This window comes from Myotis daubentonii, chromosome 9 (assembly GCF_963259705.1).
Source record: "Myotis daubentonii chromosome 9, mMyoDau2.1, whole genome shotgun sequence".
In the NCBI taxonomy this organism is placed as follows: Eukaryota; Metazoa; Chordata; class Mammalia; order Chiroptera; family Vespertilionidae; genus Myotis; species Myotis daubentonii.
Genome location: NC_081848.1, coordinates 46,965,823 through 47,037,911, shown reverse-complemented (window position 1 = coordinate 47,037,911; position 72,089 = coordinate 46,965,823). Strand labels below are relative to the sequence as shown.

At 39.7% G+C, this 72,089-nt stretch overlaps 2 protein-coding genes and 1 non-coding gene across 3 annotated transcripts; 1 reads left to right on the top strand and 2 right to left on the bottom strand.

Moving 5' to 3' along the window:
* The first annotated feature begins 14,344 nt into the window (after positions 1–14,344).
* Positions 14,345–14,451, top strand: LOC132242504 (U6 spliceosomal RNA). The gene has a single exon (XR_009454668.1). It is a non-coding gene; the product is annotated as a U6 spliceosomal RNA (small nuclear RNA).
* Positions 14,452–32,528: 18,077 nt separating this feature from the next.
* RBMXL2 (RBMX like 2) lies at positions 32,529–33,740 on the bottom strand. The gene has a single exon (XM_059711108.1). The coding sequence runs from the start codon at positions 33,732–33,734 to the stop codon at positions 32,529–32,531; it is 1,206 nt and encodes a 401-aa protein (XP_059567091.1). The 5' UTR covers positions 33,735–33,740.
* A 4,217-nt stretch (positions 33,741–37,957) lies between these two features.
* On the bottom strand, positions 37,958–66,215 carry NLRP14 (NLR family pyrin domain containing 14). Its single transcript, XM_059708779.1, has 11 exons — positions 65,924–66,215; positions 64,835–64,906; positions 60,310–61,900; positions 57,697–57,852; positions 54,945–55,112; positions 51,063–51,233; positions 50,112–50,282; positions 48,474–48,644; positions 45,988–46,158; positions 38,767–38,937; positions 37,958–38,093 (listed from the first exon to the last, which is right to left on the bottom strand). The coding sequence occupies exons 1-11, from the start codon at positions 66,213–66,215 to the stop codon at positions 37,958–37,960; spliced, it is 3,270 nt and encodes a 1,089-aa protein (XP_059564762.1).
* Positions 66,216–72,089: the final 5,874 nt, after the last annotated feature.

The window sequence follows — 72,089 nt, the reverse complement described above, 5'->3', positions numbered from 1 at the left end:
ACTAATTATTTTCCAATACTTCTTCTTCAAACAAAGTCTTTGAGAGTTTCAGTCTGTCATAGACCTGGTGATCCCCAGGCCCAGAGGGTGGGCTCCACTGAAGCTAGACTGAGAGAGCCAGCCCTCCAAAGAGTGGATGAAATCCGGGGCGCAGGGTCAACACTATTTTTAAGCAGCCCTCTGCTCTTAGCAAGTCTTCCCCCAGAGATAAGCCATACTAAGTTTGGAGTTTGCTTTATTTAATGAGGCTAATTTTTTTAAAACTTAGCTCAAGCAGGAAGTAAAGCATAGCATACATGTCTCACAGGAACTGATTGGGACATTTCCCCAAGGTTTCTGGTAAAATTGAAGTCCTTGAGTTCTCAAGGTCCTGACCTGTGACCCACCTCATCCTCCATTCTCCGCCTGGAACTGAGGCTTTCTCATGCTCTCGGGGAGTTCATTATTAGAGTTAATTCCCTAAGTGAATCCCCGAAATGGGACCCTACCTCCCTGTTCAGACCTTCCAAATGTCAAAACATGCTCAGATACCTCCAAATAACATTTGCACTTATTCTTCACCACTAGATGTTACATGTTAAGGTGTGCCACTCCCTTGGATTCCTTAGTCACTAGCTGCTCACATGAAATACACCTTTTTGTCAATATTGTGATAATTAAGGACACAGACTCATTTTGAAATTATGACTCTGTTGTTGTAGAAAGGAAAAGCAAATTGTTACAAACATCAGTGTGTGTCCTTAGGTACATTTTTCAGGCATCAAGAAGGGGCAGTGGGCCAAAAGATGTAGGATGGTACAGAAGAAGAGGAGGGTTCTGGAAATAGCACTGCATCAGATGACTGTACACGTGACCTTTCTCTTCCAAAGCAGCCTGGAGGGTGGGGTCTGGCAACCCAGCTCTGAGAACGGACACAGGTTCTAAGTGCTAGAAGGTGCTAAAGAGATGCGGCATTTCTCAGGTCTCAGAATGTGTCTGTGTCTGACGGTGTCTGTGTCTGACGGTGTTTGTTCTAAGCCCCTTCCTGGAGGTCCTGCATTACTGCCATTAGAATTGCTGTTTGATTGCTTTCATTGGGTGTATTATTGGAATACAAACGCATACTGACTCCATTTCTGAACTTGTAAATATTTGTGACACAATCAAGAGTTATACATTGAGGATACCTTACTGTTTTTCACATTTAAAGCTACTGTCCCTTTTCTGAAAATCTATTAATTTCATTTGAATTCCACTTTAAAGTCTCTATTCCTACTCTTTCTTTTACAGATTCTGCGAATTGATGTGTAGTAAACATGGCACTAGGTGCTGCAGATATAATAATGAGCAGAACAGAGAGCTTATGATATACAGCGAAAGCAGGCAATTATTCACTACCTTATAATAAAGCCCATGATGACGGCAAATATAAGGGGTTATGAAGATACATTGGAGCTCCAAACCCAATCCGAGGGAGTATGTCCTCAGGAAGGGTTTCCCACCTCCCTCTCTACTTGATTTTGCTTCCTAAATATCTCTAGGACCTGTCCCAACCTCATTTCTACCATACTGTGTGGTGAGGCCAAGCTATTGTCAGCAATTGCTTACACTATTCCAATAGTCTGATAAATAAATGGTCTTTCCTATTCCACTGTTGTCCCTTTTCAATCCACTTTTATGTAGCTGCCCCGGTATTGTTTTGAAAACATATACTTTATCATGTCACTTTTCTGTTTAAAATATTTCAGTGGCTTCCCATTGTTCTTATAATAAAGATAAATTCCTTTACATGATTCATCCCATTCCTGTCTTCCTAGTTATGTCTGAACTAAACGTGGTTTACTTTACTTAGCCACACCAGTCTTCTGTGTGCTAGTCTATATTCTTGCTACTGGATTTTGAACATAACATTTCCTCATGATGGCAATGATTTCCCTTCCCCTCTTTAACTTGGTAACTCCACCTCTACCTTTGCATCTCAACTCAATCATCACTTCCTCAGAGAAGACTTTCTTGACCTCCCTTACATCCTTGATGTCATAAAATATCTTACTTTATGTTCTTATAGTAATATGCTTTTCTCCTTCATCACGTTTGTTACAGTTGTGATATTGCATCTATTTGTGTGAATGCTTGAATAGTGTCTACCAAACTACACACATGTTCCCTAAGGTCAGGACCTCTGTCTATGAGGAGCAGGGAGAATCGGGAGAGATGAGGCTTAGAAGTTAAGGAAGGGCTCATCATAAACACTTGTAGGTTAGACTAGGAATTTAAATTTGATCCTGAAAGTAGCAATTTTCCTATGGACAGTTGATTATCATGTTTGTGGTAATTTTAAAATTTTATTCAAATTTTTTTGTGTGACAGAAACTGATGCATGATTATCAGATTAATCATCAGTTCACAAAGTTGCTATTAAACAACCAAATAGGATTTGAATTTCCTCCCTGAACATGAGAAAATTTAAATTCTCTCTCTAAGCAGAAACAAATTTAAACTAAATAATTACATAAATGATCAGAAAGCAATCTGTTGTGTTATAAGTAAACATGATAAATACCAACCAGAGGAATCAATTCACCCAGCACATACTAAAGGAAATCTTTCTGCTCCCTTAAAGCCAATCCATAATTCTCCAAACACAGCACCTGAGGGAGAATGTCTGCATGGGGGAGGGGAGGGTATACCTCAAACCAAACTTCTTCCCCCTCCAAACACCTTTCCCCAAAGCCTCTAAAATCAGAGACACAGGCATTAAACAAACTCACTCTCTCCCACCCTCTAAGTTCTCTTTCTTATTTCCTAAAAATGGCATCAGCATCAATTCTACATAATCTCTTCCAGAAAACAAAAATTGGGAGATCACTTCCCAATTTATTTTATGAAGTTAATGTTATCCTGATCCCAAAACAAAACAAAAGTAGTATATTAAAAATAAAGCAAAGGATCAATATCCCTTCTGAAGATAGTTAAAAATCCTTAACAAAGTATTAGTAAATACAATTCAGCAATCTATAAAAAGAATTACATACTTCATGACCAAGTTGAGATTATTCCAGAGACACAAAGCTTATTCAATACCCCAAAATAAATCAACATAATCCACTATATTAACACAGTACAGAAGAAAAAGCACATGAACATAATAATCAATACAGAAAAGTCATGTGACAAAATGCATCATTTATTCATGGTGAAAACTCTCAGAAACATAGGAACAGACGAGAGCTTCCTCAACTTGTTAGAGCATCTACAAAAACCTATGATAGCATTATATTGAATGCAGAAAGACTGCATGCTTTCCCCCATCTAATAAAATGTGTATAGGATTTGTATGTTGAAAACTACAAAATGCTGCTGAAAGAAATCAAAGATCAAAATAAGTGGAGAGACACATTGGATCCATGGATTGGAGAACGCACATGGTAAAAATATCAATTCTCCCCAAATTAATATGTAACTTAATGAAGCTCCTACAAATTTCCCAGCAAGACTTTTTGTAGATTTGGATGAAATGAGATTATTCTAAAATTTATGTAGAAAAGCAAAAGGAACTAGAGCAATTTTCAAAAATAAGAATTAGGAGGAAGCAGTGAGGCCAATTTCAAGACTTATATAGTTACAGTATCCAAGATTGTGTGGTATTGGCAGAGGGATGAACAAATAGAACGATGGGACGCAAGAGAGAGCCCAGAAATTGGCTCAAACAAATATGCCTGATAGATTGTTGACAAAGGTTCAAAGGTAACGCAGTTAATTCAATAGAGGAAGAAGCCTTTTCAACAAATGGTGCTGAGACAATTGGACATCCAGAGACAAAAAACCTTGATCTAAGTCTCACACCTTATACAAAACTAATTCAAAATAGATCACAGACTTAAGTGTAAAGTATAAGACTATAATTTTTTAAGTTTAGTTAGCATTTAGGTGTACAATATAGTGATTCAACACTTATACACCTTACGAGGTGATCAGTCTAGTAACCATAAAAATGAAAAGTAAAAAAATGAAACAAAATTGAAACCATCTTACCTTCACCTTCAAAGATGGGTAGAACTTTTTCTTCCCAACTGCTTTATGCTTCCTATCAGAATAAGAACATTATTGAACACATTATGTGACAGCCATTCTAATTTTACCCAGTTTGATGCTCACATAACATTGAGAGGTAAGTAATGTTATTCTCATTTTATATTTTAGTATCTAAGGCTTAGAGAGATTAAATAACTTATTGTGAGATCACACTGTCAGTTATCAAGGTATAAAGCCAAGAATCACCGCAGACTGCCTGGCTCTAAAACCAGGCCTCTTAACCACCTACATCCTTCAGAGACAATCTGTGTTGAGCATCACTTGAACAGGATTTTATTTTGGACTGAGAGCTAGGAGCATGCGATTTTAATTGTGTTTTCCCCTCATCCTGTTGTTTTTTTCTCCTATCTCCTTTCCCACACTGCTCCTCTCTGCTCTAGTGCAGATACATTCTTGTATTCCAGAAGCATTGCAGGCAAGCTGAGCTTTTTCTGCTTCACTGACCGACCTGATAAAATCCAATATTTCTTAAAATAAGCTTCAAAATAGCTCATGGGATCATTTTCAGGCATTGCCTGCAGCGCCTGGAGTTGTTCTTCTGAATCTCTCAGTAAAAGTAGCTGCCTCACCTTCCCTCCAACCTCCCTACTCTCTGATGATTCTGGGCAGTGGTAGCAGAGGTTTTTAAGTTAACAAGAAAGTTTTAAAGTTAACTCATTATAATAATAATCACATTGGGGTGAATAAGTCCTCAGCCTGTGATACCAAATATCTTGCATGGCTTGGAAATACTGAATTAATTCTATTTGAGTTCAATTAATTCAAAGTGGATATGGGAGATTCTTTAGGATTGTCAGTCATACACGGCTCTATAGAGATTCCAGTTAGCAAAATGCCACACAAACCAGCCTATTCTTTCGAAGTAATCTCTCTCAATAGTCCTTCCAAAGAAATTGCATGCAGAAATTTAGTTGTTTACGGTGTTCTGGGCACTGTGCTAAGTATTTAAAAGTGTTAAATAATTTAATCACCCCTAAACCATCATGACATGGGCCTTCTTATCATTCTCATTCAACAGATGAGAAAACAGAACTGGGGAGGTGAAGTGGCTTGCCTCAAAACCACACGTGGGGTGGGGTTTTGAACTCAGTCTGATCAAGAGCACAGAAGCTTAATCATCATATTTTACTACATCTTCATTTTAATGAATTTGCTTCTATATTTTACTAATTTGCCTCCAGAAGCCTTTAGAAGTCATTAGAAGAAAGCTGAAATCAGGGAAAAAATGGAAGTAGAGAAAGTATCAGAAAAATGATTTTTGAAATGATCTCAAAGCAAGAACAGTAAAAAGAATTCCAGTATGCCTTCAGTCAGGTTTCCCAGTTGTTAACATTTGACATTGTGTGTGTGTGTGTGTGTGTGTGTGTGTGTGTGTGTAGGGAAACATTTTTCCCAAATTAGTTGAGACTAAGTTTCAGGCGGGATGACCCATTACTGTTATTTTCTAAAGAAAAGGACACTCTACCACATAACTACAAAATTGCGAAAATTAACAGAGACTATATGACACAAGCCCCATTCAAATTTCACAAATTACCCCAATAATCCTATATAATAAAAGCCTAATATGTAGATTGTCCCCTTGGGTGGGAGTTCAACCAGGAGTTCGACCACTCGCTATGACATGCACTGACCACCAGGGGCAGCGCAGAACACAGGAGGCGTCAGCGATGCACTGTGGCCTCTCGCCAGCTACCTGGGGGGAGTGGGGGTGATGGGGATGGAGGTGCAGTGAGAATGAGGGGTGTCTGCCAAGTTTGCTCAATTCCTTTACAACCTTCCCCCAGGACTCCAGGGTTCACGCCGCATGAGCCAGGCCACAGCCAGCCTCTGGGACCACAAGAGCTGGTCAGGCTCCCCGTGGGTTCGCACAGGAGCTGGTTTGCGAGGAGAGAGCGTGCTGCCCACCCGGCTTCCGTGCGGTGCCACTGGGCAGCCCAGAGGCCCACGCTGTGCCCCAGCCCCGCTCACCGCATCTCATGGGGACTCGGGTGCTGTGACTCCGGCGGAAGGGGGCGTGCAGAGGCCCAGGGGTCCAGGTGCTGCCCAGGGCCCAGAGGTCAGCTGGGACCTGCCCTTCAACAAATTTTGTGCACCAGGCCTCTAGTGTACTTTCTAAGAAAGCAAAGTACAAAGGTCTTCTGGCTCCAGACCCATCTGGGGATCAAGTGTTACACTTTGCTGTCATTTCTTTTTATTTTCAGTCTGGACCAGTTAGTTCCTCAGTCTTCCTTGGTTTGTGATCTTGATGTTTGTAAAAAGTACAAGACAGTTATTTTGCAGAATCCCCTACCATTTCATTTTACTCATGCTTCTTCAATATTAGGTTTGGGTTATCCATTTTTGGCATGAATATCACCAAAGTGATGCTATGGTCTTGCCAGGGCATCTTAGCAAGAACACAATGCACCATTCCTAGAGATGTTAACTTTCATCATTACCTTAAGGTGGTGCCTATCAAGTTTCTTCACTATAAAGTTAGTCTCTTCTTTGTAAATTAATAAGTATCTTGTGGGGAGATCCTTGGAGATTTAATTACTATTTTATTTCTCATTAAATTTTTACCCATTAGTTTTATACTCTATGATGACTCTTGAGTAATAAACATTATAATGTTTGCTAATGATAACTTTCTAACTCTATCATTCCTTCTACATTTATTCATTGGAATTGTACTGTAAGAAAGAGCTTTTCCTTTTCCTCTATTTATTTATTCATTCATTCATAGACTCATTGATCCTTATGTAATCAATGGGTTATAATCTGTTACAGTCATGATTTATTTTGATGATGAATTCAGTGTTTGATCTATTGAGTCTGAGTTGCCTGCTGGATATGCAATAAGATGTTGAGCAGTAGAGGCTCTGATGATTGAAAAAGACGGAAGATAAATCTGAGAGTCACCAGTGTATTGGTGATAGTGGAACCAAAATAATAGATGATACAACCTAGAGAAGTTTTTCCTGTGAAAAGAGATTTCAATGACAGAGCCTGGAAACAAAAATATCCAAGGGATGCTCAGAAGTTGGACTTGCAAAAGGGCCTTTCTGTCCCTTTTATTTCCCGTCTGCAGCCTCTTTTAACCTCATTATGATCTCTCCTCCTTTCTTCTATCTCATTATGCATCCTTACTTTTATGCTGGTATTCAATAATGCTACTGTTGCCAAAATTTCTATTTGCTCCTTCAGTGGGATCAACTTTACATTAGAAAAGCAATCTGAGTAAATCAAGCCACACCAGGGTGTTAGTATCTGAGAGCCTATTTATGTTGGGGTGTTTATTCATTCAGTCGCTCCAAAAAGAAGTTTGGTGCAGAGCAGTTTTCCTTAAATCACACCGACATCTCAGTGCAAGACCAGGCTTGTGCGCTGAAGGGAACATACAAGAGTATGGATTTCCAAAACCCTCTAATTTTCCCTGAAATAGAAGGCATTGCTTATTATCTCAAATCCCCCTTCTCTAATCACTTTCTAAGCTCAGAGCTTTAAAAATTCCAGTCTCTCAGAAAGAGGCAATAAGGATTACAGAGATTATAGTTTACAGACTCCAAAATGGGATAGTGTCATAATGACAGAACACTTGAAAATGTGACTTGGAAAATTCTAGAACTCTGTTTGCAATGTGAAAATTGAATAGGGGTTCAGACATAGCTCTGGTATTACCAGTGGATTCATTAAAATGTTATTCAGTCTTCCTAAATCTTGGTATTCTTATCACCATACAAATGTTTCAAAGTGTGATTACAATAATTAAATCCTTAAAGTTCCATATAATGTAAAATCTAGAATCAACTCTCCAACCCTTTATAAATAGTACTGTGTTAACTCTTCACAACAATCTGTGTGGTGCTTTTTATTACTAGAACTTTACAGATGAGAAAACAGACAGAAAAGTCCAGTAATTTATTCAAGGTCACACAGCTTGGATTTTTAGAGTTGATTTGAAAGGCAATTTGAATGCAGAGCCTATAATTTTACTTATTTTTATATGTTTTTATTGATTTTTTTTTACAGAGAAACACCAATGGCTTCATCCTGCATGCCCTCTACTGGGGATCATGCCCACAACTCAACCCTGGCATGTGCCCTGACCTGGAATCGAACCAGCAACCTCTAGGTGCATGGGACAATGCTCAACCAACTCAGCCACACCAACCAGGGCAGAGCTGGCAATTTTTAACCACTAAATTACTCTATTTCTGGCAGAGTATAATATAGTATAGTATTCTTTTTGGACCTAATGCAAATGACCAGCGATTTTCAGCATGGTAAGCATGAGCATGTGGAGAGCAGAGCTCACACCGGATTTATCTTGTACCCCTCCCTGACACCACCCAACCTTGTGACTTGATAGCTGCTCAGTATATTTTAGTTAAACAAATAAAATACAAACTCAATTGTAAGTGGCAAATAGTTTTGAATGGAGAAATGTAGACATTGGTCTCTAAAATAATCATTAAAGGCACAGAACTTTAATTAAGTTCTGTTAATAATAAAATGCCAAAAATATATATTCAAGCAAATTATTGTGTTCAACTCTTCCATTAAAAGCTCAGAATTCACTAATCTTAAAGCACAAATCCGTAATAAGACTAAAGTTCAAACAAAGTAAGTCTGTGATTTGCTCTAATTATGCTTTAAATGCATATAGCCAATTATAATAAAATATTTGCTCTTGGCCTCATTCTGTCTTATTACTCTAAAAATAATGAAAGGAGATATGAAGGAATTGACACTTCCTTTTTACATAGTTCTAAAAATGTCCTAGGTTAACCTAATGCAAAAGCAACAGAGAAACTGTCCTGTCATCAAGCCCTATCTCAGGCCTGCGCAGCTTTATGGGTCTCCTCAAGACAATGCACATCACCTAAAGCTGATGCTTCTCACAGGAATTAAACTTGTCATCATCCTGTCAGCCACCTGGGAATTCTGTGTTGGTGGGGCAACATTCTCTGATCCTGTAGACTAGCGGTTATCAACCTGTGGGTCGCGACCCCTTTGGTGGTCGAACAACCTTTTCACAGGGGTCGCCTAAGACCATCCTGCATATCAGATATTTACATTATGATTCATAACAGTAGCAACATTACAGTTATGAAGTAGAAACGAAAATAATTTTATGGTTGGGTCACAACATGAGGAACTGAATTTAAAGGGCCAGAAGGTTGAGAACCACTGCTGTACACAGTTGGAGAGTCAGAGGTGAACAATCCATCGAAACAGTAGAATTTTGCAATATGAATTCCATTCTAGAATAGGCATCTAATTTCCCATAAGCACAGGAGACCAATCAGGACACCAATTTCTGACCATCTAGAACTCAGAAATAGTTATGAGACCTGGAAAGGAGATTATTATGTGTGATAGTTAAACTTGTCTTTTGTTTCCAGAATTATCTCTGCTTCCCCAGGGACAGTTTTCAGTATGTCTACCTTGGTCATGCTGCAGGCATTCCATAAATAGCTGATGATTCATAGTTGTCCATTCATATTTAATGATAATGGAATGAGGCCAACTAGAAGCTCTATAGATGTGGGAGGAATTTCACAACTGGAAGGCTTTACATATTTTCAAATATATTAAATCACTGGTCCATGAGCCAAATCAGGACTCACATAGTAATTTAAATTTTATTAATTCGATTGTACCTAGTTTAAAATTGGGTTACTACGCAGAAATTATACTTGAGCTTCTTTTGAAAAAATAGACTATTTAGCAGCAATAGGCCCACATTGACAAATGACAGTTGGTCAAGAGTTGCAGCCCATTTTACACGTGTGTGTGTGTGTGTGTGTGCGCATGCGCGCGCGCCATTTGGTTCCTCTTCACAATGGGAATTCTTCACAAAGATAATGACTTGGGAGTGAGCAGGCAAGGAGGCTGGACCTTCTGCTGGAAAATCCTTGCATACTCCAATAAAGAGGTTTTTATTCTGAAGTGTCAGGCCACCCTAGGTGCTCTTGCTCTGTCTGGACAGACCATTTGTTTTTGTTTTTATTTCTTTGTTCTAATACAAAAAATTAAACCCTAGGTGCAGGGAGTTGAGTTGATCATACCCCACATGTTACTATGATTTTGTGCAAGGCCCTTCTATTGTTATAGTTTATGCTATTGTTTTGTTTCTTAATGCCCTATCCAGCCTCCTATTCCATTTTCCTTCATGAAAAATGTCTTGTATAAGGTCTTGAACAAGTATTGTACGGAAATTATCATTATTATCTTCAAGCAACACCCACACTCACAGGAGAAGAGTAGCATTACAGGCTTACCTATTCCTGATAGCTAAACTAGAAAAGAAAAACAGACATAAACACAAACTACAGACTAGACTCACTTTTAAACATAGATGAAAAAATTATAAATCAATATTAGAAAACAGAATCCAGCGGTACATTAGAAAACAATGCATCCTGACTTCATTGGGTTTATCTGAAGACACGTGTCCATTAAAAGCAGGGGTCCTCAAACTACGGCCCGCGGGCCACATGCAAATACAAATATTGTATTTGTTCCCGTTTTGTATTTTTACTTCAAAATAAGATATGTGCAGTGTGCATAGGAATTTGTTCATAGTTTTGTTTTTTTTAACTATAGTCCGGCCCTCCAACGGTCTGAGGGACAGTGAACTGGCCCCCTGTTTAAAAAGTTTGAGGACCCCTGATTAAAAGTTTAAAGGAAAACATATGACCTGGTTGATAGATATCCCATATACAGCTGTTAATGTTCAACAACCATTCCTGGTTAAATAAGCAAATAAAACCCCATTACTTTCAGCAAACTAGGAATAAAGTAAACCCCACAGTACAGACCATGCCTCATGTTGGAAGCAAACCACTAAGTAACTGCAGCAAAGTGAATCAGGATTCTTGTTACTACTGCTACTAGTAAAAATTTTATTGAGTTGTACCCATTCCAATAAGAAAAATATAAATAGATACAGCTATTAAGGGGAAAAAGACAAAAAGTACTATCCTGCAAACTAAACTATATCCTTAGTATATTATAGATGCAACAGAAAAACTATTAGAAGTTATAAGCATTGAGTAAATTGACCTTATATGAGAAAAGTCTACAAAAAAAAATAGCCTTCTATATCAACAAGAAATACTAATTTAAAAAGGCTAAGAAAAAGCATTCACTGTAGAAGTAAAATTATTAAATACATTGGAATAAACCTAACAAAATCTATATGAAGAATATGATTTAATAGAAAAGCAAATTATATTCTTGGTGAGAAAACTCATATTATCTGCAAGCACAGTAGTTTAAAAATACCAATTCATACCAAATTTATCTATAATTTGGGTGTATTCTCAATGAAGAGGAAAAATAATTTTTTTAGGAACTCAATAAGTTGATGCCCAATTTTATTATCCAGGGAAAAAACCCACAAGACTCAGGAGATGAGGAAATAGAGACAAACTTGGCTGTGAAGGGAAGGAGAGTCATAGGATGATAGCTGGGGGTTTGGTGATCAAGATAGTTTTTTTTAGAGACTTGAGCATGGTTAAATGCTGAAGGGGAAAAGCCAATAGAGAGGGAAAAGTTAAAATTGAAAAAATAGTACAAACTTTTCTAAACAGCTGAGGAGTTGGTAGCTAAAGTTATAACAAGATGAACATTTACACACTGAATTCTTGTTTAGGTTGGCATCATGAACATATTAAGTTCTATCTTCAATCCCTTCTGAATTCTCATTGAAAGGACCAAAAGGTTAGATTAGAATGAAGAGGGGAAGAATCAGTGAGGAGACTATGGAACTTTGTATTTTACATGTCAGTTGCACTGAGAATATATTAAAAGATAGGGGGGGGGGGAAATTACCAAACTGTAATTTCCAGCAAGAGACAGAAAAGCCTGTCTGGGAATAAGTGCAAAGCAATGCCAAGGTAATTCCTAATGAATCAAAGCTATTCCCTAGTCACCTTCCTGGTGCTGAAGTGATGCTGAAAGGAGGGTAAACTGGAGCATTAGCAGGGAAGGAGGCCTATTTAAATCCTACTGGAACGTAAGGGGAAATGACATTTTCAAAACAAAGATTCCAGGCCCACAGCACAAATTACCAGCTAATTAAGGTGAGGGTCCTGACATGGTGATATTTAAAACAGGCAATCATGCAAATTATTAGAAGAAAAAAAAAATGTAGGCTTAAGACTTGAACCCACCTGACCTGCTCTACAGAGATTTTTTAAAAACTTACAAATTTTAACGAAATATATATAACAAAAATAAATCTTAAATGTATCAAAGATTCACCAAAATAGTAAGAAATTATCAGGCCAAAATGTAAGTGAAGAAATTTTTCCTAAGACATTTACCAAATCCTCTGAACTTCTTTTTTTAAATCCTCACCCGAGGATATTTTTTCCACGATTTTTCTTAGAGAGAGTGGAAGGAAGAGAGGAAGGGAGGGAGAAAGGGCATAGAGGAAGAGAGAGAGAAAGAGAAGAGAGAGAGAGAGAGAGGGAGAGAGAGAGAGAGAGAGAGAGAGAGAGAGATGTGAGAGAGACACATCAATTGATTGTCTCCTGCACATCCTCCAAGGGAAACGAACCTGCAACCCAGGTACATGACCTTGACTGGGAATCAAACCTGTGACCTTTTGATACATGGGCTAACACTACACTGGCCAGAGCTCCTCTAAACTTTTAATAGCACTTTGCAAGGCTTGCTTTGGTTTGGGAAACAGGACCAAACCCAGGGTGCCTCTGGATGAGGATTCTTCTCCAAAGAGCTGTACCTCAGTACATGGGCAAGACAGACAGGAAGCTGCCTCCCCTGCCCCACATACCCAGGGGACTGCTTTGGTACTGAGCCAAGTACCCATCAAAATGATTGGTAAACAAGTGTGTGATGATATCAAGAGTTGGAAGGAGGTGAAACAGGTACTCCCAAACATGACTAGGGGAACTAAATACTGAGGCCACTGCATTGGAAAGGTAGTTTGGTGTGATTTAATCAACACTCTAGATCCAGAGACATAAGGATGTTGAGAGTAGCATTGTTCAAAATTGTCCCAAGATGGGTGAATAAATTATGGTTATATGTACAATGAAATGAAAATTAAAACAGCAGTGAAAATTAACAAACTAGCCCAGCCAGCGTGACTCAATGGTTGTGTTGACCTATGAACCAGGAGGTGATGGTTTGACTCCTGGTCAGGGCACATTCAGGGGCGACAGGCTCGATCCCCAGTGTGGGGCATGCAGGAGGCAGCTGATCAATGATTCTCTCTGATCATTGATGTTTCTATCTCTCTCTCCCTCGCCCTTCCTCTCTGAAATCAATAAAAATATACTTCAATAAAAATAAAGAAAATTAACAAACTACTACCTCATTCAAGAACATGGATGAATCTTACAAATATGATATTGAGCAAAAGAAGAAAGTAACAAATGAAAATGTAAAGTATTAATTCCTTTCATATAAAATAAATCCAGCAAAACTACATCATATTAGCATAGTTAGGTTATTAAAATGTAAAGAAAAGCAAGAACAAAATTATTTAAAAGTCAGGGAAGTGGTTACCTCTAGGAGAGAGAGAGAGAGAGAGAGAGAGAGGAGTTACGTTTGGGGAGAGGCCATGGGGTTTGACCTCTTATGTTGGGGCTAGTTAGTAATTAAGTATGTATTCACTTTCCAATTTTTTCCTAAATTGTACAAATAATTCTCTACTCTTTTCTGTATGTAGGATATATTTTGCAATAAATATTGAAAAAGGAAACCGAGAAAAAAATAAGTAAGACTAAGAGGAGGAGAGGGAGGATAAGAGCAGAGGAGGAGGAAGCAAAGAAGGAAAAATGAAGGCACAGGGCTCTCTAGCTTGAATTGTCACAGTAAACACTGGAACCTATCTTTGAGCACCAGGACAATGCTCCTTGATTTGGCTGCTTCTAGCTCTACAGCTTTAAATTCCCTTATTTATTTCTGGGTCTCTCAAGTGGCAAAGTAAGGCTTGAGAAATTCTAGAATTCTCCTGTTTGGTGGTGTTTGAAGTATTTGAAAGGAACCAACACAATCTCTGACAAAAACCACCCTGCCTCCCTACCTCTCCGCAGATAAAATGAGTAAGAACAAAAATGACTGGACCATGAAAATACTCATCAGTGAAAAAGAGGAACCGAGCTGGCAAATCCAAACAATGCCCCATCCACTAGCCACCCCAAGTAAACTTTATGTCCTTAAAAAGAGAAATCATTATAAAATCTCTAATTCACATACTTAACAAGATTTTGGGGTACATTATGATTTATGAAAATAGAAAATTGTAGTGCTCGCTTTGGCAGCACATATACTAAAACTGGAACAATACAGAGAAGATTAGCATGGTCCCTGTGCAAGGATGACATGCAAATTCGTGAAGCATTCCATATTTTTTAAAAACATGTAAGAGAAACAGAATATGAACTAGGTTTGAAAAGCATGATTGGTGAAATTTTTAAATGGAGTCAGCAAACAAGAGATTTGCTATGAGAAAAAAAAAAAACAAAAAAAAACACCCAAAACCAACTACAGATAACAAAGCAAATACAGGCTGAAGAAAAATTCTTAAACCTCAAAAGAAATGGCTCAAAATAGACAGGAGTGACAAGATAAAAATATTAGAGACATGGAGGACAAATCCAGCACATGAAATATGCATATAAAATGCATTCTCAGACCTGGCCTAAATTTTTCTCAGTGGTTAGAGCATTGGCCTGCAGACCAAAGGGTCAAGGGTTCTATTCCTGGTCAAGGACACATACTTCAGATGCAGGTTCCCCAGCCCTGGAAGGGGTTTATGGGGGAAGTAATCAATCAATGTGTCTCTCTTGCGTTGATGTTTCTCTCTCCCTCTCTCTCTTTCTGTCTCTCTTCCTCTCTGTCTTTGTCCCTCTTTCTCTTTCTCTCTCTCTCTCTCTCCCCTTCCTTCACTCCCTCCCTCCTCACTTCCTTCCACTCTCTGGAAATCATTGGAAAAAATATCCTGGGTGAGGATTAGGGGAAAAAAAAGCATTCTCCAAATAGTCTGTATCACAAATGGATATTGAATTTTTATTAATGCTCCTTTGGAATCTGTTGATATGACTGTGTGACTTTTTCTTTTGATCTACTGATATAAAATATTATAGTAATAGATTTTATAAAACTACATTCCTATTTGTTCACAGTGTATTATTCTTTAAATGTATTGTGTGGTTCAAAAATCAATGAACTAAAAGAAAAACATGCCTTGAACTAAAGAACCACTTGAATTTTCAGATTGAAATGTTTCATTTTACTCACAAATATAATAAAAAAGAAGGCAGATCCACATAAAACATGTGAATTAAAAAGTAAAATCAAACCAGCATTTAAATGAAAAGATGATTCACCAAGGATAAATAAAGTCCTATTGGCTTCAAATTTCTGCTCAATAACAATAAATGCCAGAACACCAATTCAGCATTAGCTACAGAATCTTGAAAAAGATACACACACCAACCCTTTTGATCTGGTCTTGCAAGCACTCATTCAAAAATCCACTAAAAGGCATTCAAACCATAAAAGAACTCAGAAAATCTACCAACCGCATTTCCATCCTTAAAAGCTATTCCAGATTCTACTTTAGCTGACCACACATGAAGTTAAATTTTTTAAAAAAACTTAATAAAAGGGAAGATGGTATAAAAACTGGCAGTAACTATTAAAAACAAACAAAATGTATGCTACCTAATTTTTAAATATCCTAGGAGAATTAAATGAAATCATCACTAATTATTTTTGACAGAAAAGCTACTAAAACAATAAATTATAAAAATCTAAAATCCCAATGATTTCATTCCAAACTGCAATAAGTGATAGGCAGAAAACATGAGTAGAAACATTCTAATTTTTCTCTTCTTGAAAACTGTGGGGGGAAAGGCTCAAAAATAGTTTGTCTTGACATTGAAAATACTGCTCCTCCCTCATTTGTAAACAGTTAAGTGTAAATAATAATGTTATCAGCACATATTTCATCTCCTTTTTTAATTCGCTTTTTTCCCCCCACATGCTGACATTCTAGACCAGCAGTCGCCAATTTTTCGGGCCTCATGAATCATTAAGGTCCACAGACCACCGGTTGGCCACCACTGCTCTAAAGGTTTCCTATCTAGGCCAATATAGAATAATTGTGGTGGTAATATCCCCGTCTCTGTTTTGGCATTAAGAATGCTGTTAGCTGGTATCTTGAAAAACATTTATCTTATGTTTTTGGTTTACTAAGAGTTTGTATCAAAAATGGATATTGAATTTTAATTAATGCTTCATTGAAAATTATGGAGGCAGTTGTGACCTCTTTTTCTTTTGGTCTATTGTAGAAAAATTATATTAATAGATTTTATAAAACCACATTCCTATTTGTCATGGTGTATTATTCTTTAAATGTTGTGTGGCTCAATTTACCATTATTGAGAATATGTTTTTATACACACAGGTGAAAGGTGCTAACAATTTTCATATTTTTGTCTGGTTTTGGTAGCAAAGTTACACTGGCTTATAAAATGAACTTAGACATTGTCCACCTATAAAAAGGTTCTCGAACCTTGGTTCTAGAACTCAATTTGTTTCAGAAGGCTGTTCAAGAAATGATTTGTTCAAAAACCAAATCACTTTTTCCCATTAGAAGTAATGTAAATTGAATGAATCCATTCCAGACCCCAAATGTACTGTTTAATCTAGAAATAAACAAGTCTTTTCTTAAATTTATCAAACCACCCCCTACTAGCCTTAAACGAATCACTTTCAGCACTCGTTCCAGGGGTGTCTTTCAGATCAGCATGCAGCATCCTTGTTTGTTCTCATATCACTGCCTCTGAAATGGCTGTCATTGGCTCACTGCTTTTCGTTTATCCAAATCAACAACAGTTGAAAAATATTATGCTCAGCGAAATAAACCAGTCAGAGAAAGACAAGTATCACATGATCTCACTCATATGTAGAATCTAATGAATAAAATAAACTGATGAACAAAATAAATCCAGAGATACAGAAGCATGGAACAAACTGTAGAATCTCAGAGGGAAGGCAGGGGGGGTAAGTGGGTGGGTGAGAAGAGATCAACCAAATAACTTGTATGCATATATGCATAACCTATGGGAACAGACAATAGGGTGGGGAAGGCCTGGGATAGGGGGCAGGTGCTGGGGGAAAACAGAGGAAACATATGTAATACTTCAAAACAGAAGAGGTCAATGGGGGAAAACAGGGGACATATGTAATACTTTCAACAATAAAGATGTTAAAATATGTATATATACTAGAGGCCCAGTGCATGAATTTCGTGCACGGGTACAGTTTCTAAGCCTGCTGGCGATCGAAGTACAAGGATCTGGCATGGAAGGGCAGGTCCAAGCTGACCTCTGGGCCCTAGGCAGCACCTGGGTCCCCAGGTCTTCACGCGCAGCCCTGGGCCTGAGTCATGGCCCCCGAGTCCCCACATGAAGATGCGGTGCTGTCCCTAGTGGTCAGCGCACGTCATAGCGAGCAGTTGAACTCCCAGTCGAAGGACTGCCCAAGGAGACAATTTGCACATTAGGCTTTTATTATATAGGATATACACACACACACACACAATAAATTTTAAAAACCAACAAAACAAAACAGTAACAATTTTTCTACCTCTTCAATTATTTGTGATCAGTTTCTTTCACACCCTTAGTAACATTAGCACTCTTGATGGCCTTTTTATGTTTTACAATTGTGCTAACTGCTGAGTTTGCCAGCAACAAAACCATTCTCTCCTTTGTTGCCTGAGAGATGCTGAGGTATTAGCTTGAAAGGGTTGTCAGTTTGAAAACCAAAATTTGGTTCCACAACCAAGACATTTTTTCTGTGAACAACATAATCAAGAACTAAACTGTTTGAGATGGGAGATGTTTGAGAAACGACATTTGACTATACTTTTTAATGATTTATATAGCATGGGAATTATTTCTTTAAAATAGGAACAAAACAAGAGTGCTTTGAGAGCTCATTCTTTCACAGATTTTAAATTGCTTCCATGGTTATTATCTTATTTATATATTCTATGTATTCTGAATCTATTTCTGTATATTTTTCTATTAAGATACCTATTTTACTGAGAGCAGTGAGAGAGAATCCAGGCAGAGCCTGGCCTTAACTAAGAAGCCCTTAGTTGAGGGTACAGAGACAAGAGTCCAGAGGGGAAACAAGGCCACTCCATATGCAGGGCAGAGCAGCAGAAGTGTGTGACACGGAGAAAGAACTCTGAGCACCTGCAAAGGGTCCACCTGGAGCATCCAGCCAAGTACTAATCAGGGCCTGCGTATAAAGAAACTATCTGAGGCTGGGGAAGCCACCATCTGAAAGGACGGGGAAGGAAAACTGTACCCGCCCTCATGCCAGCCCAGGAATAGTGCCTGTGGACTAGCCCTCGGCTGATTAAGAAGCCCTGTTCTTCTTACTTTTGTAGTTATTGCTGTGGTTAACCACCAGTTACACCCTAAGGAGCTGAGTCCTGGTTAGTTCACCTCTCCTGGGTATCATTTTGGGTCTATGAACATGGTTGTTTAGAAACATGTATAAAATCAGATGTTTCAAAAAAGCATATTCCTCCCCGAAAGTTCAAAAATCTAGCTTTGTTACTAATCCTTCCCAGAACAAATGAAGCACAGAGGAGTTAGTCCACATATATTAGTCATATGTAGTGTTTTCTCTACTAGAAATAAAGCAGTGTTATTACTGAGGCCATAAAACCCATTTGGTGAGAACTAATCTTCTTACTTTGCTATTTTTGTATCATCAAAATGTTCATAATATTTATGACTTCCTTACATCAGAGAAATGGCATTTCTTCAAAGCAATTTTTAAATTCACGGTTATGATGTATTTTTGGAGTTCTGCTGTTAAAAATATTTCACTGGACCTAAAAGAGGAAACACATAATGGCTTTATCTAGACCCTACTTCACTTCAGCCTTTTATTTAGTTCATTTCTGGTCTTCAATTACCCTTCCGTTCAGAAGCAAAAAGCTTGTTTTCCACTGCTAGTGTAAAGTATTCTCATTTTGTACTCCACACGTGGACAGATTGCAATAGCTGCTTTATGTTTTTCTTCTCCACTGGACTGAGAAATAAATACTGAGAGACAGATACCATGACCTGTGACACACAGTAACATTCCCACCTTTCAGAAACAAGCCTGGCCAGGAGTAAGTGTTGAGTTAATCTGTACCAAATGAGTGACAGGAAGGCTGAAGACACCACAAGTGCATAGGCGCTCCCTTTAACAGGCCCCGTGCGCTTCATTCCTCTCCAGTGGGCTGGACATTTCCTTGGAAACCACTGAGCATCTGAAAAGTGGAATTGCATTTTCAGGCTGTCTCAATGCCCAGAATTATTACTATTCCAAGATAACCACCCTCCCTAATTAAATATAATACAAATGGTTCTTTTCCCCAAGTCACTAATTTTGGTGGGAATACCCATCATAATCCAACTACAGGAGATAGGCTCACCCAAACACAGAATGAGGTCTGGAGAAAAAGGCCTATGACAAATTTCCGGACAAAAAGGAAGGCTAACACCATACACTACTATCATCAATACCTCAATAAAAATAAAACACAAATGAAAACAAAAACGTAATGGAACAAATTCAAGACTGGAGAAAGAATCCTATTATCTATCTTGATGTCATTGCAAAAACAGAAGCAGAGAGTAATCATAATGCAACGGGGGGAATTAGGCCATCTGGGAGTTTACAATGAGCTGCCGCCTCTGAGGTAGTAGGGGGATTTGGGGGAGGGCATGCTTGAGGTAAGGAATCAAATGCCCAGAAGGATTTATCTCAAGTTACATCCAGATAATTGCCACCAGAAATATGAAGATAGTGTGTGCCCCAAGATTCTGACAAAGCTGCATTTGACTCTGGATTTGATACAAAAATAACTACAGGGTTTTTAAAAAACATACATTATCAATTCTAATTCAATATTCATTGTGAAATTTCTTAGTTCAAAATAGCTGTCATGATTGAGGGATGTTTCTAATTAGTGACGACATTAATGATTAAAAGTAATTAAGAATAGAAAGTAGAGAGCAGAGTGCCACAGCAGCCAACCAAGATGTTTTCCTGTTCTATCCTTGTTTTCCATGAAGGAAGTGTGATGTGTGAATTACAAAATGATATTGATACACTGGGTTAAACTAGGGATTGAATGGGGCCATCTTTGTTAAGTAATCTACATACTAATTTTTAATATATTTCTTCTCATTAAAATACTTTCTATCATTCTGAAATATGAATGCTTATTCAGAAGCAAAAGCTTGTTTTCCACAGATTTTAAATGGTTATTATCCTATTTATATATTTTATGTATTCTGAATCATAGAATATGTAACATTCCCCATTTAGTAATTTTTCCTAAAACTTCAAAGTGAGAACTGAGCCCCTTAGATGGACATCATAGAGACTTGGGCTCTTATGCTATGGCATGCTTAGCACAGGTGACTTTTTTCAGGCAGTATAACCTAGTAAATAAAGGCAACTTAACTGGATTAAAACATTATTCCATCAGATTTCTATTTCTGTAACCTTTGGCAAATTACTTACCTACTCTAAGGCCTCACTTTCTTCATCTGTAATCCTACATAATAAAAGGGTAATATGCAAACCAACTGAACAGGGAATGATTGGTCGCTATGTTGTGCACTGACCAAGGGGGGGGGGGGGGCGGGGCAGACGCTCAACGCAGGAGCTGCCCCCTGGTGGTCATTGCACTCCCACAAGGGAGCACCACTCAGCCAGAAGCCAGTCTCTGTGGCAGCGCTAAGGATGTCTGACTGACAGCCCCCCAGGGCTCCCGGACTACGAGAGGGTGCAGGCCGAATTGAGGGACCACCGGGCCTCTACTATGGATATAAAAAAGGAATCTACTACTTCATAGGGTCATTGTGAAGACTAAATGAGGTAAATTAATTCAATGCCTGCTCACAGGAATCCCTTGACAATATTAAATATTTCTGTTACTATCATTAGAACCAGTAAAAAAACTTAAAAGAACATATAGATCAAATTATCTTAACCTCTCCCAACCACTTATTTTTTAATTTGAAGACTATTAGGCTAAACAAACTAAATGTTTACATAATTTCTACTAATACAGTGGGGCCTTGACTTACGAGTGTCCTGACTAACGAGTTTTTTGAGATACCAGCTGTCTCTCGGCAGATTTTTTGCTTTGAGTTGACAGAGTAATTTAAGTTAACGAGCTCCTTAATGAGCTCCTTAATGAGCTTGGTCTTGGAACGAATTAAACTCGTAAGTCAACGTCCCACTGTACTATATTTTCCCTAAGTATATTAAAACCATTTTAACTGTATTGTCTCTTTTTAGCTGTAAGTTCCAAATAAATAAAATGCAATTATAGTCTAATATATTACCTAACAAAGCCCCACAAACCCCTATTCTCATCCAATTTTTACTATCTTCTTAAAATTCATATTTCACATTTCCTCCACCTGATAAATATACGTGGGGGGAAACCCTGATTTTGTTTCATTATGTGGCAAATGTGACGGTATGTCCCTTCCATGATTACAAATATGCTACAGAGATGATATGTAAGACTACTATTCTGTTCACTGGTTATAAAAGAGTCTGCTCAAGCAGACTGGAGAGACTCTCTCTTGCAGGCTTTGAAAAAATAAGCTGCCATGATATGATAGGGCCTCTGAGAGGTCATATGGCAAGGAATTGGGAGCGGGGGTGTAGTCCCTGGCTGAGAGCCAGCAAGGAAACAGGGACCTCAGTGGAATAGTTCTCTAACCATATGAAGACAAATTCTTCCAAGAGAATAAATATATGTGTATATAAATATATGTGATAAATAAGTAAACTTATTTACCTAAGTAGAAACAAAGTTTTAGTCTTTATGCGATCAAATGAATCAATATATAACTTCTGATATGTTTGCTGCTGGGCGTAGAAAAATCTTAACAAACTCAAAATTATATAAACAAACATACTTATGTCCTCTTCTAAGCTATTTGCAGTTTCTAATTTTTACATTTAAAAAGTTAAGCCACCATTTAACAATATGAAAAGAGTTCTGCGAATAGATGGTGATGATGGTAAGACAACAGTGTGAATGTACTTAATGCCACTGAACTGTACATTTAAAAATGGGTACCATGGTAAATCTTAAAATTGTATTTACCACAATTTTAAAAGTTTTTAAAACCTTACCTAAAAATGGAATATATTTTTGAAATGTAATGATAAGACTATATATGTGTGTGTGTGTGTGGGTGTGTGTGTGTGTACATAGATACTAGATATCTATAATAATAAAAGCATAATATGCTAATTAGCCTGGATGTCCTTCGGACAATCTTCTGGAGAAAGCTGGGGCTGTGAGGGAAGCCCGGATCCTGGGCGTCAGAGGGAAGCCGGTGGCAGGCAGCCAGGTGAAGGCAGGCCTACTCTTGCACGAATTTCATGCATCGGACCTCTAGTATGTGTGTGTGTACACACACACACACAGGTATATATATATTCGCAGCCTTGGCTTTGTCCAGAAGGTCGTCCAGAAGGACGTCCAGAAGGTCATTCGTTCGGCTGTCCAGTCTAATTAGCATATTATGCTTTTATTATTATAGATATCCACATACAGATTTTTTTCTCAAAGTACTTAGCCAATTGAATCAACATTACTTATTAAATTATCCATCTTTCTCTACCAATTTGAATACTTATACACACTTGGATATACTTATAGTCTTTCCAAATATACACAATCCTCAGTATCTGATTATGTGAAGATTTCCACTTGCCTCTATTTCGTTTTCATCATATGCTGAAGGAATGCACAAGCACCACCCAGCCTTAAAACTCAGGCCCTGGAGCTAAAGATGTAGGTGGCAGGTAAATGGAACCATGGAACCACAATCCTTAAGCTTTTGGTGCCATCTAGTGGACATTTTCATGAGTTAACTAACCGCCTCTGTTCAGAGTCCGGACATACTTTCCTCCACCCAGCTTCTTAACTCACTAGGGCAATTTTGAACATAAAAAATGTAAGCCTTATCATGTATAGGATGGCCCTCTACCTCCAATATTTCTCTGCAGTCCATATTTTAGATGCCAGGGATATAATAGTCAAGATCAGCTCAGATCACCACGCCTATTTTCAGAAGTTTCAATGGTTTCCAATGGAATATAGTACAGATAAATTTAACAGAGAGGGAAATAAAATCAACCAAGATGAAGAGACAATCCTAAAACTAACTACAAATATAAACAAAGGACCTATCTGTATTAAGATGGGTAACATACACACACTAAAATAAGCTTCCTTGTCTCAGGGAAAATCTTGAAATTCACATCCTCTGGAAAGCCTTCCTCTCTAATCAGAATTCATTTGTTCCCTTAGCACACTGCCCATGCCTCTCTCAGAGTGCTTATTTCTCCCTGTTTTGCATTCTAGTCTGATGCAGAACAATCTGTCACTCACACTAGGTTTTGAGTGCCTTGAGGATAAAGACAGCATCTGGTTAACTTCAGATTCAAATATCCTGGGCACCCTTATGAAGAGTGACTTTCTCGGTAAAGGTGACTCTGAAACTTTAAAGGGAGTAAGAACATTAATCCAGACAATCCATGCCTGTTTCCCAGTTTCTAAATTTTACCTATTTCACTTTTTATTAGTTTGACCCCAAACTGATTTTGTATTTCCTGTCTTTCTTATTTATTTTATTGATTCACATTTTGTTGTTACTCATTATTGCTCTCCTGATAATCAATCTCAGGATATGCCTTCTTAAATTAATATGTTGATGATTCATCTGTGTTCCTTCACCCTTTTCTATATAGCTTAAACTTCCAGCAAAAAACTATCTTGATGTCAAAACAGAATAGCAATAAAAAACACAGCCTCTATTTACTGAGCTTACTATGTGCTACATGCTTTAATATATTGTCTCATTTAATTTTCACAGCAATCAGTTCTTACTCATCCTTCACATCTTAACTCAATCATCACTTCCTTAAAAATGCATTCTCTGACATCCTAAACTACAGCAAACCTTTTAATAGATAGTATCTCATAGCACTATGCAACTCTTTCATGCCTGTAATAGCTAAAATTTCACATTTTCAACCAAAATCTAGCGTCCCTTTTGAAAATTGATCCCTTTAAGGATTAACAATGTCTACTTTTGTGCATCATAGTGTCTCCAATGCTTAACTAAGAGATAAGAATTAACTTGTCGCTGAAACCGGTTTGGCTCAGTGGATAGAGCGTCGGCTTGCGGACTGAAAGGTCCCAGGTTCGATTCCGGTCAAGGGCATGTACCTGGGTTGCGGGCACATCCCCAGTAGGGAGTGTGCAGGAGGCAGCTGATCGATGTTTCTCTCTCATCGATGTTTCTAACTCTCTATCTCTCTCTCCCTTCCTCTCTGTAAAAAATCAATAAAATATATTTAAAAAAAAAAAAAAAAGAAAGAATTAACTTGTCCAAAACCAATCCCCAGTGGAACAAGTTCCAAAGTTCAGTGGAAACTGGTTAGGCCCTGTTTTTAAGGCCATCAATTGTGGCCAGCTGCACAGCCTAGACCACAGCTGCCCCTACAGCTATGATGTTAGGGCTAATGCATCCCCAATCATGAATGCAGATGCAATAATTCCTGCGATTAATTGCTATGCCACAGGGCTTCAACTGTAAGACTTCGATCCCAGCCCTCACAACATCTTAAAAGATGTGTTACTCACAGAAGCATCTCCACCAGCCCCATTTATATGTTACTGTCTCTGCCTTCTCCAGTTCTTGACAGCTGGGCTGGCCAAAAACCTCCACCAAGGAGTCTCAGTGTCCCATTTTTGATAAGTGTGAAGTAACACAAATATCACTATCAATGCCTTAACTCCTTAAAATCCCAATCATGAGCACTGAGTCACAAGAGGGTTAGAGCTAAGGTTCTGCCATGACAGCACTATTATATCCTAATCCGTAATTACTCGAGGCTGGGGCTGGCACTTCCCTGTACCAAAAGTCTGAGCTCACCCAAGAAACCAGAAACACCAATCAGAAAGAAAGGATATATGCATCCCTATGTTCATAGCAGCACAATTTACCATAGCTAAAATTTGGAAACAGCCTAAGTGCCCATCAGCAGATGAATGGATTAGAAAATTATGGTACATCTACACAATGGAATACTATACAGCTGTAAAAAAGAAAGAATTCTTACCATTTGCAACCGCATGGATGGAACTGGAGAGCATTATGCTAAGTCAAGTAAGCCATTCAATGAACCATTATAAACTGATGAACAAAAATAGATACAGAGGCAGAGCAGCAGAGACTAGACTGTCAAACTATAGCGGGAAGGCCGGGGAGGGTCGGAGGGGGGGGGTGGTAAGAGATCAACCGAAGGACTTGTATGCATGCATATAAGCATAACCAATGGACACAAGACACTGGGGGGTAGGGTAGGCCAGGAGAAGGTCAAGGGGGGAAAAAAAAGGAGACATATGTAATACTCTTTGTAATATTTAAGCAATAAAACAAAATTTAAAAATAAATAAAATAAAATAAAAATAAAATTCACCCATCAGATGTACACTTATAAATGAGAGCATTTTGATACAATTAAAGAGGATCTGGGGGTGGGGGGGGGAAGCCTGAGCTCAAATGTAGGAGCTCTCTCCCAAAGCTGATGCTCGATCCTGCATCTCTGTGCATCCCCCTGGAATGCATCTGGGCAGCCACCAAGCGCTACTGCTCTGTCTCTAAATGTATCTTAAAGAACATGAACACAGCAGCCAAGTGTATGTGCTACCTTGCTGTGTGCCTTGCTGGCATGGCATTAGCATAGTGCTTGACATATTGTGGGTAGTACATAAGTATCTGTTCAACATTGGCTCTAATTAATAAATAGATGGACAAACCACCCCACCAGATACACATCCTTGTCTCTATTTTATAAGTAAGGGGAACAAAGCAGAGTGATTAAGTAACCTGATCAAGACCACACAGTTAGTGAATTGGTGGACTAAGATTTGAATTCAGGTCTACCAGATCCCATACAGCTCATTCCAGAACACTACACTCTACTGTAACTCAGGGACTTCCCTAGGTGCACCAGGCCCTGGCTCAATTGTAAATAACAATAACAACAACAGTAATAGCCACATTTTTAAAAATCCAGGCGTTTTACTAGGTACTTTATTTATGGGGTAAAGTGAAGTCTAAGCCAATTATGCCAGGGAGCAGTAATTCTAAATCCTACAAGATTTGAAGGACTCAAGGTCTTGATAACATCTATCTACCTTACTTCAGACTGGTTAGAAAAGGGGCTCTGAGCCTGCTGGTGGGAATTTTGGGTCCCCCTAGTTGTCAAGAAGTAGAAAAGGCAGCAATAGCAGAATATAAATGAGGGCTATAAAGAGTCAAATATATCTCCAAGATTTTAAGCTGGGTGACCATAGCTTAAATAAATGCAATAAAACTCTCAAGTCCAACTTTTCTGAAGGCTTCCAGTACATAAGCAATTTTACTGGTAAGTGGGAAAGATAAATTCCAAAGGAAAGTCTGGGCTATTGCTGTGTGCAGCATGCTGGGGTACTATCATTTAACAAATGCCATTGCAGTTCAGGTACTATGCTGTTTGCTTCAAATGCATTATCTTATTTTAAACTTTCAAAATTTTTTATGAGATGATTGTTATCACCATTTGCACATGAAAGAAAATGAAGGTCAAAATTTTTAAGAATATTGCCCTAGCCACATAAATAACAGAATGAGGATTCAAACACACGACTAAAAGATTACCTTTCTACTACAATAAGCAGCCTCCAAATATTATGGGGAAGCCTCAATATTTTTTCCTAAAAATTTCATAATAGATACTCACATTTTTTATTCTGTTGGAGCATTTTAATAAATGGTAGTGAAATACATTCAATTGGGTCATCATTGCTTTGTAGTTCCTCTAGAATTAGTTTCTTCTTTGCCCTTGATACTCATGTTTGATGTCAATCATAAAATATTTAGACTCAGAATCATTTTGAAAGAGTTCTTCAATGTGCTGCACTACAAGAAAAATTACCTTCAGAAGAAATGTCACCACAAACAGAACTTAAAAATTCAGAAAGAAATTCCCACTACCACCGGATTTCATACGTGCACAGCAAAAGCAATCGTCTGATTCTGCTTAGTGAGTTCTTAAATATGCCCGAAAGAGGAGAACATAGCAACTGTCCCCCAAAGGGAAATTTTGTGGAGGAAGAAGAGGAAAATCACATCACCTTTAAGGTAAAGGCTAAAAGAGAGGCACATAGACCCCACATAATCTAAAGGCTGAGAAATTAGGCTCCAGATAGGGGGAATGCAGGCAGAAAAGCCTCCCCATATTACCTGGCCTGATGCAAAGGAAAAGGGGGAGTTAGAAAGGGGAAAGAAGTCTACCTCCAGAGAGCCCAGGACCCACAGTAGGATTCAGGTTGCAGTCAGAGATGGAAGATGCTCAGGCCTCACCTGGTGGGAAAATATTCAGTAATGCTGTCAGTTGCTCCATGGACAGTTTGGATGCTCCTGGAACCGTTTTGGACAGAAGGAATATGAAGATGGGGGTCTCAGGCGTAAGCTGAGTAGGCAAGCTCAAGTTAGAGAACATGAAGGTTTTGGTTATGAGATGTACATTTCTTAAATTATACTCAGTGGATAAATCCTGCAAAACACCTGACTTGTTCCCCACCCCTCTTGCTCATTATGAAAGCAATTATAAACAAGAGTTCTCAACTGACTAGATCTTTCATATTTCCCTAGAAAGATAGTTTTAATACATTAATATTCAGTAAAGAAATACTGGGGCATATATATATATGAAACAGCCTTTTATGCCATGATCTTTTGAACTCATCTAAGCTCTAGGCAAGTCTTTATTTCCAAATGTTTACACTTCAGTTAAAAAAATTAAGAATTTCACATCTACACAGTGCAATACTACGCTGCTGTAAAAAGGAAAGAACTCCTACCATTTGCAACAGCATGGATGGAGCTGGAGAACATTATGCTAAGTGAAACAAGCCAGTCAGAGAAAGATAAATATCACATGATCTCACTCATTTGTGGATTATAATGAGCAACATAAACTGATGAACAAAAACAGATCCAGAGACAGAGAAGCATTGATCAGGTGCTCAAACCTCAGAGGGATGGTAGGGGAGGGTGGGGGTAAGGGGGAGAGATCAACCAAAGGACTTGTATGCATGCATATAAGCCTAACTAATGGACACAGACACGAGAGGGGTGAGGGCATGAGTGGGGGGTGGGGTGGGGGGCCAATGGGGGAATGAGGACACACATGTAGTATCTTAATCAATAAAGAAAAAAAAATTAAGTTTCAATATTTAGGAGATTACTCTCCAGAAATAACTATTCTATTAAATGGAAAAAGATTTTTGTCACTATTATGCTTCAAAAGAATGTCAAAGAGAAAAAGGACATTTTCCTAAGATTTGTTTTTCAGATTTGCAATTTCTACCCTTGAGGTTATGCTGAGCTAGCTATGAGAACAGTCTGGGATAGAAAGGTTCGCTTTACTGAGTCAAATAGAACACAGCATCACCCATATTGATAAAAGAATAAAGCTGGGAGAATCACTGTCAAGAACAGTTTTGCAACTGAGACAATGTCTGAATAACATTTTTTAAGTAGTCATTATATGTTGGTGATGTGTTAAGCTCTTTTTTCATATTAAAATCTGTGTTATGAAGTATTTTAAAATTATAGAGTAACAGTGAGATACCAATGTATACACCACAGAAAATTAAGGTGGTATGATATTGTCATTTTTGCTAAAAATCATCTTTTAAAAAAAGTATTTTTATTGTTGAGCATATTATAGATGTCCTCTATTTCCCCCCTTTGTGCCCCTCCACCTGGCTCTTACCCCACTCCAGGCCTTTGCCACACTATTTTCTGTGTCCATGGGTGATACATTTATGCATACAAGTTATTTGGCTAATCTCTTCCCACCCACCCCCTTCCCTCTGAGATCTGTGAGTCTATTCCATGCTTCCATGGCTCTGGACTTATTTTGTCATCAGTTTATTTTGTTCATTAGATTCCACATATAAGTGAGATCATGTAATATTTATCTTTCTCTGACTGGTTTATTCTGCTTAGTATAATCCATGCTGTCTCAAAAGATAAGGTATCCTTTTTTACAGCTGCATAGTATTCCATTATGTAAATGTACTACAGCCTTTTTATCCATTCATCTACCATCAATAAATCAACGAACAAGTGCTGGTGAGGATGTGGAGAAAAGGGAACCCTAGTACACTGCTGGCAGGAATGCAGACTGGTACAGCCATTGTGGAACACAGTATTAAGGTTTCTCAAAAAATTAAAATGGAACTGCCATTTGACCCAGTGATCCCACTTCTGGGAATATATCCTAAGATTCCCAAAGCACCAATCAGAAAGAATATATGCACCCCTATGTTCATAACAGCATTATTTACAAAGGCTAAGATCTGAAAAAAGCACCCCTTTTTAAGAAATAAAACACTATAGGATTCAGTTGAAACCGACTATTCATCCCATCTTCCTTTCCTTCTCAACATAATATCCTGACTTTTTAATTAATTATACCTATATTTATGCAACTTGCCTTTCCCCCCAAAACAAATTATTTTTTATACTTACCTGTGTTGATGCATGTGGGTGAAGTTGATTCACATTAGCTTCTACATTGAACTTCATTATAATAAACCTCAGTCGATCCTCTCCAGGTAAGCTGTTTCTACTTTTTAAACATTCAAAGAATGCTGTAAGACCCACTCTTGTGTATAGCTCCTTGTGTACATGTGAAAATCTCTCTAGATCCTCTCCTTGAAGTAAAATTTCTGGATCATAGGGTATGCACCCTCCAAAACATTTTTTCTTGCTTTGTTTCTTAAGTCATTTCTAAGCATTCTTTTAGAAGTTATTTCAATTCAAATAAATTCTTTAAATCTATGGTTTTATATTTCTCTTTTACAGGTTTTTATCATAAAAATACCTTAATAATGTGGAAAATCACGCCAACATTTTTCTTCTAAGTTTGTGCTTTTTGTGTCTTAAAAAGGAATTCTCTACCCCAGGGTCACACATTTCTTCTTCATTTTCTTCTAAGTATTTAAAAAATTTCCTCTTCACATTTACATCTTCAAACCATCTAGGATATATTTTTGTGTATGCTGTTAAGTTAGGAAATCTCATTTTATCTTTTTGCAAAGAAATAAGCATAAAAAATCCATCCTTTCTTTTAACGCTATCTCTGTCATATATCATGTTTTTATATACAAGTGGGCCTGTTTCTAGGCTATTTTGGTTCACTGGTCTATCTTTGTTGATAACACATGCTTAAATTACCAAAACTGTAATAAGTCATAGGGTATGCACACTCCAACATTACTAAGCATTGCTAAAATTATCTTTCCATTGTTTTGGTTTTTTTTATTAAATTGACTTCTAAGCATTCTTTTGGAAGAATGAATAAGTAGAGTGAGTCCTTTCTAATTGTTTTTCAGTATTGCTTTGGCTCTTCTTGCTCTTTCACCATAAAAGTTTTAGGATTACCTAAATTTCCCATAAGTGTCATTTTTAAAAAACCTGTTTCTTAATAATTTGTTGATAGTGAAATTAAGCTATTGATTTTTTTTTTCAGTTTTGTGCTTGGTTGGCCAAATCTTTTATTTAGTATTCCATCGTTGATCAATATTAATAAATGTTATCAGGGAAGAGGGGAGGGGAGCTGTGTGGAAAAAAAAATGTAATTTCATTTGAAGTTGTATTGATTTTCCAATTTGGTGAGGCTGAGATAAAAAGTGTTACTGACCATTTCATGATATGACTCCATTTACTTATTCTTCTATGTCCTTTAATAAAGATTAATAATTTTTCCATAAAGGTCTTACCCATTTTTACTAGATTAATTCCTGGATTTTTAAATTTTATTCTTTTTTAGCTATTTCTTATATTTGGTCTTCTGGGCCACTAATGCAGCTTTTCCTGAAATTCATCTATTTTATTATTTTGTCAAAAAATCCTGTTTTTAAGAGTTGTGTATGTCAATGTGTTGCATTCAGATCTCTTAAGTACTTTGTTGTTCAGGTGTTGCTCTGATTCCTCCAGAAATTATTACGTTGAATATGATCCTAATATTTTAACCTAATCCTTTCTCGCTAGAGTCCCTTGACTGTACAATTACTTTCTCTCAGATAAATAGGGAAATTCCACAGGTGTTGAGTGGAAACGGTGTTTTTTGCCCTGAGCTTGAGGTAAAAAAGGAGACTGAGATGTCCCTCCTGAGTCACCTTGGAGGAAGCCTCTCTGAACTTTGTCTGCGTGGCCCCCCCTCCCCCCACCTTGAGATATGGTGCACTCACCCCATCCCCTTGCCTTTACCGACAGGAAGACCCAAGTCTCTTACACCAGGTTGAGATCCTCAGATGTTGAATTGCCAAGCTCACGCAGGGATTCTGAGTTTCTGATGCTGCTCACATGTAATTCCTCCACCCTTAGGGGCATAAACCTAGTTCTTTCCATGGGAGCCAAAGGCAAGTAGCTTGGAGATAGGAATGAAAGCCATTAAGATCCCCAAATCCACCACTGGTATATTTTCTACCTGTTTCTTAATAATTTGGTGGTGGTGAAAATGTTATTAACTGAAGTTTTCTGGTTTTAGTTTTGCAGCTTTATGGTTGGCCGGCCAAATCTTTAATTTAGCATTCCATCCTTGCCCAACACATATGAATGGTATTTTGGGGGCAAGGGGCCAAGAGATTCCGTAGATGCCCAAAGAAAAGGCAAAAAAGCAAAATATGGCCAGCATTATCCACTTGCTTTTTCTGATTTATGAACAGAACTTGCTTTACATTAGCATCTGATTTAAGTGGTTTTTGTTGTTGCTGTTCGTTTGCTTTTCAATACTGGGAACACTGAGATTCATTTTCAAAGACCCCCTGAAATCTTAAGAGTGGCATACACCAATCCCGCCCCCTCTCCCCCCAAAAATCTAGTTGATTTGAATGGACAGAACGATCCATTTTTTCCATTTTAAGTGGGCAGATGTTTGTAAAATAAAAAAAATGGTATGCCTCATTTACCAGGAAAAAAAATGAGAAGGAAGCGAGCCTTTGGCTGAATTTCTACTTGGAAATACATAAGAAGACCAGTACGCAGATTCAAGTCATGCTTTAAAACTGAGCTTGTTGCAAGAAACGTTAACAATTCCAAAACGAAATCAAACGAGTTTTAACTTTTTCCTCTCAAAAGAACCAAAATTATGGGCGAGGAAGTTAACAGGGGAATTCTCAAGAGGTGAACACAACTCTTCCCGGTACGAGTCCTCGGTAGTGACCAGAGAACAACAGCATCTTCTCTTCGCTGGCCCCTTGGAAGGCGGGCTTCGGGTTCTGGTCCCGACTCTGTTCCAACTCAGTATCGGCTCCGGCCTCCCCCTCTCTCCGAGCGGCCTCCTGGGCGGCCTCCCCCACGGGGAGCGCGGCGGCCCGACCGGCTGTAAGAATCGCGCGGCGGGGGGCACCCCCTTTCCAGGGACGCGGGAAGCCCACGGTCGGCGCGGTCGACCCGGTCGCGGCCCCGGGAGTAGCGGTCGCTCCGGCCGCCGCCGCCGTAACTGTCGCGGCCGCTGTAGGCGTCGGGCGAGCAGCCTCGGTACTCGTCGTAGCGGCCTCGGCCGCCGTATGAGGGCGGGGGCCCCCGCGCGGGGTTGCCGCTGCGCGGGTCCCCGTAGCTCTCGAAGGGATCTCGGTAGGAGCCTCCGCTCGGGTGGTCGGCGTAATCACGGCTGCGGCCGCCGTAGCCGTCGCGGTCGCCGTAGCCTCTGGACGGGAAGTCGTCCCGGGCACTGGAGTGGCCGTAGTCGCGGTAGGTGTACTCGCGGGGCGACGGGGCGAAATCCCGGGAGTCGCGGGCGCTCGCGTAGTCTCGGCTCGAGTAGCTGTCGCGGGGCGAGTAGCCCTCCTCCCAGGGGCCCAGGTAGGGGTCCCGGCGCGGGGGCGGTTCTCGGCGCGGCGGCCCCGCGTAGCCATCTCGCCCGCGCGCGGCCGGGGCCCGCCCGCGCATCCCACTGCCGCCGCCGCCGCCGCCGCCGCCACTGCGGGGCAGGCCCGACGGCGCGGCTCGCTTTGGGGGCGGCCCGGCCCTGCGCGGCGGCGGCGGCGGGCCGCGCTTCATGGGCATCGGGGCCCTGGAGGAGCGGAGGTCGAAATCCCCCGAGTAGCCGCCGTCGTCGGCGGACCCGCCCCGGGACGGGGAGCGCCGCGGCCCGACACCGCCCCCGCGGGCCCCGCGCAGGCCCCTCGGGCGCCCGCGGCTGCGGGACGGCGGCAGTGGGCCCCGACGGCCGCTCTCGAACGCCGGCTTGGTGGCCTGGGCCACTTTGATGGCCTTACCATCCAGGGACTTGCCGTTCATGTCGCGGACGGCGGCCTTGGCGTCGGCGGGGCTTTCGAAGGTGACGAACGCGAAGCCCCGGGACTTGCTGGTTTCGCGGTCCTTCATCAGGAGCACCTCAATGACGCGGCCATACTTGCCGAACTCGGCCTCGAGGGTTTTCTCGTCGATGTCGGGGCTGAGCCCGCCGATGAAGAGCTTCCCGGGGCGGTCCGCTTCCACCATGGCTGCGGGGCGAGGGGCCGGGGGCGGCGGGCGGCGAAGGGGCGGCAGCCCTCGGGGGCCTCAGAGCCGGCTGGCCGAGGGCGGCTCCTACCGGTCGGGCGGCGCGTCTCGGGAAGCCCCGAACGCAGCCGGCGACCCCGCTGCGCAGGCCGAACGTGCGTCTGGATTGTGCCGCTGGCGCAGGTTCCGCAGCCCGTCAGGCGCCGGCCGCGCTGATTGGCTGGCTGGTTATCCGGGGCCCAGCCCAGGTCCCGCCTTCGGGGAAGCTTGGCAGTTTGGCCATTTTCTTTCCGCCATCACTACGCTCCCCTGTGTTAACCTGGTCCCGGTTTAAGGTTGTAAGGCCTTCCCGTGAACTTCCGCTGTGAAATTAAAACTATTCGATTAAAAATAATGTTTTTCCCCATTATTCTTAATGAGAACTGGTAATGCATTACAAAGTTACCGAAACCATTTTTTTGAACAGAAAAAAGTTCATTGAACAACGAAATAATAGCACTTTAAAAGTTTAAGGATGGCCCTGACCGGTTTGGCTCAGCGGATAGAGCGTCGGCCTGCGGACTGAAGGGTCCCAGGTTCGATTCCGGTCAAGGGCATGTACCTTGGTTGCCGGCACATCCCCAGTGGGGGGTGTGCAGGAGGCAGCTGATCGATGTTTCCCCCTCAGCGATGTTTCAAAGTCTCTATCCCTCTCCCTTCCCCTCTGTACCAAATCAATAAAATATATTTAAAAAAAAAAAAGTTTAAGGATGTAGTTTATACGCAGAAGGTATGTGATCTTTTGCGAAAGGGGACGAGATGACTTGGTCGGTTGTTGGGACGGGAAGGAGAGGGCATCGCTCTTTGGCCGCAGTTTTCTTCGTCTTCCCACCTCCAAAGGGCTCGGATATGTAGCCTTGAAACTGCCCTTTCACATGCAGGTTATTGGACAGAAAGTCACATCAGGACAAAATAAAGGCGAAACAGGAGAACGCTTGGCCACGCGTCCAAGTAGCAGTTGAGCAATCCTAACAACGGAAGGTTTCACCTCTCCGTCTTCAGTGAGGAACGCCTCAGCGGGAAAAAAAATTATTTTGGGTTTATTCAAATTTATTCCTTACAGTGTTTTCCAAAGTGAATAATAACTTGGTGGGTGTATCTTTGAGGCTTTAACATTTAAAAAAACGATATTCAGTTTTTCTTGGGGCTGTTTCTTTTTTTAAAAAACGTAGTGTTTTTCCAAGGTTGCTTTGGTGAAAAGTTAATAGACGTGAGAAGTCTTTATGTGTATATGTGTACGTGTTACGTTAGTTTATTGCAGTAGCTCTCCAATGATGAGATAGTGAAAGTAGGCATTTTGGTGTTTTTACTTCAATGGGGAGGATTTTAAGGTTTCAATGTTTATCACGCATGAACGGCAATTAAAGCTAAGTGCATCACATCAGTTCATATGATGAATTGCAGTAACAGATTCTTATTATGAAATCATTGTATTTCTAGGCTATTTGAGATGTTATTGATTTTTAAATATAGTAATTATTTTTGTTTGCTCATACTTAGAAATTTTACATTTCTGAGCATAAAGCACATTGACCTATGTAGGATTTTCTCCCTCATATTGAGCTGGAGAGATTTTTGCCTAAATTTCTTTTAGTTTTAAGTCTTCCAATATTTAAAATTTTCTCCTTGGATTTGATTTTTGTAGGATATACTTTTCTAAGAGTTATCTATTTTTAATTTGAAATTTTATTTTAATAGCCGTTTTGCTTTTTTATGATCATCTTGTCAGAAGTTTATTTTTTCAAAGAACCAGCTTTATTATTTGCTGATCCTCTGTTTTGACTTTATTTGCTGCCATTGCCTTCCTTCTTTCTACATCCTTTGGATGAACAATTTGTATATTTTGTTCTAAATTTTTAGGTAAGACACAGTGCAGAGTTTTTTAAAGGGTTTTTTCTAATTTTTGTATCTAAGTTTAAAATTTATTCTATATGGACTAGTTAACAGCATGGCCTGAGGTGGCAAACATAGGTTTTTATTTTCTTCAGTTTTAACTAACTTTATTTAGTAAATAGACAAGGCTTTATTTTGAATTGGTTCCATTTTTAATCACAGTTTAGCTATACACGAATCCAGAAACTAATATGTAGCTTAGAAAAGAAGCAACTTAGTGTGTTCTATTCTAATTTTTTAAAATTAATATCTGTTTAAATTTCTAGTTGTAACAAGACTTTTCTTCAGTCCACCTAGTTCCAGGTGTACAGCATAGTGGTGAAACTTTTATATAATTTGTGAAGTGATGCTCCTGATAAGTCTAGTGCCCACCTGGCACCATACATCGTTATAAAAACATTACAAGCCAGGTTCCCTATGCTGTACTTTACAACCCCCTATTTTGTAACTGCCAATTTGTACTTCTAAATCCCTTCACCTTTTTCACCACCTGCAACCCTCCCTCCCTCTACCACCCATCAGTCTGTTCCCTGTATTGATAAGTCTATATCTGCTTTGTCTATATTATTCTTTAGAGTCCACATATAAGCGAATTCATAAGGTATTTGTCTTTCCCTAATTTATTTCACTTAGTATAATACCCTGTAGGCCCATCTACACTGTTGCAAATAGTAAGATTTCATTCTTTTTTATGGTCAAGTAATATTCCATCGTGTACATGTACCACAGCTTTTTTACTTAATCATCTACTGATGGGCACGTGGGTTGCTTCCATATCTTGGCTATTATAAATAACACCGCAATGAACATAGGGGTGCATATATCTTTTTAAATTAGTGTTTTGGATTTCTTTGGATAAATACTCAGAAGTGAAATTGTGGGTCATAAGGCAGTACCATCCTCCCCAAGACACTAAACATGTGACTAAGGCAGTGATGGTGAACCTATGACACGCGTGTCAGAGATGACACATGAACTCTTTTTTTTTTGGTTGATTTTTCTTTGTTAAATGTCATTTAAATATATAAAATAAATATCAAAAATATAAATCTTTGTTTTACTATGGTTGCAAATATCAAAAAATTTCTATATGTGACACGACACCAGAGTTAAGTTTGGGTTTTTCAAAATGCTGACACGCCGAGCTCAAAAGGTTCGCCATCACTGGACTAAGGTCATCTTGGGGCTTCCAGGGCAACCTGGCTGTCAGGTGAATACCACCAAGGGATGTGCATGCAGAGCATGAGAAATGCTTAGCTGAATTTCTGAATTCTAATCCACTAACTCATGACATAATGAAGTGGTTGCCATTGGAAGCCATTAAGTTTTTTGGTTGTTTGTTACACATAGCAATAAATTACCCAAACATTCTTTTACAGAAAATTTCACTGTGCTTCCTTTCTAGCAAATGGAGGAACCTGTTTTTCACTCTAACCCCAGTATATCTTTGTCTTCTTTTATCTTCACAACAGGCTACAGACAATGTTCACTGCAGAAGTGGACTCACATTTCTATTGACTCTAGTAGCTTCTCAAATATTAACGTCCCAAAGATTTTCCTGGGAAATACTTCAAAGGCCAGTTCCTAGGGCCCTCACCCAGATACTCTGGTTCAGTAAACATAGTATGGGACTCAGGAATCTAAATTTCAAGAAACACCCAAGTGATTCTGACACGAGTGGTCCCAAGAACATACACAGGAAAACATTCAATAAATCACACCAGAAACGGCGAGGCTTTGAACTGAGCCACGGCAGTGGGCATGGAGAGAAAGGAAGCCAAGGTGCTTTTTCCTGGCACCACCCTCCAAGCTCATTTATAGCTTCTCACGTCTGGATTCTTAAGCTCTGCATCCAATTAAAACAGCATGGTGCCTGGCCAGCACTACTCAGTGGTTGAGCATCAACCTATGAACCCGGAGTTCGCGGTTCGATTCCCAGTCAGGGCACATGCCTGGGTTGCAGGCTTCATCTCCAGGAGGCAGCCGATCAATGATTCTTTCTCATCATTGATGTTTCTCTATCTCCCTCTCTAAAAATCAATAAAAAGATATTTCTTTTAAAAAAACCATCATGGTACACTTTGCATAGAGCATTTATGTTTTTCTTTTTATTTTAGCCTCTCAAGCTCCTATGTGAAGTAGAACAACATTTGACAGAAAAGTGATTAACTACATGTAACCAACATCGAATGCACTATGTCTGGGCATAGAGTACCTAAAGCTCAGAGCCCAAGGCCTTGTCACTCTGAGGTCTTTCTTTTACTTTTTCAAAGAATGTCAAGTTCTTCACATCAGAAACACTTCCACCAGGAACCATCTTCTTCGTTCTGATCACTGCAGTCCTGCTTAATGAGTAGGTGTGGATTGCTAACTCCCACAGCTTCCAGCAGCTCCTGGGCTTCCTCATCAAATGCCTCTGTGCATAACCTGAGAAAACAAGGGAACATCTCTTCTTGCACTCCATTTTCCCACAGCCCTTTACTTCCTCATGAAATTGTATTTCAATGGGGTGGGGGACTATTAAAGTAGAGAGAGAATATTAACATGGCTGGGGAATAGAAAAAGAAACTGAGGGACATGCTGAAGGAGATAATGCAGCTGAAGGAAAATGGAATATAGGAGAGAATAGATGAAACTTTAAAAGAATCCTTCAAGAGCCCTTGTTTTTTGTCGAGCAAAATAGTAATACTAATGATGATGAAAATAACTAACATGTACGTTGTTTATTACATGTTAGGCACTGTTTTAAAGACCACCTATATTGACTCAGATGAATAAGCCTATACGTAGATATTATCATTTCATATTATCATGTTACAGATAAGGTAACTGAAACACAGAGAGACTGGGGACTAGCACAAGTTCAAATATCTATTAAGTGGCAATAAATTCAGGTAGTTTGGCTCTAGAGTGCGTGGCTCTAACCACTATGCTACATTGTCTCTCAAAATTCAGTGTTCTATGGGAGAAAAACAAACAAGGGCCTAGAAAATGCCCAGGGACCCACAATCAGGTTGGTCTCAGGGCCTGCAATAATGAGTGGCTCCCCCAGTCCCTCATTCCAGAAAACTTTCTTCCTAAGAAGCCAATGAAGACTTACCCTAGAACTTGTAGTTTACATTCAGGAGACCTCAAGACTTCACATAACTTCTTAATTCCTTCACAACCTAAGGTATTCTGTACCAGGTTCATTTTTATCAGTCTTTGGTTGCTGCTAAGAGTAGAGGAGAGATCCTGACAACAGAGAGAGGTCAAACCACAGTATTCCAGCCTGCAGGGAAGAGAGACTACAGATAAAATGAACTTTATCCCATGAAAGTCAGCAAGCATGAGAGATCTGGGAGTGTAGGATAACTCACAGAGCATAAAAAAATGAGTACGATTAGGGGAAATTCAAAGACTATAAGTACTTATAATATTCATTATTCTAAAGATTTGTAGGCTGAATATATCCCTTTCAATATGAATTGGAAATTCATAATTATAATCCAGGGCATAAATAAAATACAGAAACACACTAAGGAAAACTATAATGCAGTTGAATCCTTAAATGGCATTAAAAATATAACAACGTAAGTAGATTTCAGAAATAAGGTATTGTTAAAAAAGCAAGGTATCTCTAGCACCGTGCTATTTATGCAAATACAAATGCATGCACCGAACAACAATATCATCTTTTACAAGGATACACAATTCCATGGCAAATTTTAAACACATTAGGTCAGGTGCCGACAGGTGGAAAGGACAGTGGTTAGTGGAGATAAATTAACCAACTACCCAATCAACAACCAATGGGTCCTTGCACAAGCCACTGATAATACAATAGCATGAACTAGGGAAATACGTTAAACTCAATCTTCAATACCTGATGATTCCCCCCAAACCAACAATTATATTTAATGTTCACCTTAATATTTACCTACTCATTCAACAATTGAGTGCCTATATAGACACTGAGTATACAAAATGTTTTTCTTAAGTTGCTGCCCACATGGAACACACATTAACGTAGTGGAGCAATAGTCACACCACTAAACATGACAAAGTACACAAATATCACACAAAATAAACCTTATGGTAAAAGACATTATAAGACATAAAAGATTATCAGGAATTCATCAGGCAACAATCATTGTAAATCTGTAGTCACTAATAACAATAAAAAAAAAGCTGTGATACATTTACCCAATGGAATACTATGCAACCATAAAAAAGGAAATCTTGTCTTTGTGACAGCATGAATGTACGTGGAGATTATTATGCTAAGCAAAATAAGCCAGCCATGGAAAGACAAATACCATATGATCTCACTTATATGTGGAATCTAATGAACAAAATAAACTAATGAACAAAACAGAAACAGAGACTTGGATACATGAAACACAGATTGACAGCTGTCAGAGGGGAAGGGGGTTGGAGGACTGGATGAAAGAAGATGAAGGGATTGGCCAAAAGATATAAATGCATACCACACAGACAACAATATGGTGATGGCTAGAGGGAAAGTGGGCAAGGCGCAGGTGGGCAAAGGTTGGGGGGAATGGGGACAGAAAGAGACTTTGCTTGGGGCAATGGGTGCACGGTGCAGGTGCAGATAACGTTTTGTTGAGTTGTACATTGGAAACCTGTATGGATTTGTAAACCAAAGTCATTCCAATAAATCCAATAAAAAATGCAGAAAACAAAAACTAACAACTATAAAATGAAAAACATGTCTATAATTATAAAGGAGATTTGTAACGTTTTCACAGTAATTGAATTATCTTGAAAAAAATCACTAAAAACTTAGATTTGAACAACAGGATTAACGATCTTAACTGATATGAAATATTGCAACTAACCAACAGCTCTTCATATTCTTTTCAAGTGTGCTATGGAGCATATATAAAAACTGATTATATACTAGGCCATGAAGCAAATGGCATCATACTTCAAAGAACTGAAACCATGTATGTTCTCAGACTACAACGCTCGAGAGTAAATATAAAAAGATAACAAAAAACTTCTCCTATGTTTGAAAATCAAGGAATACACTTCAAAATAACTCATGGTTGAAGAAAAAAAATCGTAAGGGAATTTAAATGTTTTAGACTAAAAAAATAGCAACATTCACATAATATCAAAACTTGTAGGATGAAGTTAATGCAATGATTTAAAGGAAAATCATAACTTTGAGTCTGTTGGAAAAGAAGAAACATTCATAAGCTAAGCATCCAACTCAAGAATTTAGAAAAAAGAATAGTAAAATAAACTCAACCAAAGTAGAAGAAATAAGATAGAAACAATTAATGAAACATCACTAGATATCTAAATCACTAGACATGATTCAGAAATTAGGCAAATAATAATATTAGACACTTGCCAATAAGTTTTAAAATTTAGATGAATAGGTAAAAGCATAAGAATACTATTACCTACCACGATTATTCAATAAGAAAAACTTATATAAATGTATATGTTTTAAAAATTGAAAAATAAAAAAGTAAAACAGAGGAAGCTTCACATCATATAGCTTCACAAGAGAGTTCTACAAAGCTCAAAAAAATAAATAATTCCAATCTTGCATAACCATATGCCAAAATGCACACCTAACTGGTGCATTTTTAAAAAATTTTAAAAAAATAAGTCTTGACAAAATTGAGAGCAATAGGAACTCTTCTTACACACTGGCAATGGTAGAGTAAATTGGTACAATACTTTTGAGAATGTCTGATAAATCTGGAGACATATATTCCCCCATGATATAACAAATCCACTTCTAAATATTTACCCTAAATAAATGCTTATGCATGTGCCTCAGAATTTATGTATTAAAATATTTATAGCATCACTAAGTCATGAAAGAAATAAAAATAACCCCCCCTACAATAGAATGGTTATTACAGTTTTTGGTGTCGTCATTCATTGAAATCTTTTACAGAATAAAAATGAATTAACTATAGCTACATGAAGCAACTGAACGACTCTTACAATCATAATATTAAGCAAAAAATTCATTGACACTGAAGAATATATGAAATATGATTCCATATATATAAAGTACAAAATCAGGCATAATTCAACCATATTAATGGTTTAAAATTACATATACTCATGGTTCACTGTACAGGAAAACAAATGACTGCCATAAAGTCAGGACAATGGCTGCTTACTGGGGAGAAGGGAAGAAGTTGTGATTTCTAAGGGAAGACTGAGGAGAATTTAGTTTGCTGGGGAAATTCAATTTCCTGACCTGGGTGTGATTACATACATTTATTATTTTTTTTAATGTTAGTTTTACTCACTTTTCTGTATTTATCTTATATTTCATCATGAAAATGTTTAAAATATAATTTGGCAGAGCTTAAACATAACAAAATAAAAATATAGAATGAAAGTCACATTAGAAGTGGACAAGTGTATTTTCACAACTGCTGTATGACTTGAATGACTGCTTGGCTGTGTTCATAGTATTTTCATCATCCTTCGTCTGGGAGTTTTCCAGAGAGTCCACTGCCTGCTGGCATTGAAATTAGTTGCAGAGAAGTCTGAAACCAGTGGGTTCTTCACCTTCAGTTTCCTTATTTGTTAAAGATGCTTTATCTTTCGACCTGTATGCCAATAACTTATCCTGTGTGGACTTGTCTTTATTAGTATTTTTCTGGGGAAATGGTGTGCCTGTTTAATCTATAGATTGTGCTCCTTTGGGGGGTGAGGTTTCCTATCTTTAATTTTTGCTTATCTATTTGTCAAAAAATGTTTTTCAGGATCACTAATATGTTGGATTTCTTCTGTTGGTTTTCCTTATATATAATTTTCCTTAATCTTTTGAAACTTATTCTGAAAATGCTAAAAATCATTTTTAACAAATAAGGACACTGAAGGGGAAGAATCTGCTGGTTTTAGACTTTTCTACAACTAGTTTTAATGCTAGCCAGCAGTGAGCTCTCTGGAAAACTCTCAGAGGAAGGATGACCAAAATACTATGAACACAGCCAACCAGTCATTCTAGTTCACGACATTGAAGACATTTTCAGATATGCAGATCAAGGAGTTTAGCACCCATGTCCTCTATTTCGAGGAATCAATGGGTCAATAGTCAAGGTATTCAATGAACATTCCACAGTCTCTGTCAGCCATACACATCTGGTATTGCTAAGCTCTAGAAAGGCCTCACAAAATTAAATAAGATTTTTTATTCTACCTCTCTTGCCAACCCCAGGGCAGTTTGATCACTAAATGCAGCTATCTCCTGAAATGGTTCACCTTTTTTGGCCCCTCCTGGGTAATGATTAGGTTGCAAGTGACATACTTGCATCCTAGGTTATCCAGAACAACTGTGGAATTTCAGGATTGCATCCTGACCATTCCTAGGCATGGCGCTTTTTTTTCCCTGACAGTAGCTCCAGGCCAGCCTGGTTGGTACATCCTCCAGGTGGCAGGCCAGTAAGAAGGGACCTGTGATGTTCAAACTTACTCAGTTCAGACAGCTGGATTCTCATTTGGATTGACTAGGCCCCAGGTCATGAGGATAATGATCCTTTGGTTGAGTACAGTGCTAGACAAGAGCCAAGGTGTGGGGTATAATGGCTTTCAGTAAATACTATAAAACTGCTTTTGTCCTTCCACCTGATCCCTCTGGACTGAAGGTACAAGTGGGGGAATACTGAAGGGAGGGACACACTGACTTCATTGCTGGGAGGAAGAGTAGCAACACCAATACCTGGGAAGGAACACCTTAACAGTGGTTCTCAACCTTCTGGCCCTTTAAATCCAGTTCCTCATGTTGTGACCCCCAACCATAAAATTATTTTCGTTGCTACTTCATAACTGTAATGTTGCTACTGTTATACATCATAATGTAAATATCTGATATGCAGGATGGTCTTAGGCGACCCCTGTGAAAGGGTCCTTCAACCGCCAAAGGGGTAGCGACCCACAGGTTGAGAACCGCTGCCTTAGAACCTGAGAGGTACAGGGACTGGGGAGAACAATGAAGACTCTCTTTTTCCAACAATGGAACCAACAATGCCCCCTGGCAAAATAGTTACATGGTCTGCTTTAGTCAAGCAACAACTGTGGCTGGCAGACTGACCCATGCTATGAGAAGATAAAATCTCATGTACACATGGCAGGACTTACTATTCTGCTGTGCCTGAGACCATCAATGGCAGCCCCCGAATGTGGACCCCTCTCATATGTTTACAAATACAACCACAGGTACAACCTCTTTTCAGTCTGACTGATACAAATTCAGAAGCTTCCTGATGCCAGAAAAGCCTGGGTTAGGCCATATATGGCAAATGCAGGAACTGTAACTATTCAGTGACACTGCCCATATGACAAACCAAATCAATAGAATGATGACCCAAGTCAAATACCACACTGCAGTGACTGGTGCTATATGTTATATGTTTGTAATTGGGCAAGTGTGGCCCAATGAATGTCTCTTTACTGGGGATGGGAATGCTTGTGACCCATCTTTTTTTCCCATTTATTTATTGCCAATGACACTAAGATTGGCAGGCCATTCTCAACTTCCCTTTATGAGTTGTAATGGATAATAAGACCTATTGTTCCTCCCTGCGTCTAACTCAGTTGGCTGAGTCCAGGACCCTGGCACATTCAGTTGAAATTGATACTGAAATGTGGCCTCTTCCTGTGCTTGGATACCTGTTGATAGTGGTGTTAATGAAGTGGTGTATGAGACAAACTGAACAAATTCGGTCCCAGCCTCTGTTGGTCAGATTAATTAGAATGCCCAATGGAGTGGCAATTCCTTGTGAAAATACACCAGAAGCCAAGGCTGTACTGTGTAGAAAAAAGAGTAGATATTGTTGGGAGACATTCTTCTATGTGTCTTTGGTCCTCCTACATTTTTAAAAAAATATATTTTATTGATTTTCCACAGAGAGGAAGGGAGAGAGATAGCCAGAAACATTGATGAGAGAGAAACACCGATCAGCCGCCTCCTGCACACCCCCCACTGGGGATGTGCCCGCAACCCAGGTACATGCCCCTGACCGGAATCGAACCTGGGACTCTTCAGTCCGCAGGCCGACGCTCCATCCACCGAGCCAAACCGGTTTTGGCCCTCCTACATTTTTAAAAAAATATTATTTTATTGATTTTTTACAGAGAGGAAGGGATAGGGATAGAGAGTTAGAAACATCGATAAGCTGCCTCCTGCACACTCCCCACTGGGTATGTGCCCACAACTAAGGTACATGCCCTTGACTGGAATCGAACCTGGGACCCTTGAGTCTGCAGGCCGATGCTCTATCCACTGAGCAAAACCAGTTAGGGCCTACATTTTTGCTGATAACTCTTTACCCAGGCCATTTCCTAGGATGCGTGTGTAATGAGCAACCTTGTTGGATGAGGTAATAATGTGTCGCTCTCCAGGACAAAGAGCAGGCTTACTCCCTGCATGCTATAAAATGTCTGAGTCCCCAAACTCAATGTTCCTCTCTTGGGATGTAACCTAATGCATGTGAAGGCATCCACTGGGCTCGTCCACAACAATCCTAGGGGACTATGGCTCAAGGGAAACTGACAGAAACATTCCTAATGCTTGTGTGGTTATGCATAAAGTCCTCTGTCTCTGATAGGATTCTATGTCTCCTGTCAGCATCCATGAGACAGCAGTAGGCTATGTTATTAGGTGATAAAATTAAATTTCAGACCCAACAGTTACAACATCATCATTGCTGTGATAAAAACATATACACAGTCCATAGAATATGAAAAAGCAACACTGTCTTGTAAGATTCAGAGAGATATATCATAATGCCTGGGCTTCCCACATGTAAAGCAAAATTTTTGTCCCAGAAGTCAATAATTCATGCTGCATGAGTGAAAATGTACTCTCTAATCTTAGTTCAAAATTTTAAAAAGAAAATAAAAATCTAAACAATATCTGAACATAAGTATTCAGAACACAGGATAAGATTTTGTTAGGTTGCAAGCTCCTTGAGAGTATCAATAGCATTTTTCTAGATAGAAGATGATTAGTAAAATCTACAACTTAAAAAAATAATACAAGGCCAGATGGGATATCTGAAGGATGACAGAATGTGGAAGACCTAAATGAAATCCCATTTACTTAATGCATACCCTGTCCAAGCTGCTGAGAAGGATGTAAAGAAATGTGAAATATAGCTTCTATACTAACAACATACAATATACACTGACCAATATATTTGAAATTCAGATTCTCACTTCTGAGAGTAACTTACCTTGTAACTCCACCCATTTTCCATCCTCTCTCCATATACTAAATTTCTCCTAGCTATACCAGCCCCAAATAGCTTTCATTCTCCTAATGGAAAATTGAACTCACCCGAGCCTCTGAATATTACAGTTTGGATGTCTCAAAGCTTCACACAGAATTTTGACTCCATCATCCTGCAAGTCATTGTTCCCAAGGTCCAGGCTCCGCAGGTTTGAGTTGTTCAGAATAGCAGAAGCCAGGTCCAGACAACAGGCACTAGTGAGAACACAACCCATCAGCCTGTAAGAAACACAAAAGAAAAGTGAGACCTTTAGCTGTGAGGCTTAATTAGTTTACTCCTGGGAGAGATTCCCAGATATTTGCACCTTTTTTTTTATCCTTTTCTATCTATAATCCAGGATGCACACAAAAAGGTCTAACATTACCAGTACAAACAGATGGATTTCTTAATAAGCAGAAAATAAAACTGCTTTCTCCTACAAACAGGTCATCATCTATCAAGCTTGCCAAATAAAGGTATAAAAACTTATTCCTATCAATACTAAAAAAGATAAGCTTTCCCAAGAACCCACTGATGTCTATACTTTGTTTCTAATATCTTTTTTATATAAAAATTCTTTCTAGGAATCTATCTCAGAGTGTTATCTCCAAAGAATCAAGAAGCTACGTATAAAAAGATATTTTCTGTCTTTGCAGGATACACAAGAGCATTTAAAATATGGCCTCAAATGTTCTCTTTCCCTCTTTGGTGTCCATCCTATTCCCCAACCATACAATCTATTGTTTTCCAAATATACCACATCTGTCCTCATTCCCTTTCTTGTCTCTCTTCTTTCCTTCTGCCTGGAATATCAACACATAACAAAATCCTCTTCATCTTTCAAGCCTAAAGTGACTCATGTCTCCTCTGTCCCATTCCTTGCTCCTTGGAAACTTCTGTCATATCTTTATAATAAAACATGAAATAGATTAGAGTTGGCATGTACTTTCCCTACGATCAGCGTTTTGTGAGTTACTTGGGCATAAGAGCATCACCTTAATAATAACCTTTAGTCCCCTCATCATCCAGCTCATATTTGTTGTAAATGTTGGTTGAGAGAACTGGCATGGTCTACAGAGACTATAAAGGCAGCTGAGAAAGCACCAGCAATGCAAAGGAGAGAAACTGGGCTAAGAAAATATCTTGTGGGTTTAGGTCACTTAGCAATTATATCTCCATAGCTGAAATGAAGGCATTGGATTTAATGATAATTTCCATTGTGTAAAATTTTATTTTCCAATTGAATAATAATCGAGGAAATTTCAGAGAATCATATTGTAACCCATATCATATTGTATTTTCCTAAAGGAAGTATAGCTTATTGGACCCAAGAGTTCAGTCACTTTAGTGTTTACAGATGTGACGATCAACTTTTAAACTCATTTGGAAATTTGGTTGTCATGAGTCAGTCCAGTCAAGACAAACACCTCTGGGCATACCAACAATCTTGAATTTATAGTTCTAAAAAAACATTGACTCATGCAGGCTAAGGGTCAGTCCCATGGGAGTCCCTAGTGGGAAAGTGAGCTGAGACTGCTAAGTGACATCTCTATCTTGCTTCACTCTAGCTACAACATTTATATAATGCAATGTTAAATATTGTGCAGTCATCAAAAAATCAGTAAGATAATCCTATATACTAAAAGGCTAATATGCAAATCAACCAAACAGCAGAATAACTGGTCGCTATGACGCGCACTGACCACCAGGGTGTAGATGCTCAAGACAGGAGCTGCCCCCTGGTGGTCAGCGCGCTCCCGCAGGGGGAGCACCACTCAGCCAGAAGCCTTGAGCCAGGCTCACGACTGGCAAGTGCAACAGCAGTGGCGGGAGCCTCTCCTACCTCTGCGGCAGCACTAAGGATGTCCGACTGACTGCTTAGGCCCGCTCCCTGAGGGCTCCTGGGCTATGAGAGGGCACAGGCCAGGCTGAGGGATGCCCCCCTCCGAGTGTGCGAATGTCGTGCATTGGGCCTCTAGTTGTATATAAGTATTTAAATGTGTTTATGAAATACTCTTGTGTGAAAAAGAAACTCAAAGTCACATCTATACAGTTATCACAATAACACATATTACAATTGCATCATGCGAAGATATGTATGCCTCTTCACAAAGTAAGAGAGAAAATAAGAATAAACACAATTATTGTTAAAGAATGATTGGATTATTGGATAGTTTTTAAAATTCCTTCCCAGTTTCTTTAAAAGTGTTCCCAATTATAAGAAAGAAAAACCGGTAGAGCACAATTTCAGCTTCATGGATGTAAGGCGAAGGACACAGTAGAGTCACTGGGGCACAACCAAGGGAAAAATAAAGTGACTACTGTTCAGCCTTATGGCCCTGGTCCTCCTTACTGAGGAAAGTTGACTGTAATTACTGTATTAATTGGTTTAAAAAAAAAAAAAAGGCCGATGAACAGACTTTCTCAGGAAAAAAGAGAAAGGGGGAATATATTGTTTCCTCCGACAGATGCTCAGCTCTCAGTCTTTCTTTCCATACCTCCCCTGTGCTCACAGTAGTTAAAGCTACACAAAACCAACGTCAAAGAAACCTACTCCAGGTCCTGAAGACTGCAGCCTGGATGCCGAAAGACATCACACAGAAGCTTGACTCCATCGTCTTGCAGCTGGTTTGATGCCAGATCCAGATGTGTCAGACTCTTGTTGCTTCGGAGAGAAGATGACAGGTGCTCACAGCTACCTGAAGTGAAATGGCAACGTCGCAGCCTATGGAAGGACAATGTGAGGAAAATGAAATCATTGCTCCAGAGCCAGAGATTTTTTATCCTTGAAAAGATTTCATGTTACGATCTCTATCTACGTCTCATCAAACAGCCTCTTCCCTCATTGCTTTCTTGGCTGACTCACTTGGGAAATATAGGTTTGCACCAAATTGGGCTACAAACTGGATTCAAGTTCTTCAGAATTTTTATTATTATAAATAAAACTGGATAGAAATATAGTATCCTGTTGCAGAAATAGCTACGTGAAGCCAAGAAGCAGTCCTATGGAGTAGAATGGGATTAATCACAATAAAATAAGTACTTTTTGTACATAATAAAGTGGCATTTCCAATCAGTAGGGAAAAGATATATTACACCATAAATCATTTCAGGACAACAGACCTGACATGGGGGAAAATAAGTTTAAGCCTTATAACAAATTTAATTTGGAGTACTTTAACATTTAAATGTTAAAAATTAATTCATAAAGAGTATGAAAAAGATGACATAAGTGGATTTTTTTAAAGAAAGGTATTTCCCACTATGAAAAACCTTCTGGAAGTCATGAGGGGGAAGAAAACTAGACTTCAGAAAAAAATTTAAGCTTCTATATTCTAAAAATGACCATGAAGAAAACTAGAAATACAGCAGCATGCTAGCTAAATTATTTGTAATACATAAAATATAATAGTAATAGAGTATTTGTTATATCAGTACACATAATATATAACATAGATACAGAAAACACCCAGAAGAAAACTGAGCCTATGAAGAGATAATCCCTAGAATATTAAGGGCCAAAAAACATTAGAAAAGATGCTCAACATCAAACCCTTTTTAACATTATTTTCAATGAAGTAATTAACATTGATAAAAAAGATTGTAGACCCTCAGTGAGGATATCAAAATATAGGCCCCTAGACTGCTGGGGGAATAGAAACAATCTACTTGGAGCCAATTTAACCATATCTGACAAAATTAAAATTTTGGCTCATCAATTCCATGTCTAGGAAATTACCTAATAACAGAATAACGCAGTGTGATCCAGCCATACCAAAGAATGCTGTATTTCTGTTTAATGGCATTCCTACGTATTTACCTATTCTGAGCCCAGAATATGGAACTGAACAAGTGGACTTTAGTCCTGAATCCATTTTGTTGTGAGCATTAGGCAAGTTGCATAATCTTTCTAAGCCTCAGATTCCTCATCTGTACAAGGAGTCACTTAGAACTCAGGTTGCCAATTTGACACAAACAGGAACTTCTGTGCAGGTTAAAATTTAGCACAAAGGCCAGCACACAGTAAGGACACAATAAATAGCAATTATTAATATCATCATCTTCATCATTATCACTAAGGCCAACAGTAGGGAGAAAGCAAGGGACAGAATGTGTTCATATTATTTTCTCATGTTAAATATATTTCAAAATGTTTATTATATTGGAAGGCTGAAAGCTAGCAGATACTTACACAAGGCTCTGTAGAGTGCACTGTGGATGCTTCAAGACATCACTCATACGCTTTACTCCACCATCTCCCAAGACGTTGTCTGCCAAGCACAAATGTGTCAGCCCTTTGTTGTTGATGAGAGCCAAAGAGAGGTCCTCGCAACCAGCTACTGTGAGGCCACAGCTTTCTAAGCTGAAGGAGAAACACAAATGGGAAGGGATCGGTCAAATCCCAAAGTTTGTGCTTCTCTTCTCCTTCACAGGGAAGTTAGCTGGTACTTACAACCCCTACACCTCAACTATAGACTCAACTTCATCAAAGCTACTTAAATTATGGGTTCCATTTCAGCTATGCACAGGGTGAATTGAAACAAAAATTAGGAGAAAGAGGAGAAGCCTAGAAAAATGAAAAATAACAAGTCAATCATGTGTGTAAAAGTAAAAGAAGAAGGGCAATTATGCTAAGTGAAATAAGCCAGTCAGTGAAAGAAAAATACCACATGATCTCACTCATTTATGGATAATAAAGACCTTTATAAACTGATGAACAAAAATAGATACAGAGGCAGAGCAGCATCGAAAAGACTGTCAAACTACAGAGGGAAGCCTGGGGAGGGTTGTGGGGCTGGGGGTAAGAGATCAACTGAAGGACTTGTATGCATGCATATAAGCATAACCAATGGACACAAGCCACTGGGGGAGGCCGGGGGAATGTCAAGGGGGGGGGGGAGGAGACATATGTAATACTCTTTGTAATACTTTAAGCAATAAAAAAAATAAATAAATTAAATGCAGGAGAGTAAAGAAAAAAAAGAGAGAAAGGGCAGTAGAGGGAGAAAAGGAGGAGCTCATCCACAATTAACAAGTGAACCAACTGGTGTCAAGACCCAGGCAGATTGCCTGTTCAGTTCATAACTAATCTATGCAAGGCTGAACAAAATGACTCTACAGAAAACAAAGCAAAAAGACTCACGACAGTCTCTCTAGATGACAGTTTGGATGTCTTAAGGCCTCACACAACAGCTCCACTCCGTCATCCAATATATTATTGGTTGACAGATTCAGAAATATCAGGCTGTGGCTTCTGATGAGAATCTTGGAGATATTCAGACAACAAAGTGTAGTTAGGCTGCAGGATTCCAGGCTGAAAAAAAAAAATACAGAAACATTGAAATGACCCCTCCTTGGAGAATTATAACCAACGCTCACCCAGCCAGAGCATTTGGTCACTGGACCTATCTGGGTCTTTGGGACCTTTTCTGAAAACCCAGCTTAACTCTAGAGTAAGAGTGATTTAATTCCATCACAAGGCTCTGATAGAGAGTTAGAAGGGGAGGGTCTTTTCCATCCCCACATCCCCAATTCCCTATGAAAATATTAAAAATATTTTTAAAAAATATTTTTATTGATTTCAGAGAGGAAGGGAGAGAGAGATAGAAACATCAATGATGTGAGAGAATCATCGATCAGCTGCCTCCTGCATGCCCTGATCGAGCTGCAACCCTGGCATGTATCCATGACCTCCTGGTTCATAGGTCAACACTCAACCACTGAGCTACAACAGTAGGGCTAAAAATATTTTTAAATGATCACATTTTAATCTGGGAGGAATGTCCTCTACATGGATGGAGGTGGACTGGAGAAGAGCTGCATCCTTTCACTCCGATTTATGAAACAGATGGACAGGAAGTCAGGAGCAAAAGCTGCCACTCCCACTACTGCCTGCCAAGTGCTTACTTACACTTGGGAGTCAACCTATGCTTTCTGAGGAACCTAGTCCTTACCAGTGAAAACAAGAAGTAAATCAGAAGTAAAATGTTTCTAAAAATAAAGTTTAAAAAGGGCAGCAGAATAAAAGAAGTGTATGTAGAGCCCCTATATTTAGACTCATATTTAGAGACCACCTGTGCTTTGGGCATGGCTGGACCTGATACCAGCAGCTATTTATAAAGAGAGTTCAGCGGCAGCAATGTTTTTGGAATGTGGAGTTGTTTTGATTATTTCTTTTAATCAAGGACTTATTAACTTGAGTCCCCAAGAATTGATTCTCTTCATCAAAATCAGGACATACAGAGGTAGGAACAGGATTAGACCTTATAGATGACCCAGAACATGGCCTAAGGTTGAAAACTCAACTTGCCCTGAAAAGGTGTTATGGACTGAATAGTGCTGCTCCCCCAATTCGTATGTTAAAGCCCTAATTCCCAATGTGACTGCACCTGGAGACAGGGCTTTTAAAGAGGCAATTAAGTCAAATAAGGTCACAAGAGTGAACCCCTAACCCCATGGTCAGCAAACTGCGGCTCGCGAGCCACATGCGGCTCTTTGGCCCCTTGAGTGTGGCTCTTCCTAAGCCTTAGGAGTACCCTAATTAAGTTAATAACAATGTACCTACCTATATAGTTTAAATTTAAAAAATTTGGCTCTCAAAAGAAATTTCAATCATTGTATTGTTGATATTTGGCTCTGTTGACTAATGAGTTTGCCGACCACTGCAACCCAATAGGACTAGACAAGATACCAGCAATGTACAAACACAAAAAAGGCCATGTGAGGGCACCATGAGAAGGCAGCTGTCTGCAAGCCAAGGAAAGAAGCCTCATCAGAAACCAACCCTGCCAGCCCCCAGATTTAGAACTTCCAGCCTCCACAATTGAGAAATAACTTTCTGTTGTTTAAGCTACCTAGTCTGTGGTATTTTGTTATGGCAACAGGAGTAGACTAATACTAAAGGGCGTTATATCAGCAGCCAAGCAGGCAGTTAGGGAAATGAAGGAAATCTCATACATTATGTTTGGAGAGAGGTCTTCTAGACAGAAAAAGAGTAGTATGGATTAATTCTTAAAGATTTAACAGAAAGAAAACATCTAAAGGGACAGGAAATAAGCACATGTAGAACATGGCCAGCCAACTGTCCAAAGCTCTTACAACAGGAGGTCTACAACAATAAGACTAGAAACTTTCCCACATGAAATGACAATAGGAGATCTACAGGACTCTTAATTACTCCTCAGTGGCCACCCACAATGGGACAACATCCAATCCTACATAATGTAGTATTTTATTATTACAAAGCTCTCATGACTTCTGCCACGAAACACTATTCACTGGTGTAAGGAGCCCTACTAGTTGACCCAGTGAAATGGTTTCCTGTCTAAAAGCCTAGTAACCAGGCCTACATCAAGGCTTGTCAAACCTCAACTGATGAAAGAGATCTTATCAAGTCCTGCTGCTCTGTTAAGTGTCAAGGAAGTTTTGCCACTAACATGTTTTACTTTTAGAGACTCCAATGACCTACTTCTCATTTGAGTTCCAGAACCAGAGGCTACAGGTTATATAAATTTCTTCAAAATGTACTAGAACTACTTCCTAGATGGTAAAACCAATACCCTAACCCCGTGGTCGGCAAACTGCGGCTCGCAAGCCACATGCGGCTCTTTGGCCCCTTGAGTGTGGCTCTTCCACAAAATACCACGTGAGGGCGCACACGTACAGTGCAATTGAAACTTCGTGGCCCATGCGCAGAAGTTGGTATTTTGTGGAAGAGCCACACTCAAGGGGTCAAAGAGCCGCATGTGGCTCGTGAGCCGCAGTTTGCTGACCACTGCACCTGTCCTGCTGACAACTAAACTCAACACGTTCAATAATTATGCAACAACTTTTCAGACATGCTATGAAAGAATTTCATCCTGTGAAACCTAGTGAAACCTAAAAATAAATTCCCAATGGTAACAGAATTCATATGCCTGTTGTCAAAAAGAAGGTCTTGTGGCAGATTTTACTTGTTTTATACACACAACTTATCATTTGTTTCCCACAAATACAGACTTATCTTGGCCTTTCATGTACCAAGGTTCATTCTTACCCCCCAACCCCAAATGAATCCAGGAATTATAAAAACCTCTAAGGAAAAACTTAATACAATGATTTTTTATTTTGTTTCTGTTTGTTTTTTTGTTTTGTTTTGTTTTATTTGCCATAAACTGAATTAAATATCTTTCAGTGGAAAATGAGATCTTTCTTGAAACCTGCCACACAATGTACAGACCATGACTGCTAGACCCTTCACTTTCTTTTTTTTTTTTTCGAATTTTTTTAAAATATATTTTATTGCTTTTTTACAGAGAGGAAGGGAGAAGAATAGAGAGTTAGAAACATCGATGAGAGAGAAACATTGATCAGCTGCCTCCTGCACACTCCCTACTGGGGATGTGCCCGCAACCAAGGTACATGCCCTTGACTGGAATCGAACCTGGGACCCTTGAGTCCACAGGCTAACACTCTATCCACTGAGCCAAACCGGTTAGGGCAGACCCCTCACTTTCACGGAGAAAGAAAATCAGGCCCACCACTAGGATTAATAGTGTGCGACAGTGAGAGAGCAGTTGCTACACTGTTCTTCCTCAATTTTCTATATTGATCACTGAGTTGCAATTATAAGGTGAGGGCAATTCACTATCAAAAATTAAGTAAAACTGAGCCTTCCCCAGCACTGTCCCCAGCTACCATTAGTGCATTCTTTTCTGAGCATTCAAAAATACAAGGAATAAACACATGCTTTCTTTTAAATATGAAAAAAAATTAAATCATATATTCTGGATCTGCTTTTTTTTTTTCTTTTGCTTATTTTTTAGATTTAGGTGACTGAACAATGAGGGGCCTTCAGTGGAGGGTTGGGAGGAGTTAGAAGTCCTACCTGGAGGAAATCAGCCTAAATCTACTGATTCCCCCCTTTCCATATCATGAAAGTAGATGTAACCTAGTCCCTAGTTCCTAGTTCCAGCAATTCCAGGCTGGAAGGCTCTATCTGGATGGGTAAAATTCTCGATTGTAATACCAAAAAATCACGACTTACCTCAGGTTCTGCAGTTTGCAGTCTGGGTGTCTCAAGGCTTCACATAATGACTTCACTCCACCGTCCCCTATATCGCTTCCTTTCAGGTCGAGATGCAGCAGATTCTGGTTGTGAATCAAACAATTGGCGAAATTCTGACAACCATCAGCGAAAGTAAAAAATCTCAACCTTCAAAAGAAAAACATGCAAGAGGGATTACAAAATCGCCTCTTTTGTCTTTTCAAGCCCAAATCTTGAATATTATCTAATATTCCTGCCATCTCTTATCCTACTCTGGGTTTCTCATGTTCCAGGTCAAGTCATAAATTCAAGTTTCGGTTGCTGCTTAGAAAAACAATTGGGTTACAACTTAGATGTCCACGATATCCTGACAACTGATACTCTCAACTTTGTTTGACCTTGGAAAGGAAGGCAATATCAGGAAGAAGAAAGAGGAGTTTTGGAACCCTTAACCCCAGGAATGGCTATCAAAAATTATTGGGACTATTCCAAATACTGCCATTACAGTATTAATTTATAATATTTAATCCTTTAAATAACCTGAGGTGAGTTCACTGTCAATATCAACTTTTTAAGGTGTATCATTAGCAAAACATCATTGCAAAATATGCCCTACCATCTCATGGACAGCCCAAAGCAAAATATGAAGGAAGCTAAATCGCCTATTTTTCTTCCGATTTCCAATCTCCTAACTCAGTCACTGTAGCTGAATCTAATTCTTTGGTAGTGCCTCTGCGGGCCCCACATGTCCAGCAGGTTCACACTGCTGACTGTTCAAAACCTCTCTTCCTAATACCACCTGCCCTCCCTTCTGCCCTCTACTTACCCGTTACTTTCACATCCCTTCCAGCCAAGCACAAGAATATAAAGCTTTTACCCATCTGGAGCACAACCATCATCACCTAATAAAAGTGCCGAATGCACTCACTAAACATAAATTGGAAAGTACAGCCTCACGTGTCAGGGAAATGGGACTTAAGCCACACCAGGGTAGGAAAGACTAAGAGCTGCCTTCATGGCGTCACTCCCCTCCACCTTCCATCCTAGGGATCTTAGAATTCTAAAAGAGGAAGCTATCGAACCCAAAAGATGGCATTAACAATTATTAGGATTTAGGTTAGTGACAGTCAGTGAAGGGACAAACTGGGAAGATATTTGGGGTGAGGAAAAAGGACTTCTAAGAACCCCTTTGTCATAACATATATGCAGTTTCCTGCCACATCTATATGCAAGTCCAGACCTAATCTAGTTATTTGAAATCTAAGGTCAGATCTCACTAAAACCACCAAGGTTCTAAGGAAAATATTTAAGGGGAAGCCTGTCTCTCACCCCTCCCCCCACAAAATAATAATCATCGGTGCTAATGGAAACAAAATCTATCATTTCAACATTCGGGACATATTACTGAGCACAAATTAGGCCTTGAGTGCACTGATGGGCACTGAATACAGAAGACAACAGGATCAGTTCCAGCTCCTAGAAGAGCCCATGGACAAGAGGGAGACATTAAACAAGCAAACATTAAAAAAAAAAAAATGACTCTAGCTAGTTGGCTCAGTGGATAGAGCGTTGGCCTGCAGACTGAAGGGTCCCAGGTTCAATTCCAGTCAAGGGCACATGCCTGGGTTGCTAGCTCGATCCCCAGTGTGGGGTGTGCAGGAGGCAGCAATCAGTGATTCTCTCTCATCATTGATGTTTCTATCTCTCTCTCCCTCTCCCTTCCTCTCTGCAACCAATAAAATATATTTTTTAAAAATGATAGGGTATCTACAATCAAATTATGAGATAAACTAAAAACTGAAATAGCAAATGTTGGCAAGGATGAGGAGCAGCTGAGACCTTCACATGTTGCTGGTGGGACTGTGAAATGGTACAATGACTCTGAAGAACTGGCTGGCAATTTCTTAAAAAGCCAAACATCCTCCAATGAACTAGCAATTCTATTCCTGGGTATCAGCCCAAGAGATAAAAATATATGTCACAAAAATAAAAGGTGTACAAAGATATTCATAGCAGCAGCCTTATTCATAATTGCCAAAAAATTGGAAACAACCTCAGGTTCTATTCACAAAAGAATGAATAAGCAAGTTGTATTCTGTCATACAATGGAATGCTAATCAGCGATAAAAAGAAACTACTGAAACATGCAACAACATGGAAACACATTTTGTTGAGCAAAAGATAAACACAAAACATTTATACTCTATAAATCTTCCTAAGTGATTTGCAAGAACAGAAATTCTAATCTGTAGTGATAGAGATTAGAAAGTGGACTGAAGGGGATGAGAAGACTGACAGAAAGTGGTACAAGAAAGGTCTCTGAAGTGAGGGAATAATTTTATCTTATTTTTAGTATTGGTTGCATAGGTGTATGCAATTGTCCAAACTCAGTGCACTGAATGAACACTTAATATATGTGCACTACACTGAACATAAATTATTCCTCAATAAAAAAAATTTAAAAAGAAAAAATAGTATGTTCCAGAACTTATCTTGGCTTTGATGACCTGCCTAGAATGCCTTACCTTTGTGTTGTTCCTCATCTAGAAAATCCTAATCAAGTCCCCAAAACCCACGTCAACCTGTGCAATCATTCCTAGAACAGGTTAGTTATGCCTCCATGTTCCCAGAGGTTTCCACTGTTGACGTTTTAAGAGTATTTTACACTGTTGGTCTCCCCTGATAAGTAGGAGTGGGAGGTGGGGCAAAGAAACTAGAACAACTCTATTAAGTTTTCTCATGTCAGACTTACAATAGCTTTTGTAGTTTACATTGTGGGTGCCTTAGTTCTTTATAAAAAATCTTCTTGGCCAGTTCATTAAGGTTGCTATGACATAGCTCCAATTCTCTCAAGTGTTCATTTGTATGAAGCACAGAACAAAGATCTTGCCAGCAGTAATAGGTATCCCTATCAACAAGAGAAAAGCATACAAATTTTATTTGCATAAAAGATACACAAGGGAGAAATTAAATTATAGGTAAATCAAAGGGGTGGCTAGAATTTGGATTCTACATACCTATGTTAGTAGGGGAAAGGCAAACGGAGAAAGGGTACTTATGGAAAAATAAATGACTTCTTGGAAAGATAAATGGGCCCTTAGGAAACTAGATGGAGACATGATAGTTTATGACAAATTCTGTCTAGTTGTAGGGCCAACTTCTGTCTCCAAGAGATAAATGTTGCTCCTGGGGGAGTTTATGACACTTAAGTCCGTTTGGGAAGCTCTGCTTTTATGCAGATAAGGGATTTCAGGGACTCAAACACCTTCAGCTCAAAACATTCTTAGGCAAAAACCGCACCTGTTGCAGTGGCACATCCTGATCCCCTTCACTATTCAATAAACATTGGTTCCCCCAATACCTTACTTAAACTGGAATGAGTGACATTGCAGAGTGGTGGCCTCTACTTCACCTGAAGTCTTAAATCTGCGAAAACTAGGCAATAAATTCATTCAAACATTCATGTGCTTACTATGTACAAATATTATGGATAAAATGGTGAGCAAGATAGGAATCCTGTTCTTAAGTTTACAATGTAGTTAGGTTGTAGCAGAGACTGAAGTCACCCATAATGTCCCTTTTAAAACACTGGGTTCTCAGGCTCCCTTTTTATTTTAGTAACAATGCCAACTCTAGAATTCGATAACACTACAACAGAGGGGAGGGGAGAGGAGTGGAGCATGAAGACTGGCTATACAGTGGCCAGAATGCCTTCCTAATATTTATTACTTGGGGCAGGTGTTCCTCAGCCTGGCCTGTGCCTTCTCGCAGTCCAGGAGCCCTCAGGGGATGTCCAAGTGGGCCTAAGCCGTCAGTCAGACATCCTTAGCGCTGCTGCGGAGGTAGGAGAGGCTCCTGCCACCACCGCTGTGTTCGCCAGTCATGAGCCCAGTGCAGGGCTTCTGGCTGAGTGGTGCTCCCCTTGTGGGAGCGCACTGACCACCAGGGGGAGCTCCTGCATTGAGCGTCTGTCCCCTGGTGGTCAGTGCACATCATAGCAACCAGTTGTTCAGCTGTTCGGTTAATTTGCATATTAGCCTTTATTATATAGGATTAGGCCTAATATACATATTCTAATGCCCAATCATGTCTTTTGTAAATAGAACTATGAAATCAGGATCAAGAAAACTGACTGAAGGAGATTTACAACTTCCCAAGGACAGTAAAGTGAGGGTCATAGCATTCCAGCCTTCAATTCCTACTCCCACAGTTCAGAGAGAAACGAAATGTATTCTTATAAGAGGGATGCTGCAATTGTATGTTACAGCAATGAGACAGCTTGGGTAAAATTGGAAAACCAAGGATTTATCATCAGATGTGACCTCTTTCCAGTTATATACCCACTTGGTGTTTTTTTAATACATTTTTTAATAAGTAAAAAGGAAATTGGATTTTTAGGAGACTATATGATTTGGGACTTAGAAGACTATCAGGTATATGTGAAGCAAATGTTAGCTATTATTTGATGGTTAAATCAATGATTATACACTTACTTTTTAGGTGAACTTCCCTGAATCTCAGTTTTATAATCTTAAAAAATAAACTGCAATGTGGTTTTGACCAGCCTTCAATTGGATATGTTCAAAATCCTGTACACTCTATATACCACATAGTAAACCCTCAATTAATTTTAGTTAAATCTAAAACTAATCCCATAGTTCAACTCTTCCCTCAGACTTAGATGGGTAGAGTCAGAAAAGGCAACTTGAGGAAGGAGAGAGGGTATAATAATAATAAGCATAAAATGCTGAAGGTTCATTTAGTCTTTCAAAACACTCATTCAGCACCTACTATTTCTTAACCTGCATCTGACTCCATCCAGTTAGGTGTTAAAGAGCTTAGACCTTTCATACAGAGGCCCATCTGTGTCTAGGCAATGAGGAAGGTGAGCTAGGTCAGTAGAGTACAGTGGAGCATAGCCCAGAGAGATGACCTACGTACGCCCGGTCCAGGAAGAAATCCCTGGTCCCTCTTCTTCTGGAGGGCATTGCTTTTACAAGTTAATAGAAGTAGGATAGTGGGTGTAAGTTTGTGCTGTGCCACATCCTTCCTTCAGGACTGAGGCACTCATTCCCTAGTTGTTGGGAGTGTTCACAGTTGACAGCTCTCAGCCAAGTCCCTCTCTTGGGATTACCCTCAAGCTAAGAGAGCCACTTTCGGCAAGTTTTTGCCTATTCTTTACCAAGAGCCGTGGCTGGTCAATAGGGGCTTCAGTGCCTGGTCTCCATTTCTCAAGGTGGGACAACTCTGGACATTTATCCAGCTCTGGGACCTCAGCTAAATAACTCCTCCCCAAACCCTGACAAAACCTACTTCCTTCACTCCCCCACAGGGCACTTCCAGGGAACTGACCTAAGACACTTACCAAGTTTCAACTGGGAAGCTTGATTTTAACATCTTCTCAAATACCACAGTTACAGACAGTTTAATGGTCCGTAAGCACTGGCAATGCTTAAGGCAGAATGAAGACACAAGCAAATGGAATTTCTCACAAATATTAATGACAACCTTTTGGAAATATCTCATTGCCTGGATTATAAATGCTTCATCTTGCGTCTCATACAGACAGTGAAACAACTCCAGACATCCCAGCTGGATGAAAGAATCACTCTTTCCTAATATCTCCATCCCCTGAAGTATCTTCCCTTTTAAATCCAACGATAGGTTACAGTTAAGAGTTTCCTCCAGTTGTTTTGCTCGGTCTTCATTCAAAAGGCCAAACAGAAAGCATTTCATCTGCGTCAAATGGGGGTGTTCACAACTGGTGCTTTCAAGTAATAGCTTCAAGTCTGCAAAAGACTGAGAGGCACGGTCCTCGAGTTTCGAGTTGTCTTCCAACATATAGAACATAGCGGCAAAAAACTCCTGAATGTGTAGGTGGGTGAACTCATAGCAGTTTTCATAATCTGTGTCCTGCTGAAGAATATTCATGTCCAGGAAACTAGAGATATCAGACTTCATTAACTCATGCTTTCGGAAATTTGCCCTGTAAAACACGTGTGTCATAGTCCATACTCCTTTGGCAGCCAATTGGCACAGATTCCTCAGCTGGGCTTGTTGGGGCAAACTAGGACTTCTTCCATTGACCTGTGTGAACAAGTTGGAGACATAGCAGGTAAACAGAGCCGTGGTGGATTTGCAGGTCAATGTGATGTCACCGCCCTTCTCCATTTGCTGTTCCAGACAGTTACAAATGACCCAGCACACTAGGGGGACATTGCACATGCTAAAAAGCATCTCATTGTTTCTCAGTAAACTCAATACTAGCAAGGCCCACTTCTTGTCTTCAAAAAACCCATAAACATATTCCTCTCTTGCATCTTCCGACATACCGAGTAGCTCTATGGAACGCTGATTCTTCAGCAAGAGCTTTAGCTTCTCACAAGTTGTGAGCCTCGTCGTCACCAATAAGAAAGACTCAGGGAGCATCACTTTCCTCAGCAAACTACTCATGAGGAAGGACACGGGGTGCACCTGAGTCCAGTCCTCGCACAGCACAAACTCGGGTTCCTCGAAGGCAAAGTTCAGCTCATCAAAACTGTCAATAATAAAAAGGAGACTACTTGGCTGGGACATAATCTTTTCAATGGGGCCTTCAGTGCTGGGCCAGTCCGTTGATATCATTTCAACAAAGCTTCTTTCTTTCCACTGGTTAATTTCTCTCGCATTGAGATAAAAAATATAGGTAAATTTCTCCTGATAGAGTGTGCCCTGAGCCCAGTCTAACATGGCCTTTCTCACCAGGGTGGTTTTCCCGACTCCAGCAGCCCCTTGCAGCACCACTGTCTGTGGCTGCTCACCGGTGTTGACATCCACATCAAACAAATGTTCTAGCAGTTCTCTACCTTCCTCAGCAATCTCATGACGGAAATCTTTAGGTTCTCCAAGCCAACACTTCTCATCCGGCTCGAGGGAAAACTTTTCCTGTATTTGAATTCTATATTTTGTTCCATCACCTGAGTCAGAATGGAGCAAGAACAAAACAAAGATATACATGATCAAAATAAATTCTATGATCTGTAACGTTAAGAATACTGTACCTGGACTTTAGAACAGGAAGAGATATAGGCTGAAATAAAAAAGCAGCTGGTTTAGCTAAGAAAAAAATATAAACAAAACAAAGAATATTCCTATAGATTTAAAACATACATTAGAAACTGAAAAAATAGAACTGGCAATGCATAAAAATAAATTTGTAATGAAAAATAAAAATTAAATTTGTTCTAGAAATATTTTTTTACTTTTCCTCCATAGAGAAAAAAAAGATGATATATGTGTAGAACAGAGTTATATCCGGATTAAAAAGGAACGCAGGTGCCTTGGCAGGTGTGGTTCAGTTGACTAGGCATTGTCCCATGCACAGAACGGTTGCTGGTTTAATTCCTGGTCAGGGTACATGCCCAGGTTGCAGGCTGGATCCCCAGTAGGGGGCATGCAGAAGGCAACCCATTGATGTTTCACTCTCATCTCTCTCTCTCCCCCGCTTCCTCTTTCTCTGAGAAGTCAATTTAAAAAAAAAAAAAAAAAAGGAAACTAGGCAACAATTAACAATAATAGCCAGAGAGGAACTGAAGCTACAGATCTGAAGCTACAGATCAAAATAATCCACTTTATACAGGTAAAACATTAATAGAAATGAATACTGAAACATACCCTAAAGAGTATTTTTTCATTTTATTTATTTATTTATTTATTTATTTATTTATTTATTTATTTATGAATTTATTGGGGTGACACTGGTTAACAAAATTATACAGACAAAAGAAAAAAAATCCCAAGTGTCCAAGTAGAATAAAAATATAGTTTCATCTTTACCTAGCTTAGCCCGATTCCATCTTTAGATCTCAATTAAATGTCACTCTCCATCTGTCACCCCATTGATCGCCAGGGTTGATTCAGCTGATCTGGCTGGCTAGGCGGGTGTCCCCCTCCTCCCTCACTGATCCATGTGCATCCCTCCCAAAGCTGCGCGTTCGGTCGAAGAGGACGACCTTCCTTCCCCCCAGAGGAGAGGACCGGTCTTCGGTCAAGGGTATACGAGTAGCTGTGCTCCCCTGCTAGAACCTCCAAACAAGCTCTCAATTAAATGTCACTCTCTCAGGAGGAAAGCCTGCTCGAACTCTAATGCTAGGATAGTTCTCTCTTTCACACATTTTCAAAACATAGTATATTTTTCATTCATAGCACATATCACAAGCTGGAATCATTTAATTTTTTAAAGTAAATACGGTTGACCATTGAACAACAGAGGTTTGAACTGCATGGGTCCACTTATACATGGATTTTTTTCAACAAATACACAGTTGGCCCTCCAAATCCCTGGGTTTTGTATCCAGAGAGTCAACCAACCACAGATTGAAGGGTCCCAGGTTTGATTCTGGTCAAGAGCACATGCCTGGGTTGCAGGCTCAATCCCTAGTAGGGGGCATGCAGAAGGCAGCTAATCAATGACTCTGTCACCACTGATGTTTCTATCTCTCTCTCCCTTCCTCTTTGAAATCAATAAAAAAAAAAACCCACAAATATCTAACATACTTAATATCACACTAAATTATGCTTAATTCTCCTCCAAGAAAAGTTATGGTATTAGAATATAGGTACAGTGGGGCCTTGACTTACGAGTGTCCCGACTAACGAGTTTTTTTGAGATATGAGCCGTCTCTCGGCCGATTTTTTGCTTTGAGTTGCAAGCTCAAAAAAATTCGGGTTAGGCGCCAGCTTCAGATACCCCACCGCTAGTTGGTGCAGCGAACGTCACAGTGATTTGACATATGAGTAATTTGAGTTATGAGCTCCATCATGGAATGAATTAAACTCGTAAGTCAAGGCCCCACTGTATTCTTTCTGGTATAATATCTAGTACAGTGCAGTAGTTAAAAAGGAAATTGAGATTATAAGGATGATTTTTAATTTCTTTGTTTACTTTTATCTGTCTTCCAAATTTTCTGACAGTAAATTTCTATGGAAATAAAAACTTGGTTTCTTAAATTTATACCATAAAAACAGATGTCCTTATATTAAATCAGAAATTAAGGTCAAAGCAGGAAGTTATCTTCAAGATCATTTAATGAAATAAGCAATTTTTATTTATTAGTCTTTGAAATGAAGTAGGTTCTCAATTATTTCTTTCTCTTTTTTTTTAGGGAGACAGAGAGAGATAGGAGGAGAGAGAAAGAGAAACATTGATTTGTTATTCCACTTACTCATGCTTTCATTGGTTGCATCTTGTATGTGTCCCGACCAGGGATTGAACCCACAGCCTTGGCATATTGGGATGACACTCTAACCACTTATATACCTAATGACCAGGGCCTCAATTACTTCTTGAATGGAAGAGCGTGGCCTCTTAGAAACCAGCATGTCTGAGTTATAAATAAAAAGCTTTCTCACCTGCTCCAGTTTTCTTTGTACTGTAATTCCATTTACATAAACTGGAATTCAATGAAACAGAATTCAAAACAAAGTAGGGAAAATGGAAATGGGATTGAACTAGAAGTTACACTTTATGTGGACTAGTCAACAATACCGTGGGAACTCAATTACAGCATCACTTCTAAAGGAAGGGAATAGACATGACAGGCTAAATAGTCCCTGCCAACTCAGAGACTCTTAGTCCATAACACACAAACATGAACATACCTTTGTTTATTAGACTTTCAGCTTGGATTGGGCATTCCCAAATACCATTCTCTTGAGGCCCTGAATCAACATGGCCCTGACTCTGACTTTGGCCAGAGAGCCAGTTTTGTTGACTCTTTGAATGATAATCAGTGAACAGGTAGGAATTAGAAGTTAGCAAGAGTTGAACAAAAGTGCCCTTGCAGATAGACCCCATCAATTCTTTAAAAGCTCAACCTCCTCCCAAATCTAACAAAAACCTATCTACTTACCCAGAACTGCCTCCTGCTCACCTTGCGCCTCTCCAGCCATGGTGTCCTCTGGTTCCATGGCCTGGGATGTCCCTGCAACAGGTTTCAACATGATCACAAGATTACCAAAAACAAGGAGAGCTTTGGGAATGGCCAGAACAGGGGCCAGAATTTTCCTCAGAGTTCCAATTCTATGACCATCTGGATTTAAGAAACTAGAGCCAACAGAGCCCCAGACTGCACCAGTTTACGGGAGGGAAGAGTGATGGGATGTAACCAACACTGAAATAGGAGACCTCTTGCCATGCCTGTAACGGCAAGGGTCTAGCCCAGGGGTGGGCAAACTTTTTGACTCGAGGGCCACAATGGGTTCTTAAACTGGACCGGAGGGCCGGAACAAAAGCATGGATGGAGTGTTTGTGTGAACTAATATAAATTCAAAGTAAACATCATTACATAAAAGGGTACCGTCTTTTTTTTTTTTTTTTTTTAGTTTTATTCATTTCAAACGGGCCGGATCCGGCCCGCAGGTCGTAGTTTGCCCACGGCTGCTCTAGCCTAAGCCTAAGTGTCCTTGTCTGTACTGACCTCACACAGATAGGGTGAGGCTCAAAGGAAATCTGAGTAAGGAATTTCAGATGTCTACAATATATCATACTTGGGAAGGACTAAAAATACTGGCTTGGCTTATGTCCCTTAATATTTTTTTTTTTTTTTGCCCATTCCTCATATTTCAGCAAAGATTTTAAGCCATATTTGAGATTCCTCAAAATTTAGTCTAATATATGAGCTTATCTGTAGTTTAGGCAAAGGTATACTAGATGGGATAATTCTCATCACTCAGTTGCTTTAATCATGCTAACTGCTACCAAATGGATTAATTACCCCTAATTAATGGGCCAGGCTGTAACAGTTCTCAAAACTTTCCTGACTCTTTGTTGCTTCTCAAATGAGCCAACAAGCTCCCAATGTATGTGGCCTCCAAGGACTTTGTGAACCACTGAATGGCTTAATCTCTAAATCCCTTTCAAAGAATCGTCCCAGTAGCTTCCAAGAAACACTTCCTCCCCCCCCCCACCTCCCCCCAGATATGTCCCTAGCATCACTCACAACTCATCTCAGCTTTTGCTCTCTCACACAGATCCTTCAGGTTCATCTTGCCAAAGATTTTCAGAGCCACATCCCAGGCTTGCTCTCCGGGATAGTGCCTGCGCATCAAGTTAGCCAGACCCTCCCGACTGGCCTTCTTTACTTCAGTCCAGGGTAACAAGCAGTTCCCGGTTCCCGTGGTCTCATTCTTTAGGAATGACTTGAATTTACTTAATTCATCTTTGTTTAACTCCTCCAAGTACAGTAGCAGCCCAAAATCAGAAAAGAAGGAAGACGACGAAGAATCTGTCATCTTGTCTGTGGGTCAATATTCAGTAGGGAAAAATAAATTGAAATAAATGGGACCTATGGAAGAGATTAGAAAATAAAATACCTATACAATATATAGTAATTCAACAAAAACGTGTTGGATTTTCTATCATGAAAACATTCCTCTAATAAAGATCATTATATATTTCTTTCACCTTCCTAAGGGTTACTCCCAATCCCACCACGTATAAGCAGTAAAAAATAAAGACAATTCATCTCTCTGAGCCTCTTTTAACTACTCTGTAAAGTGTTGATATCAGAGGCAACCTCAGAGGTATATGGTATAAATTAAATCAGGTAGAGTGCATGTATCACCTGGCACAGAACAGGATCCTACTATGTATTTGCAACTTTCCTCATCCCTTCTCTCCCCCACCAACACCCACCGAGTATCTCAGCCTATAAAGCATTGTTATTGTACCCCAACCAAAGACATCATTACTACTGAAGCACATGCAACTGGAATATGCCACCATCTACTCCTTCTTGTCCTGTCAAATCTGGTCATGAACCAATATGCACTGAGGGTCTGTGCTCCTAGCTCACAAGCTCCTTTCCCTTCTACTCCCCATCACAATTATTCTGGATGAGTTCAAAGTTAAAACCCATCCAAAACATTAGTATTTCACATCCTTAACCTTAACTCCCATGACCTTATTTCACTCCAGCATTTCACTCTGAGGCTATCACTCCAGACTTTATCAGCAAAAATTACTCAAATTATTAAACTCCAAAGTCCCATAGCCCATTCTCTACAATATCTTCCAGTTTACTGAGCAGTTTCATGCCCTCACTTCCACTGTGACAGTTCCTCTATCAAACACTATCAAATCTTAGTATTTTAAGCCCTGTGTTTCCCTCTTACTTATCAGCCATCTTAAGAACCTTATTCAATTTTGTATTCATCATGGGTACTCCAGTTAATCACTTAAACCAGATCTTCAAGTTCCTCATCTCCTTTTCAGTGATTGCCTAGAGACAGAGCTAGTAAGTGGTTCCGCCAGAAGGTCACATGGATCTTTCTCTAAACTGCATCCCTTGCCAGTCTTGATAATACTTCCCTCTATGCTCGCCAATGACATTGGAAGGGTTGGGTGGGGAAATAAAATATGTAGCAAAGGAAGGCTTTACTTCTTAAACAGAAGGTGAATTACCTCAAAAGTATATAGTAAGTTAGGATTATATCCTACAATAATTGTTGAATTATCAGCTGGGATTTTTTGGGGGTGGTGGTGGTGGTAGTGATGGTTTGGTTTGGTTTTTGTTTTAACTTCACTACCGAAATATTCTGGATTACAGACTAGGACCTAATCAAACCAGGTTTCATAGCAATTTTTTAAAAAGAAACAAAAGAAATAAATATGAGCACACTTCAAAAGAACACTGAAATTTCTCTAAGACATACAGACTATGGTAAGTGAGGGAAAATGAGGCATAGAACAGAACACCCTCAACTTCCTGCCTAGAATTTACAGATATCACTGTGTGGGGGCCTTTTTCTTCTTCTTTCCTGTAACAAAGGGAGGGGACTTCCTCCCCTCTTATATAGCTGATCTCTCCACCTGTGATCTGAATCTCATTAGGATCCAATTATTAAGTGACTTAATCCATTAATGATCTCTCTTCTCTGTCTTCAACTTCTCCCTGTCCTGTAAATCCTCGTTAACATTTAAATTTCCCAAGTCTATTTTAATCTTTTACAAGTGTCCCATTTACTCCACATCTCCTTCATCTTCACAAACTTCTTCAGAGTTTTCTATACTTTACCAATTATACCGCCTCAATCCACTGCAATCTAACTTTCAGGACCAAATTTTCACTGAGATAACTCATACGGATTACCACCCTGTTCAAAACACAATAGGCATTCTTGGATTCAATTTTCATATCTGTAAGAAGGGAAAAAAAAATCCTCTGTAAGGATTAGAAGCTAATGCATGCACCTAATTTACAAGGTTCCATAATACTATTTTAGCTGTAATTCTTGATATTCTCTCTCTCCTTGACTCTCAAAATCCCCTTCTTTCTTCATTTGCCTCCTGCCTTTCAGGGTGTCTCTGAGCCAATAGCTCTATATGGTTCTGAATCCTATTGCGTTAATTCTACACGATATCTACAATTCTGATAGTACAATAGACTCTGGCCTCCTTCTCAAAGGTTTTATGTTATACTTGAGAGAATTTGGGGGGGGGGGGTGTCTTTTATTTGTTTTGTGGCTTTCCTTTGTTTATATTTTTGGGAAGAGACTAACAAATGTCTAGCATTGCTCCACTTCTGTGAAGATATTCATAAATGCCAGAATGTCCTAAACTAAAATGGGAACCCATGGTCTAAAAGAATGAATTTCAATTTGCAGGTTTATTGATGTGAATTTTTATCACCTATAATAATTAAAACATATTTATTCAAAATAAATTATTCATCCGGCACATGTTAATAATCCTATATAATAAAAGCCTAATATGCAAATTGACCGAACATCAGAATGATGGATCGCTATGACACACACTGATCACCAGGGGTAGACGCTCAATGCAGGAGCTGCCCCCAGCCCACAGGCCCTAGGCCAGCTAAGGTGGGTGCCAGCAGGGGCCCCCCTGATCATCCCATCAATCACCCCACAGATTAGCCCTGATCGCTGGCCAGGCTTAGGAACCCTACCCGTGCAAGAATTTCATGCACCAGGCCTCTAAGTGAAATGTTAACATCTTTTCTTTTGAAGTAATGGAACTTAGGGATAAAAACCACAATATCTATATATATATATAAAAGGCTAATTTGCAAAGTGTCTCCACAGGAGTTCAACTGGAGATTGGGAGTTCTGCTGCTCACTATGATGTGTGCTGAGCACCAAAGGGTGGCACAGAACAAAGGGAGGCCCCGGCTGGTGGCCAGCAGCTGGGAAAGGGAGGCCCTGACTAACAGCTGGAAGGAAGGCCCCAGCCTGCAGCTGGAAGGCACCGATTGGCCCTGATGCCCGGCCAGTCCTAGGGACCCTACCCATGCATGAATTTTGTGCATTGGGCCTCTAGTCTGCTGTGAAAACAATAGAAAGTAGAAGAGAAAGAAAGGATAAATGTTTTCCAGTTAACAGATGTTTGAATAAAATGCCTTATCATCATGGTCAGTGACAAGCCCTAGTTCAGGGGTGGGCAAACTTTTTGATTCGAGGGCCACAATGGGTTCTTAAACTGGACCGGAGGGCCGGAACAAAAGCATGGATGGAGTGTTTGTGTGAACTAATATAAATTCAAAGTAAACATCATTACATAAAAGGGTACGGTCTTTTTTTTTTTTTTTTTTTTTTTTTAGTTTTATTCATTTCAAACGGGCCGGATCCGGCCTGTGGGCCGTAGTTTGCCCACAGCTGCCCTAGTTCCAATTAATTGCTTTTCAGTCTTTCTGTATGTTACAGTGACCTAGAAGTTCTCTTTGATTTTTGATAAAACTTAAGGAAGGCAGAAATCTACATTAAAAGTTAATAGAAGGGGATGGCGGCATAGGTTAACGCCGGAGTTTGCTGCTTTGAACAACTACTTCAAAAGTGAAACCAAAAAACGGAAGGGACATCACCCAGAACCACAGGAACGCTGGCTGAGTGGAAGTCCTACAACTAGGAGGAAAGAGAAACGAACAGGGACAGTCAGAGGAGGCGCAGTGCTGAAGTCAAATTCTGAGGTGCGGAGTGCGCGGAGCGGGCTGGCGGCGGAGGGCGCGGTTGTTGTTTTCAATCGGGAGGGAGTCGCAGACTCTGAGCTCCAGATCCAGGCGAGTCTTTAGGGACCCAGACTCAAACGGGAGAAGCGGGACTGTCTGGCTTCGGTCAGAGCGAGTGCAGCTTTCTCTCCCAGCTTTGCAGCGGGTGCTGGGACTCAGAGAGGCAGAGCCCCTTGGGACAGGACTGAGAGCCGCCATAACTGCCCTCTCCGGCCCACCCTGTTGATCCTGTGCGACCCGCCCCGCCCAAGCCCTGCATAGAGGCATTTGCCGGATAGCCTCAGGCAAAGGCTAGATTAGCACCTCCCTAGAGGACAGAAGTTCTCTCACTGCTGACACTCATAGCTGATTCTCATAGCCACTTGGCCTGGAGGTCAAACCCTCCCTGGAATTAGTTACAACAATCAAGGTTTAACTATAAGACTGCGAACAAAGACCACTAGGGGGTGCACCAAGGAAGCATAACAAAATGCGGAGACAAAGAAACAGGACAAAATTGTCAATGGAAGAAATAGAGTTCAGAGCCACACTTTTAAGGTCTCTCAAGAACTGTTTAGAAGCTGCCGATAAACTTAATGAGATCTACACGAAAACTAATAAGACCCTCGATCTTATATTGGGGAACCAACTAGAAATTAAGCACACACGGACTGAAATAACGAATATTATACAGACGCCCGACAGCAGACCAGAGGAGCGCAAGAATAAAGTCAATGATTTGAAATGCGAGGAAGCAAAAAACATCCAACCGGAAAAGCAAAATGAAAAAAGAATCCAAAAATGCGAGGATAGTGTAAGGAGCCTCTGGGACAGCTTCAAGCGTACCAACATCAGAATTATAGGGGTGCCAGAAGATGAGAGAGAGCAAGATATTGAAAACCTATTTGAAGAAATAATGACAGAAAACTTCCCCCACCTGGTGAAAGAAATGGACTTACAGGTCCAAGAAGCGCGGAGAACCCCAAACAAAAGGAATCCAAAGAGGACCACACCAAGACACATCATAATTAAAATGCCAAGAGCAAAAGATAAAGAGAGAATCTTAAAAACAGCAAGAGAAAGAAACTCAGTTACCTACAAGGGAATACCCATACGACTGTCAGCTGATTTCTCAACAGAAACTTTGCAGGCCAGAAGGGAGTGGCAAGAAATATTCAAAGTGATGAATACCAAGAACCTACAACCAAGATTACTTTATCCAGCAAAGCTATCATTCAGAATTGAAGGTCAGATAAAGAGCTTCACAGATAAGGAAAAGCTAAAGGAGTTCATCACCACCAAACCAGGATTATATGAAATGCTGAAAGGTATCCTTTAAGAAGAGGAAGAGGAAGAAAAAGGTAAAGATACAAATTATGAACAACAAATATGCATCTATCAACAAGTGAATCTAAGAATCAAGTGAATAAATAATCTGATGAACAGAATGAACTGTTGATTATAATAGAATCAGGGACATAGAAAGGGAATGGACTGACTATTCTTGGGGGGGAAAGGGGTGTGGGAGATGTGGGAAGAGACTGGACAAAAATCGTGCACCTATGGATGAGGACAGTGGGTGGGGAGTGAGGGCGGAGGGTGGGGCGGGAACTGGGAGGAGGGGAGTTATGGGGGGGAAAAAAGAGGAACAAATGTAATAATCTGAACAATAAAGATTTAAAAAAAAAAAAAAAGTTAATAGAAGGGGCTATTTTCATATTTATGTAGCTGTATTTTTATACTACGTTTCGTAACATTCTATCCATCACTGTCATCATCAAATAAAAGTATTTCCAAAGTGCAGACTTCAGAACATGGGTTTGAGTAGCAATTTTGAATTTATAAGATGAGTAGTTGCAAAAATTAACTCAACATTGGAAGTGCTAATAACTAGCTGATAGTGTTTTTTACTTAACATGTAAAAAAGTTTAAAAATAAGGCATCTTTTAATGGCAAAATAAGTAAACTAATTTTTACTATACAAAATAGGTTGTATTAAAATACATCACGTTATTGTCAAAAACTCATATTCATTTGCAACTTACAGTTTTGGGATTTATGGACAATTAAAATACAATGTATAAATGAAGAAGTGATTTCATAATAAACTGGTGTAAGGAAAAGAAAGGAACCACTGCTAAGAAATATATATGATAAAATG

Bases quoted from the DNA above. Each gene is read 5' to 3' on its own strand.
- NLRP14 (XM_059708779.1), bottom strand. From the start codon at position 66,215: ATGACAGATTCTTCGTCGTCTTCCTTCTTTTCTGATTTTGGGCTGCTA. The intron at 55,113-57,696 runs GTAAGTCTGACA...TTTCTTTTGAAG, and splicing joins TGTAAACTACAAAAGCTATT to GTTGAGATTTTTTACTTTCG. The intron at 51,234-54,944 runs GTAAGTCGTGAT...TTTTTTTTTCAG, and splicing joins TGCAAACTGCAGAACCTGAG to CCTGGAATCCTGCAGCCTAA.
- RBMXL2 (XM_059711108.1), bottom strand. From the start codon at position 33,734: ATGGTGGAAGCGGACCGCCCCGGGAAGCTCTTCATCGGCGGGCTCAGC.